We start from the raw sequence: 72,089 nt of genomic DNA on the forward strand, positions 1-72,089 counted from the left end.
ACAAAGAAGAGAGCACAACACTGTATGATTTCTAGAGCTGATATAGGGCAATTTGTTCTGCAGAGTGATGTAAGCTTCGTTATGATTGCATCATCCATGACTTCTAGGAATAACATGATGCAATTCATATCACGTATGACGCAATACCAGCTTCAGATTGCATCATTCATTGTTTTGCCTAAAAAGCAAGTACCGTCCAAACCCAGCCATAGATTTATTCATAGATCCAGTCAAAGATGTATTTTAGTCATTTCTGGTTTAAATTGAGATCCCTTCCCTTTATAACTCACTTATCTTCCGCCATTCCCAAGTCAAGGGTCGTATATACGGACCCAATAGCATATCTTGAAAACTAGAGCCAATCAACAATTTTAAGCATCATTTTCGTTCTCAGTGACCCAGAATTAGTAAAGTTGGACTACATTTATTTCATAAGCATTTTGGCTGTAGAGCAGTGTTATCCATGCCTGATCTGTAAAATGGGGATAACAATCCTTCCTTTCTCCCATCCACTAGCTGTTTTGTTTATTTAGATTGTAAAGCCTTTGGGACAGACTCGAGACTGTCTCCTATGCTGTTTGTACAGCACCTAGCACAATGGGGCCATCATCTCAGCTGAAGTCTCCAAACACTACTGCCATACAACCCCAAAAAAGTTCTTTGATAGTCCACAGTGCAACAACCTTCCTTATACAAGCAGGGTCCAGCATTACATGCTGCTCTTGTTCCTTGTCCAGCCAAAAGGGTTCCTGCAGAGTGACACAAATGGCTCTCTTCAAGAATTCAGGACTTTTATGGAAGCACCTTGCTAGTTATTGTTCATAATTCCATATTTCAGTATTTTAAATTACTTTCTAGCTGTTGTCAGCCTGTGAAACAAAAGCTTGGACCAAAGAATCAATGCTGGTTGTCTCATGTGGTACTACAGTGTCCTGGCTACTTGAAGGTGTTTTGTTTTGTTTTGTTTTGTTTTAAACCAAAACTCCTTAGGCACAATTTATATAGATTTTCAGTAGCTTGCTGAGCAAAACTGCCTAACTGGAATCTGCCAGAATTCATATCCCATGGGGCATCAGTACAATAAAGAGCTGTAAGGGAACCAGATCTTTCATTTCAGGGGCAGAGGAAGTTTCACAATTTTGAAATTTATTCCATTCTGGAACGGACTGAAAACAATAAATTTCTAAATTTCCTGCCAACTGAAATTAAAAAAAAAAAAGTTGCTTTGATAAAATTAAGTATCAGAGGGGTAGCCATGTTAGTCTGGATCTGTAAAAAGCGACAAAGAGTCCTGGGGCACTTTATAGACTAATAGAAGTATTAAAGCATGAGCTTTCGTGGGTGAATACCCACTTCATCAGACGCACTTTTGATATAATTAAATGTTTTGTTCTGATTTCAACTTTTTAATTTAAAATATAATAGTTAAAAAATGGAAGTCACTTTGCAATGGAAAATCGAAATGTTCCTGTAAGCAGGGATGGGGAAACTTTTTAGGGTTGGGGTGCAGGAGGAAGTGAGGGCTCTTGTTGGGGAAGGGGGCTCCAGTGTGGGACCAGAAATGAGGAGTTCAGGGTGTGGGATGGGGCTCCGGACTAGGGTGAGGGAGTGGGGTGCGGGAAGGGGTCCAGGCTGCGGCTAGGGGTGTGGGCTCTGGAGTGGGGCTGGGGATGAGGGGTTTGGGGTGCAGGAAGGTTCTCCGGCCTGGGATCATGGGGTTTGGAGGGCAGGAGGGGGATCAGGGCTGAGGCAGGTGGTTGGAGTGTGGGGAGAGGCTCAGGGGTGCGGCAGTTACCTCAAGTGGCTCCCGGAAGCAGCGTCATGTCCCTTCTCCGGCTCCTACGCAGAGGGACAGCCAGGCAGCTCTGCATGCTGCCCCATCTGCAGGCATCACCCCTGCAACTCCCATTGGAGCACTGGAGGGGAGCCATGCCACTGCTTCAAGGAGCTGCATGGAGCGGCCCCTGACCCTGCTCCCAGCTGCAACACCAGAGCGGGGCAAGCCACAGACCCCGCTCCCCAGTCAGACATTGATGGATGGCTTAAAATTGGCCCGCAGGCAGCAGGTTTCCCACTCCTGCTGTAAGCAGTTGCTCTTACCACCATAGCACCCACCCCTGCTGGCAGGAAGTGATGTTGCAGTGGTCTCCACTTCTAGTGCCCCCTAGTGACCAGTTCCTTGGCCCCATGATGGCCTGTAAGTCCAAACAAATATCTAAAGTGCTAAACTAATAATTTGTCTGCCCCTTTTGGTTACACTGATGTTATCGACCTTTTTTGCCCCTGCTCCTAGGCCCTGCAGAGTTTCTCCTATGCTGCTTCTTCCCAGCAGGTTTCTGTCACTAGGGTCTCCAGCTGCTTATCTCAGGGATCTCCATGTTCCTCATAGGTCCTATCTTAGGGCCACCCCACAGGATCCTGTCCTGCTCCCCATATCACCTCCAACCTGACTCCACCAGTCCTGTTTCCAGAGAGAAAAAAAACCCTCTCTCCTCACAGCTCTGTTTAAACAGTGCTTTCTGATTCCCCACTGCTGGGGTCAGCCATTATAATTAAGTCTCCATTATACTCAACTGGGAGGATAGCTGGCTGGTCACAAGCAAGGCTGAGCCCAATGTGCCTTAAAGGGGTAGCCAGCCTGTGCCAGTTTCATTCCTTTTTCAATTTTTCTTTGACAAGAATTTTCATCAAAGGTGACACATTTCTGAGAAATGTTTTGCTTTCAACAAATCAGCATTTTTTGACAGAAAAATGTTCTGTTGGGGAAATTGCTGAATCACTCTAATCATAATGCAATGGACTTTGTGGCTGGTAGGCTTACGCAGCTGGAGTACAAAGGTAGTTGGGGGAGAAATCAACACAACCAAGCATCTGTACAAGTTCATGATCAAGGAATTCAGAATGCATCTGGAAATGTTAGTTCTACAAGTCAGGGTTACACCAGCCACAGGCCTTGTTAACTCACACAGGGATACAGCAATTTCCATAGCAAGTCAGATCTGTGGCCCAATTACTCCAAAATCCTATCTCTAGTAGACTTCAGTAACAAAAACTTTAGAGGAAGACCCCATAATTGCAAATAATAGTCTTTTAAATCAAGTGGTACAGGTTTATGCTTTTAGAACTTAGTGGCCTCTAGTTCAAACCCCCTCTTAACACAAGTGGGGTCAACTGCATTCAGATCAGTGATTTTGGTTTGAGCCAGTCTCTACGCTTCATTCCTCAACGAGAATGTGTATGAACCCAGAAGCAGTGATTATCACTACAGTGAAATTTAAGACATTGGGAACAACATAACGAGCAGAGTTTGCTGAAGCAATTCTCTCACTTTATGCCAGGAATCCAATCTGTTCTTGGCTCTTACCCATTTATGAAGGCTGTGTTCAAATTTAGGTCTTACCATATATGGTCAAATATGGATCATAACTGTGCCTAAGGAACATTTTGTCTGACATTATTTTCTACAGTTTCTTTCTCCTCCAGCTAAGTAACACTTCAGTTATTCTGAGAACACTCTCCCCATTATAAACACATCAGTATATATTGGCATGTTTTCTTCATATATGTCAATATGGAGAATGTTATCAGCAGCAATAGAATTCCCATAGACCAATTACTCTCCTGACATTTACTAAATAACTAACAGACAGGACGAGATACAAATTGCTATAGTTTTCCTATAACCCTGTTGCCCTGTTAGGACAGATAGGCAAACATTTTTGCTCAGCTGTTTCTCAGGATTTAACATACAAACTAATGGAGTGGTCAGACAGACAATTACTTTTCCTTGTCTAACTTTTGGATACCATGATTTACTTTTTAAAGGTGACCAGTAAGTATAAAAAAAATTACCCTAAATCCTAAATATAGGTTTAATTGCTGGATTCTTTGTATATGAGTTGCATTTAGCCACACATAGGTGATTTTAAATTCATGAAAGTTTAAAAATCACTTATGTGCTGAATGATTTTCTAACTCTTTCTGTTTGAAAGGATTGATAATAATCTGATATTAATCTGATTTTTCTGTCAACTTTGTAGTGCAAAGCACAAAAATTTCAATAATAACATTACTTATTATTTAAAGTGAGATATTTGCCTGTATTTTGAATCTCAATTGCTCAAAATTAAGAACATGCTAGAGTACTTTCTTGGATCAGGACCAAAGAGACCACCTGAGAGGAGGGATTCATTGAAGGGACCAGGAGTGGCAAGACAGGCTTGTGAGCTGTCAGCATACAGATGGTAACTGAAGCTGTGTGAACAGATGAGATTATGCTCATAAACTGTATAGAGAAAGAGACGATGCAGGACACTAAGACCAAGCCTTATAGGATTGTCATAGAAAGCAGAATTAAGGAGGACCTGCCAAAAGAGACATTGAAAGGGCCTTTCTCTCTCCATCCTCTTGCATCTTGTGTATAGATCAGCACAGCAATATTTTATACCCCTTTTGCACTCTCTTGTGTAGCTATAAATGACTACAAATTCATAGATTATGGGCCGGTGCTACCATTTAGGCAGCCTAAGCAATCGCCTAAAGCACCAGAATAATTGGTGGGCACCGTTTTGCCGGAGGGGGCAGCAGACGGCTCCGATGGAGCTGCCACAGTGGTGCCTGCGGAAGGTCCAGTGCTCCGCGGCTCCGGTGGAGCTGCCACAGTCGTCCCTGTAGATGGTCGGCTGCTCGCGCGGCTCCAGTGGACCGCCCGCAGGCATCACTGTGGCAGCTCCACCAGAGCCACGGAGCACCGGACTCTCCGCAGGCTCCACTGCGGCAGCTCCAGCGGAGCCGTGGGACCAGCGCGCAGGGCGGCGAAATTGCTGTCCGTCTAGGGCGCTCAAACTCCTAGCGCCGGTCCTGCATAGATTCATAGATTCTAGGGCTGGAAGGGACCTCGAGAGGTCATAGAGTCCAGTCCCCTGCCCTCATGGCAGGACCAAATACTGTCTAGACCATCCCTGATAGACATTTATCTAACCTACTCTTAAATATCTCCAGAGATGGAGATTCCACAACCTCCCTAGGCAATTTATTCCAGTGTTTAACCACCCTGACAGTTAGGAACTTTTTCCTAATGTCCAACCTAAACCTCCCTTGCCGCAGTTTAAGCCCATTGCTTCTTGTTCTATCCTTAGAGGCTAAGATGAACAAGTTTTCTCCCTCCTCCTATGACATCTTTTTAGATACCTGAAAACTGCTATCATGTCCCCTCTCAGTCTTCTCTTTTCCAAACTAAACAAATCCAATTCTTTCAGCCTTCCTTCACAGTTCATGTTCTCTAGACCTTTAATCATTCTTGTTGCTCTTCTCTGGACCCTCTCCAATTTCTCCACATCTTTCTTGAAATGCGGTGCCCAGAACTGGACACAATACTCCAGTTGAGGCCTGACCAGGGCAGAGTAGAGCGGAAGAATGACTTCTTGTGTCTTGTTCAGAACACACCTGTTAATGCATCCCAGAATCATGTTTGCTTTTTTTGCAACAGCATCACACTGTTGAGTCAGATTTAGCTTGTGGTCCACTATAACCCCGAGATCCCTTTCTGCCATACTCCTTCCTAGACAGTCTCTTCCCATTCTGTATGTGTGAAACTGATTGTTCCTTTCTAAGTGAAGCACTTTGCATTTGTCTTTATTAAACTTCATCCTGTTTACCTCAGACCATTTCTCCAAATGGTGCAAATCAGTGGAGAATCAGGCCCACAGAATAGCCAGAGTATATAATACTGGACATTTGTAAAATAAAATTCCATTCATTATCTAAATGTGGATCCAGATTTTGGAAGTGGCTCTGTATTTACTGTATTTGGCTGAACCAACCCTGGATCCAAAATTTCCCAAGCTTTGGAATGTTCCAAATCTCAATTTTAAATTTTGCAGATCAGATTGCAGCCCAAGTGAAACCTAGATGAGGTTTATCCATGATTATCCTTCTCTCAGAGCTTGTCTACACTAGCCCACTGAATCGGTGCTGCTGCATCAATTTAGCGGGTCTGGTGAAGATGTGATAAGTCAATGGGAGAGTGCTCTCCCGTTGACTTCAGTACTCCACCTCCCCAAGAGGCAGGAGCTAAGTTGGCAGGAGACCATCTCTCACCGACGTAACATGGTGTAGACACCACATTAGGTCAATGTAAGCTATGTCACTCGGAGTGTATGTGATTTTTTTTCACACCTCTGAGCAACGTAACTTACATCGATTTAAGCGGCAGTGTAGACCAGGCCTCAGTCTCAGAAACATTTTAGCGTAATACAAAATGGGGCAAACGTTCAACTGGTGTAAATTGTAAACGCTTAGTTGACTTAAGTAAATAACTCTATTTGAAGTCAATAGAGCTATGACAATTTACACCAGTGGAAGATCTGCCCAAAGGTATTCATCCTTCTTTCTGTTTACACTGAATGTAATGCAATATCTGTTAGTCAGTTCTATAGCCAGATTCCTAAACAACTGAATCACTGAATATTGCCAAACAGAGATGAGAAAAGTCCCTTACAAAACTTCTCATTTCATATAGTTGGTGGAGGAAATGGTTTTATCTTGTTCAACTTAACCAACAAATGATGAAACATTGACCTGACCTTTGCACTGTAGTTTTCTTTTCCTGCTTTAGGATAAGCATTTCATTCTTCCCCATATATGCTGCTATTGCTTAGTAGATACTACCTGCTGAAAAGTATCTTCCCACACCAATATAATACTGTATGTTTGCTCTGTCACTTCTGACACTAATGGAAACAGCATTCTAAGTACATTTTTACCTTTGAATATTAAGATTTTCTAGAAAAGAAAAACAGATGAGTAGTGGTTTGCATCTCTGCTTTTGTTCTGAAAGCCAGAGTGTGTATGTGTGTGTGTGTGTGTGTGTGTGTATATATATATATATAAATAAATGTTTGAAGGATATGAACATACAGTTCCAAGCAAAGGGTCTTCTTACAGCATGTGAAACACATATCAGACAGGTGAATTTTAATCTTTCCAGGCAAAATTAAAATTCTTTTAATCTCAACTTCAGAAGCAGCAGCAGGACACTGACTTTTACCTGCATGTACTCTTTCTAGACCAAGACTTTGATTCTGTAAAGGTTGTGGAAAGGATTTCACAGATTGTCTGATTAAAGAAAATAGCTCTTTTATGTGTTCTTTATATATGCCTTTTTATGTATGGTAATTTGGCATTTGTACCTGAGAAGCAGAGAGGTGGAGATTTGGGGTTGATGGTGCCTGGTTCTGAGCATCCTCAGCTCACCCAACAGGAGTCAAATATGCCGAAGTAGCTCACAGAAATCATTCAGTGCTTTGTGATAAAGCCCTTAGAAACGTATTTTATCTGTTCCTTCTTGCAGTGATGCATGGACTATTATTGTTGTTGCCGTCAGTATTGTGGCAAAGGACTAAGATTTCTTCTTTTTTTCGTATCTGATGCCCCTTTTGTTGATATCCACAAGGGTAGTATTTATTGAAATTTTTGAAAATATATTCTCTTAAAGGACCAGTGTTTGGTTAAAATGAAGTTAAAACGAACAAAAAAAATCCCACTTGCCCAAAGTCACAATTCCCGTCACGTTCCAAATTATCCCTTACAGTATTAAAACAAAAGATTTCAAACATATAGATGAACCCTCACTATTTAGGCTATTTATTTTTTGACTTCCTTTTTGCTTGAACTTCGATTACACAATTAGTCAATTTCATCTTTCTTTGTCACTTTTTAGTAAGTTTCACTTTAAGATGCTGTAATGTTTGTGTTGCAAATAGTGCTAATCAAAAACTTTCCATTAAAACATTTTTGATGGGAAATGGCTTTTCAATTAAATGAAAATTTGTTTAGAAAAAAGGTGTTTTTTTTAAATTAGTTTTGACCAAAAACCCTCCCCCACAAACATTTGGGGAAAAACACTTTTCAGTGGCAACAAACAAATATTCATTTTCACCAAAATCTTTCCAGGGCTGGGGGGCTGGGAGAATATCATTTTCTGACCAGTTCTAGTTGCAAACCCTGCAAGAGAGTTTCTAATGGAATGTTGAAAACAAAAAATGGCAACATCTCTACAGGGCTTATGTTTGGTAAAACCTAATTTTTACAAAGCCTAAGTTTAGGGCCAAATTTCTTTTAACAGTGTTCTTCTAAATTCCAATAGTACTCTCCTGGTTTAAAAAATGATAGCATACGAGGGATCCCTGTGACAGCTGCTCTAATCCCTAACATGACAGGGAATTGCATGTATGTTCACTATGGTAGCTCCCTGCCCCATGTGCATCCACATCCCTATCCATGATAGCAGCCTTCAACAATATGGCCTTGAAGCAGCCTCCATCCCCAAGAAAGGCAACAGCGCTGCGGAACTTAAGAATGACCATAGTCCATCTAGCCCAACAGCCTACCTTCTGACAGCGGCCAGTCAAATACAATCTGACTTGCAACAGAGATCTGCTTTAGAGAAATTGTTTGTGGTGGGAGCTGTAACAAAAGCTTTTTAAGATAAATTGTGGTATTTAAACTGTTTGGGCTTCCTTGGAATCCCCACCTTGCTGTATCACTGGTGGAATAATTTGAAAGTCTGCTGCCCTTCTATTTCATCTTTTGTGCCGTCTCTACTCCTATTTCTTGTGTGTCCTAAATAGACTTTCTCCAGTCTAATCTGTCTGCATCCCAGCTCGGCTCACCTCAGTAATTGCAGATGTGTTGCTTTGCACTGAGCAGTGACCCCGATACACCTGCCATGGGAGAACATGAGCCCCTGGAGAATAGATGAGTCGTTAGCAATTATCTCTAGTAGCCATATACAAAACAAAATGATGTTGACTTTTAATGTTTATATGAAAAGCATTCTATACCCCTCTGTTGTTGTTTTCAATTAATAGATTCAAGTCACAAGTTTTATTATTAAATGACTGTGACCAAGTGTCCTAAACACATCTCTTCATCCTGATCTCTTGACTTAACACCATGATTGGGTTTTGCATCTGGCTCTCAACACTCTGCATGGCTAGATGAGAAGAAACGAAATTCAGAAGCTGTCTGACAAATGCTTAATAGTAGCAAGCCCTTTACCAGAGTTACTTGTTTGGTCAAATGGAGGTGAACCTCAGTGTGGTCACTAGCCTGGAGAATTCAGCCGATGCTGGCCTGCATCCAGGACATTATGGAGGACCTGTTACACCTTTAATCTTCTGGTCCTTCCCTCAGTTCATTAGGAGTACACCTGGCAGCAATCTCAGCATTTCATCTGCGCATCCAACAGAAGTCAGTATTTTGAACTCCATGGTAGTGAGATTTCTGAGAGGAGTTACTCGTCTCCACCTTCTAGTTAAAGAGACAGTTCCTTTGTGGGCCCTTAATACTGTCCTAGTGCCTCTTCTGGGACCTCTGTTTGAACCTCTGGCAACTTGTTCTGTCTCTTCTGGGTCTGAAAACAGCCCTCCTTGTTGCAATTACATCTGTGAGGACAGTGTGTGAGTTGTAGTTTTTGATCACAGAGCCTCCATACATAGAGTTTTCCAAAGGACAAAGTGGCCCTGCAGCCATATCCTAAAGCAGGGGTGGCCAACCTGTGGTTCCGGAGCCACATGTGGCTCTTCAAAAGTTAATATGTGGCTCCTTCTATAGGGACTGACTCGGGGACTGGAGCTACAGGCACCAACTTTCCAATGTGCGAGGGGGTGCTCACTGCTCAGCCCTTGGCTCTGCCACAGGCCATGCCTCCCCACAGGCGCTGATCGGTGGAGCTGCCAGTGGGTGGGAGGTGCTGGGAGTGTAGGGCGGCTACTGATATATTACTGTGGCTCTTTGGCAATGTACATTGGTAAATTCTGGCTCCTTCTCAGGCTCAGGTTGGCCCCCCCGTCCTAAAGTTTTGTCTAAGATGATTTTTCAGTTCATCTGAACCAAGTCATATATTTACCGTATTCTTCCCTAAACCACATGCAAATTTGAATGAGAAGCAACTTCATTTGCTGGATATCAATCAATATGTGGAGTTTTATATGGATAGGACCAGACCTTTCTGTTCTTCACCTCACCTTTTGGTCTCCTGTGAGGGTCAAATGAAAGGTCAGGCAAACTTTGTGCAGACAGTCTCCAGGTGGATAACTTCCTGCATCATGACAGCATATGAAGTAGCTCAGACTACATCTCCACAGAGATTACAAGATCATTCCACAAGAGTCCAAGCAATGTTAATAGCACTCCTAAGTGATGTTTCAATAATGGACATTTGCAGAGTGACAGCTTGGTTCTCTCAACATGCTTTTACCAAGCACTATGTCATTACTGTTGTGTCTAGATCAGATGTAAACTTTGGGAAGGCTGTCCTGCAGTCATTTAAACAGATCCCAAGACTCTGTGAGTACTGCTTGTGAGTCACCTAAGTGGAATATATATTTGCATCCACCTCAAGAAGAAAATCGTTATTTACATATACTGTAACAGTTGTTCTTTGAGATGTGGGTGAAGATGTGTCATGGAATACCTGCACCCTCAGTCCCCTCCACACTGCAGTCTCTACTGTGGATGTTTGGTGCAAAGGAATTTAGCAACATCAGGGCGATACTGCCCTACTATAGCCATGGGAGGGGTGAATGGCACAAGGTCTGAGTGCTGCCCCATGAGCACTGCTAGGCAAAGTTGTCCAACTTCAGTGCACTGGACATACACACAATAAGTAGGATGTACATCTGCACCCACAGCTTGAAGAACAACAATCACAGTATAGGTAAATAACCATCTTTGATAGTGGATCACAAGTTGCCTATGCATCAGCAATGTTACTCAGTAGCAAAAAGGCTAATATTCTGGGAGGCATTAATAGGAGTGTCAGATGTAAGGCATGGAAGGTGTTTGTCCCACTCAGCACAAATGAAGCATCAGCTGAGGTCCAATTCTGGGCGCCACACCTTAGGAAAGATGTGAACAAACTGGAGAGAGTCCAGAAGAGCAATGAAAATGATAGAAGGTTTAGAAAATTTGACATATGAGAAAAGGTTAAAAAAACCAGGGCATTTTTAGTCTTGAGAAAATAAGACTATGTATGGGGAAACCTGATAATTGTTTCAAATACATTAAGAGCTGTTATAAAGAGGATAATGATGATCAATTATTTTCCAGGTCCACCAAAGGTAGGACAAGAAGTAATGGGCTTAATCTACAGCAACAGAGAGCTAAATTAGAAATTAGGAAAAACTTTCTGACTATAAGGGTAGATAATCCCTGGAACAGATTTCCAAGGGAGGTTGTAGAATCTGCATCATTGGAGGTTTTAAAGAACAGGTTAGACAAACACCTGCAGGGATATTTGATCCTGCCTCAGCCTAATGGGCTGGACTAGATGACCTCTCAAGGTCCCTTAGTGCCCTACATTTATACGTTTCTTATATTGGCAGCTCTCTCCTGCTCCCTATCACGGGAAAATTCTGCATTTGGAAAAGGTTGGACTTGCAAATTGAGAGCACAGTACAAGGGTAAATTGTTATGGACCTTTCCATTGGTAAAACTACACACAACATTATTAGGTGCACATGGGCAGGGCACTTGAGGCCTCCAACATAGTACAGCAGGGTAACTTCAGGCATCTTGAGACACCCATGGTACCCACATTGGAATGCATCTAACCCTGTTCTGAATTGCGTTAAAGGACATGATAATAACACAACTGACTAGCTGCATCTGAGCCTATTTGCCTACTTAGGCTTAACACCTTTACAAAGGGTAGGTTACTTTCAGAAGAGGAGGGTTGTGTAGTCTGAAAACAGGGTAGAAAATTCTGAAGACATATAGAAAGTACTGAGTTTGGATTCTGTTTATTATTTGTGATGCAGCTAGAGACTTTTGCATAGATAGTGTCAATGTGGGTCAATCCAGAATCCCTGAAGTGACACCCAACTTGCAGTGGAATGATTTGTGGTCAAACCTGTGCCTTCAGTGACTTTTTTTTTCTCTTATCATTCTACTCCCTAGTTTTACTGCATGTAGCCTTAGCGCATTGGAAGGCTACCAGCAGCTTTTACTTCTTCATTGGCGAGATGATAGCTTCTTGGATGTGAGTTATTAAATTAAAATGTCTGTATTCTTATTATTATGCTGCATTATCTTCTATAATTCTCACATCTTTTGTTCTAAATTAGGCCACTCCATCATCCTTATCCAGCTATCCCTAGGCCCTTTTTTGCCTATTCTCCTTTGTGCTTTGAAATACATGATCTCTGGATTGTACACTACTCGAGGAGGGATTGTCTTTGCTGTGTTTGCACAGTGTCCCGCACAATTGAGTGATACCATAATATAAATATTTACTACTACTAATATAAGCCCTCCTTTTTTAACAAGTTGTAATGCTACCACTAAGGGGGGAAAAACAAAGAGACAAGTTCACCTTGGGATGAATGAATTATATGGTTGAAGGCACAAATAAGAGTGTAAGACAGAGAAGGGTTGCATATATGGGCAAGCAATTGAACAGAATGCAGAAAACTCACAGGATCAGATTTATAGCATTGGCAGAGGCTAGTTTTACATGCTCATTATTAACTGTTTTACATGCTATTCAGGCTTTGCACACAAAATCAGATTCACTTGCAGCAAGGGATGTGGAACCTGAAAATAAAAGAGACCATAAAATCCAAATTGATTGACAGTGAATAAATGGCAAATAATGTTATGAGAATGGGGCTATAGGTGAAAAGGCATTTCATGCCACTCTTAGTGTGTGTGCCCTGGAGCAATGATGAGTCTAACTAGGCAGTGAGAATGTGAACTACACATGCAATCAACTCATGGATACCAACTCCTCAAAAGACAAGGCACTAGGGAACTGGACTGGGGTATACTAACCCTTTAAGGCCAGAGTGAGAAGTCTCAGGGGTCAGTCTACCTGTTTCTGGAGTTATAGGCCAGATAAAGACCAAGAGAATAACAGACACAGAGAGGGAGGAAATGGTCCCCAGGTAACAACTGGTGCCTGGAAAAACTCCAGGCTACTGTTCCTTTCAGGGCCTAGGACTTATAGTGTAAAGCAGGGCTGACCTCCCCTCTCAGACAACCAAGACAAGCTCACTCTTTCTTTCACTAACATTTTGCAGAATACCACAGGATGATAGTGATACTCACATTGCTGACTGCATCATCAATGCATGTCAGCAAGATCCTCCACTTTGTTTTAGGCCACCAAAATGCACACTGAATCACCACTTTGCACCTGCTGAGTTTGTAGTAAACCACCAGCTGTCAGGGTTTGTATAGTTAGGCTAGAGCTTCATAAACCAGGGGAGAAGTGAGTATGCACGGTTTCGCAGTGTTCTGGTGCAAAGAGATAACATTATTAGCTATTATGCAGGGTAGGAAAGAGTGCCACTCTTGAAAACCCCAAGGTTCCTACAAATTCTTTGCTTGGCCATACTGCAAACATACAGAAACTGGCTAAAATGCTCCACTGAGGCCTGTATCTCATACAAACATAGAAATTGCCAATTTGCCATGTGGATCAGACCAAAGTTCCAGCTAGTCCAGTATCCTGTCTCTGACAGCAGTGAGTTAGTGCCAAATGCTTCAAAAGTAAAAGGACCCTATAGTGAGCAGTTATGAAAAATGCCTGCTCATAGATGTTTCTTCCTAACCTCAAGCATTTAGTAGTTGCCTTATGTCCTGTAGCATGAGGTCTTATATCCCTTCTACAATTTATCCTACGTAGCCCAGCTGTGGATGTGGCTCAGCCCCTATAAATGATTGTCATTGGGGAGACAAGACTGTGGCAGTAAGCTCTTCAACATGATTCCTTTGGCCTACCAGCACAATCTGTTTGCATAGCATTTGACTTTAGCCATCTTTTCCTCATCTGTTGTTCACCAGACACTAAGATAACTGGGTGACATGGCCTTATCACAGTTTAACAGACTTGTATGCTCTCTACGTATTATTGGCAGCTGAATCAGTGAAGTCTCACTATTCTTCCTAGTAGCTGCATGTAAACATTGAATTAGACAGGGGAGACTGGAACCCTGTGGTTCTATTTAAAACACTTCCCTGTACGCAGCATTCAGTGATCAACTGTAAAGAATCCTGTGGAGGGATATTAGAGTATGAATATGGAAGTTTCCTCTTTATTCATGGAAAAGAAGAGATTGTCTACCAACACCTTAAACCTAATTGGGAAGGATATAGGGGCCGACGTGGAGACAGCTTTTTGCTAGATTTTCAGTGCAGCTCCTTAGGTAGAGAAATAAGAGAGATTTGATGCTGTGTGTGGTAGTTGGCAAAGACCATTGTATCCAGAGATTCTGGCTGAACTAACGCCATGAATCAGTATGGATGTGAAGGAGGGACTGTCTGAGCTGGACACATTTGGCCAAAACAGACAGAGTAGTGTGTGTGTTTTCTGGTTTAAGCGGGGCTGGAGGGGGGTGTTCTGGTTCAAACAGGGAAAGGTATGAGGTGGCTCCTGCTCCCCTGCATTAGCACAAAAGATCAGAAGGTGTAATCCTGAAAAGATTCAGAGAATTCCAGATCCCGCAGGCATCCCTATGTGTACAACCTAAAGTCTCCCAGCAAAGAGGGAATGAATTAAGTCCCTTGCAGAGAGGGAATGGTGTTTCTTTAGGCATTGGAGCTACATCTGCCAAGTGTTGAGCACCCAGGCATGGTGGCATTTTTCATTTATTGTTAGTAACAGTGGGAGCCTGCTGGCCTGGAAATATATTCCTCTTATTTTTACACAGAGCCTCCACACAATCAATTTACGAAAGCAGCTTTTTATTTAGAAGTTGTTTTTATCTATATCTATATATAAACACACATTGTGGGTAGTTTATATATTTAAGCCATTAATATAAGAGGGCACTCAGAAAACTTTTTTTACACAACTACTGCCTTGACTATAGGAATCAAGTTTGATAGTTTAATCCTTAAATAGTTGTATAATCACTCTATACATCGTAGAAAACATTATATTGCACAGCTTGGTTAATGGTAATATCTTTGTTAGGATCATTTGTGCTGTGCTTTGGCTAGGGGAATGTTTTTGAAAAAAAATTACTATTTATTTAGCCAGCCAGGTCAAAGCTCAACTAATCTGTTTCAAGAGGATGAGCAGCTTAGTTCTGGTGGCAAGTCTGTCCCTAGTAATCTTTACTGCTTTCTTTCCTCCTCTTAAAAACTGATCATGGTATTGTGAAAGTAGAATGAATTATACTGTAAAAATAGAAAGGATTAAAGAAATGCTGTCTGTACCTTTAAGCAAAATTGTTGAAATGCTGCAATCCAGGTGTCAGGAATACAGACATTTAGGCCATGGCTACACTGGCACTTTACAGCACTGCAACTTTCGTGCTCAGGGGTGTGAAAAAACACCCCCCTGAGCGCTGCAAGATACAGCGCTGTAAAGCCTCAGTGTAATCAGTGCTGCAGCACTGGGAGCGCGGCTCCTAGCGCTGCAAGCTACGTATAGCGCTGGCGCTCCGACTGCACTCACACTTCAAAGCGCTGCCGCGGCAGCACTTTGAAATTTCAAGTGTAGCCATACCCTAACATAGAACAATTGCACCGTTTAAGGGCAATTAGTAAAGTATTAGCCTTACATCGATAAGAATTAGTAAGGAAGTAGGATATGCATGCTGTGCCCCAGGTGAATTTTACTGTTTTGCTTTCTTTGTCCCTTTGTCTAATTCCCACTCTTTTATCTGTATAAATAAGATTGTTTGGGTCTTGCATGGCCACTCACATTATCTGGGTGTTATTGGCGGAGCGCTGCGCTAATAAAACAGAGTGGTCTGACAAATTGTAAGTCCTGATTCTAACTTTGACAGTATACAGTCTGACTCTGATATGTTACCAGAATGACAAACATCATAAATATCATACAGAAGACTGTACATGCCATCAGTATTACTATAGCACAAACACTTTAGTCCTGTACTTTGATCCAAATACACTGAATTAGTAAAAAGCCACTGGTGTATAAATGCACCCTTCTGGGTTTTCATGTAGTCATTATCAGAATCATTAGAACAACTCTATGATAATAATTGTGGAAACAGGAACTTCGATTTTTATCAAGCTAACACATGCAGAAACTTGAGTGCCTTTACAAAGGAAGCAAACACTGGCATTGGTTCATTTTTCCACCATATGGAGACAAGTATATTTATTACTACTCAAAGACATTTTTATCAGTACTTGGGGCACTCTGAATTTTAGTTTTCTAATGTGGTTGCATTTTTTACCCTAAATGTTTGTCTACCTAGCCCCGTTCTTCAAAGAAGGTGATCAAGCAAGAAATTTGGGAATAGGAAGGGGGGGGGTTCTTCACATTACATATTTATTATATAATTTTTCTGACAAGGAACACAATTTTTGGAGTAACAGCAAAGAGGATTCATACCCGACTCTGCTTCTTCCAGGTAGCGTATTTTGATTTTCAACATACTAGCACTATCTCAGGCCTTGTCTGCATTCAATTATATCAATGTAAAGGTGCTTGAGGGCTTGTCTACATTTAAAAGTTAACACTGATTAAGGTAGGGTATGAATTAAAAGTGTAATAGCTGTTCTTAGAGGGTACACTAAGCAGAAACACAGCACTCAACCTCAAAGAGGAGTGTTAATGAGGAAAAAACTCCATGTGTAATCAAATCTTTAAGCTTATACCCATCCAGGAAAGGGAAAACCCTATACTGTATAAAGCACTTTTATACTGGTATAAATGTGTCCACCACAGGTACTGTACCAGTATAATTACATTAAAAAAAAAATCACTCATCTATTTATACTGGTTCAAAATCTGTACGTAGACTAGGCCTCAGAATGAGTTGCCAAAAACAGATAGTCTGTTATAGTAATATAATCTCACAGGAAAATGGGCAAGTTTAAAAGCTAAATCTTATTTGCCTTATTCACAAGAATAATGCTATTTAGCTGAGTCAGGTAGAAGAATCTGACCCTAAATTTTCAACCTAAAAAGAGATGAAAAATGACATCCTCAGTTACAAGCTCTTGCATTAATTGGGGTCTTTCTTAAAGCCCCAGCTCTTATAGTCATGGGAGTACACAGAATATCAGAGTTGGAAGGGACCTTAGGAGATCTAGTCTAATCCCCCTACTCAAAGCAGGACCCATCCCCAAATTTTTACCCTAGTTCCCTAAATGGCCCCCTCAAGGACTGAACTCACAACCCTGGGTTTAGCAAACCAATGCTCAAACCACTAGAGCTATCCCTCTACCCCCAATCATAACAAATTCAGCTTTCATTTAAATAAGTGCATTTCTAGCCCTCAGTTGCAGAGAAAGGCATGAAACTGTGAAACAAGTGCACAAAAACCAGAGGGCCAATAAAAATAACTGCATTTTTTAAAAAATCTCACAACTTTTAAGCCAATCATAGTATCTGGCGAGGAGGATGTCTTTAAAAAAATATTTGGATTTGGCAACACCCCAGCGCCGGGCACGAGGTGACGTTGCTCCCGGATCCCCAGCCCTAGACCCAGCCCACCAAGAGAAACGTTTCAGTTCTTCTCGGCGGCTGCTCTGTGGAGAGCAAACTCGAAGCAGCCTTCGAAGTTCACATTCGCACCAGGCGTCCTGCCCGCTCCGGCGTAGGTCACTGCACACAAACCCGAGACACCGGGGTCAGGTCCGGCCCTAGTCCGCGTTTCTCGGCCAACAAACACGTTAAGCCCCAAAAATCCCGCACCTACCCCCGCCGAGACGCGGCCCTGGGGCACCACAGGGACCGCTCTGACCGCGCAACACGCGTCGCGTCAGCGCCGCCATCCGCAGCGCTCTCCCCCGCCCGCGCGCTCCGCTCTCGCCTTCCCAGCCATGAGCCGCGCGCCGCGCCGCGCCGCGCCCCTTCCTCCAGCGTCACTTCCCGCGCGGCCTCGCTACCGTTTCTCTGCCCAGTCCTGTCATCTCCTTCCGCCTGGCCGTTTCCAGGGTAACTAGCCGCGCCGGTCGGAGACTCCTGTCGCCCGCCTCCCAGCGGGGGAGTCAGCCCGGCCCCCGCCCGGCGTAAGTAGCTCAGCAGCCCGCTCTCAGCGACCTCCTCGGCGGAGAGGAGCCCCGCCCTTCTGCCTCCCCGCCGGGCGTAGAGCACTGCCCCTCCCCCACTGGGGTCAGGAATCCCCCCACCCTCCCCGAAGTAGAGGGTTGCCCTTCACTCCCCGCGGTGCGGGACTGCCCCTCCCCCCAGGTCAGGAATCCCCCCACCCTCCCCGAAGTAGAGGGTTGCCCTTCACTCCCCGCGGTGCGGGACTGCCCCTCCCCCCAGGTCAGGAATCCCCCCCCATCCTCAGAGGCTGCTCCTCTTTCCCTCCACCAGTCCCCAGACAGGTGTTGGGACCCACAAGAGATCAGGATCAACACCCCCTCCCTCCCAGGACTGCTTTCCCCACAGGTGAGAAAGTCTCCCCTCCCTATGAAGTGGAAGACTAGCCCAACCCTCTCCACCCCTCGAGCAGTGGTTCTCCAGCGTTCCAGACTAATGTACCCCTTTAAGGAGTTTGATTTGTTGTGTCACCTCACTTAAAACTACTTGCTTACAAAATCAGACATAAAAATATAAAAGTGCCATAGTACACTATTACTGAAAAATTGATTATGTTCTCATTTTTGTCATATTATTATAAATCAATTGGACTATAAATATTGTATGTACATTTCAGTGTATAGTGTATACAGCAGTATAAACAACTCATTGTCTGTATGAAATGTTAGTTTGCAGTGACTTTGATAGTGCTTTTTATGTAGCCAGTTGTAAAACTAGGCAAATATCTAGATGGCTTGGTGTACCTCCGTTCCCAGCCAATGGGATCTGTGGGAAGGAGCGTGGGCCTGCAGACAGTTGATGTAAACAAATAGTTTTGCGGCCCACCAGTGGGTTACCTGGATGGGCTGCAGGTTGCCCATCACTGACTCAGGAGTAAAGGACTGTGCCTCCTGCCTTCCCTGGAACTGACTCCTCCCACCCAGAAGCAGAAGCATAGGAGATTGGTCACCTCCCAAGCCCAGCAGAATAGGAGACTGAGTCCCCACTTCAGTGCGAAGGACTTCCCGCCATGTTCCACATTACAGAGTCCGGTGACCTCAAAGTATGTTGCAGCCGGGAGGAAAGGATGGGGATTGATAACCCCACACACTGAGTAGTTAAGCCCGTGTTTTCTCTCATCTTTTCCCTCTAAGCTTCTGATGGGCAACCCCTACTGCTTTGACATGTTGCCCAGACATCAAAACCATCTTCCTTGGGGTAAAAAGTTTTGGGCCTGCTTGCCTTTTTCTAGATGTTTGTACAATGTGTGTAAAGCATCTAGAGTTCTAGAAAGGAACTTGATAAACCAAATGAAACAATACCTAGATATGGAATTTATTTTAAACTTTTATTACGCCTTTCATCCCAAAGCTGCTCATGGACTACATATACTGTCTGAAAAACCTTTCTGAGGTGGAGAGGACAGCAACTGGGCTGACATCAGTCATACAAGACAACAGTAGAAAGAAAGGAATTTTGGCCAATGGTACTAGGACAAATTCCTACTTCTAGGAAAAGTGCCCTAGGCTCTTTCATGTCTACATAGAGTAGATAGGACTCATCCAAATAATTCCTTTATAGTGTGAACTGCTTGGATATAAATTGCTAGAACTGAGTTCATCCTATTGAGTTACAAACCTGTGGTTCAAGGAGGCTGAAGATATTTCAAACCTGATGTTTGAAACACCAACCTATCTTTTGACTGTTTAGTAATGTAGTTTGTTTTTCATGTTTGGGACTGGGGTGTCATGAGTAAAGAAAGAGTATAGTAACTGTACAGAGTTTTAACTGAGAATTCATGAACTATACTTCAACATCTCTTTCTCCCTGTCTGTGTGCAGCCTAATTTTGTGGGATTGATTGGAGTCAGACAATGTCCACTCCTCCTCTCGCTGGGGCAGGGATGCCTCCTGGAGCTTTCTCAGGACCACAGGCTCAAGCAGCCCGGGAAGTGAACACAGCTTCTCTCTGTCGCATTGGCCAAGAAACTGTGCAGGATATTGTATTTCGGACAATGGAAATCTTTCAGCTACTGCGGAATATGCAGGTGAGAAGCAGAAAGACCTTCCCTTTTCATTCTCTTCTGTTCCCTTCCCATCTCCTACCAAATAGCTGTTTTTAAAAAAAAAAAGTAATACAGGTGATCAGGGACATCATAGCATGTGTAGAACGTGTTTTCAGTATTTGAAGGAGGTAGTTTAGCTTAGAGCAAATTCTTGACCAAACTGCTTTCAGGGGGTGAGGATATGTTGTCTGTATATTGCTGCTGGATTATTTCTGTAATCTGTTCTTCCATACTGGTTGCCTGAGCGTTGTGAATTAGAGAAACTCCTCATTTAGTGTACTGTGGGTACATTCTAAATGTAAGACTTTTGTCTTCATGTTTCTATTTTCATTTAAGAAATAACAAAATTTGTTTGTACGTGAACTGCATTTCTGTATTCTTGCTGGCCTTTGGAGATTATTTTGCCAGAGATCTTTTGATCATCTGATTATAGAATAATATTTTCCATCCAAAACTGGGTGAAATTCTTAATGCTCTTTTTATACTCAGTAAGTGGTCCAAGTAATCTTCAGTGTCAGGCTGGTTACTGAGTAAATTAACAAATAAACCCCAAGATGTAATTGTATTTGAATAATGGAATCTGAGAAGATGAATTGGAATATAATTCTTGTATTTGTTCCTGTGACTATGATTTTTTTTATTTAGTTGGAAGTTATATTATATTGTAATTTTTTATCTATACGTAGGAATTTATGTCAAAGATTATTGCTAAAGCATTTTGATACTGAGCTTGATAACATCTCATAAAACTATAAGGTGGCATCCAATGTCACATCTTCTACATCTTGCATAAACTAGTTTAGGGTTGGGGTTAGGGTTAGGATTGTCATAGCACTTGTTTTGGGAGGTGAGAGAAATAATAGCGGCCAGATTCTTGTATCTGTGGGAAGAATCCAACAATCATTGAAGTAAATGGGAGTTGAGCAGAAACATTTTTGAGTACAAGACAGAATTTGGCCAACAAAATGGAATAGCCTTTGTAAACTGATATATAACAGATTAAAATGTTATAGCTTGAGAATTATTGCATTTCTAAGAGGTTTTCCGGAACTGTGCATCATACTAGAGTTGCAAATTTTTTATTGAACAAGTTACTTTTTTAAAATCCAAATTTAACTGTGAAGATGTCTCATTTGAGCTACTTCACTATATTTGAATAAAAGTAAAGTGAGAAATATTGTAAAATAACTGCAAGAAAAATATGTATCCTTAAGGCAATGGTTCCCAAACTAGGGTTCACAAAATGTTACTGGGGGTTCTCGGGGAAAAAATTTCCTAATGGCTGACAGAGCCGTCCCTAGGGACCTTGGGCAGCACGGGGTCAGCAGCCCCGAGACCCTGGACTTCCAAGAGCTAAGCAGATCTAAGCAAGCCTATCTATCACACTAAGGAGATTTAAACTTCAAGACTCTTTATAAGAAATGGAAAGGGAGGTGGATTTTTTTTCTTTCTGTTTTTAAAATGAAATAGGCAGCTAGTATGGTTTTTAAAATTATTATGAAGAACAAGTTTAAGCTTTGTTGTAATGTGTGTTGTTTTCCTGGACTGCTCAAGACTTCAGTGCTTGTGTAGGAGGAACTCTTTGAGTTGGCTTCTTGAATACCTTCATACTGTTTCACATCTGATACTCGTTGATGAAACATAGGAGCCTTGTCTTATAACAGGCTTATTCAAACTGATACAAGCTATGAAAATGAGATCTTGGAAGAGTGTTGCTGTTTTCATAATGTAATAAAAATACTGTAATGATAAATAATAATTAATAATAAATAGTGTGTAATAAGCATGTCATAAAAACAAATTTTATATTTCCATGATCACTGCTTTTATAATTTATATTCAGGTAAAGGAGAATATCCCTGGAAATATTCATTTTTAGGAGGGGGTTCACAAGACTTGACATTTTGTTGAAAGGGGTTCACAGGTTGTTAAAGTTTGGGAACCACTGCCTTAAGGGGTATTGCTTTGAGCAGTGACCAATACAGTTTGATTAGGTATTGCAAATCTTCTATTATTGTAATGACATTTATATGATAAAATAAATAAATAAAATAAATTAATGGAGATATACCTATCTCCTAGAACTGGAAAGGACCCCGAAGGGTCATCGAGTCCAGCCTCTTGCCTTCACTAGCAGGACCAAGTACTGATTTTGCCCCAGATCCCTAAGTGGGCCCGCTCAAGGATTGAGCTCACAACTCTAGGTTTAGCAGGCCAATGCTCAAACCACTGAGCTATCCCTGCTCCTACTAAAAGTAAAGGTGAAAAAAGAATAATTTATTTGTGGACTAAATAAAAAAGTAGTACCGGTGTACAGGTTGTACACTATTATTAATAGGACATAATCTAGTTGCTTGAAAATGTGCCTTAGATCACAAAGGGAGGATACAAAAAAATTGTCTGTGTAAATTATTTTTACAACATTTAAGCAGAATGATAGAAACCATGGCTTCTATGAAATTCAATACAATTAACATAGCCTTGATCTATTAAAACCCTTTAAGCTATAACTAGCAAATATATACAGTCTATCTTAGTTCTCTTTTCAACTCTTAAAGAAATGCTCATGCATTTGGTATAGCTTAATGAAGTAATTAACTTAGATATAGAGGAAATAATGTTATTGTTTAAAAATAAATATTTTCTGTGTTATGTAACAGTACTAAAGCCACGTCTCGGGATTTCATAGCGGAGTCTTTTTGTAGAAATTTATGACTGTATTTCCTTTCAATATTTGGTTTTATGGAAATCTACCTTAGCCTCTTATTTTCTCTTATTAACCACAGAAATGTGACACTGAGCCTAGTCTACACGACAAACTTATGTCAGTGGAACTACATTGCTCAGGAGTGTTGAAAATTCACACTCCTGAGTGTCCCAGTTATGCCAACCTAACTCCTGGTATAGACAACGCTATGTCGATGGGAGGGCTTTTCCCATTCACATAGCTACCTCCTCTCAGGGAGGTGGAGTACCAATGCTGAGTGGAAAAGGTGTCCTGTTGGCAGGTAGCATTTTCATTAAGTGCTACAGCACTGCAAGTGTAGACAAGCCCTTAGTTCATCACTTTGATTCGTGACTGAGATGGCCACCTAGATGCATTGGCAGTAGAGATCGCTGACTATTCATGATTTAACTTCAGTTACAGAATTCATATTTATAGTTGTGAGTACGATCACCTCCTGAATGAAAACAATAAAACAAATTCTTTCTCTCATTTCCATCAGTGGGGAAAACTTGAAAAGTAGAAGACATTTTGTTTTGTGATGAATGTGTATATGAGTCTGTGTAGAGAGCTTAGTGTGGAAAAGCTAAGTTGATGAGGTGTGTTTTGTATTAAGTTCTAATTTTGGAAGTCCTGTAAGAGTGAGTTCCATAGTCTAGATCCAGACTCCCGTTCTCTTGTCTGTGTCATAATCCTCCTCTCTTGGTAAATAGTTTCATGGTTCTAGTCGAATTTAGCTGTCAGTGGAGAGAGAAGTGATCTTAGGTAACAAATGTTAACCCCACAGAGAGCTGTGAAATTTAAAATTAAAGCTGGTCAAAATCTCAGAAAATTATTTCATCAAAATGCTGAATTTTCAAAAAGTTTCAGCCTTTTGTAAATTGGTCATAAACAGAAACAATAATTGAAAAAAATAGAAATATTTTTGCTAAAAATGTTGTTGAAACTTTTTTTAATAACTAACTAAAATGAAATGAATACAGAATCCAACGCCTTTGCTAAGTGAGCAGACTGCTGCACTCTGCATTATGGAGCCTCTTTCCCTGACATAGTGAATATGTCTGGAGCACAAGTGTGTGGATTACTCTGGTCAGATCTAACCAGGAGTTAGATTGTTAATTAGTTAGTTGTTTTTGCTGATACAGACTAACATGGCTACCACTCTGAAACTGGTCAGATCTGTGTTTGATACGAAAGAGTATCAATAGGAAAGATGCTAGCATTTGCAAAATGCTTTGAAGATATTAAATAATGAGCTATTGACCATATAAAGGTTCTGTTGATTACATAGGACTTGAGTTTGTTGATGTTTTTATATCAATGATTTGGCATATAAAATCAGCAGATAAGGTGCAAATTTTTAATGTAAAGAAAGTGACTGGAACATCTATGACTGTTAGTCGGAGAGAAGAGGTAAAAAATAGGGCTGTCAAGTGATTAAAAAAATGAATTGCGGTTAATTACACAATTAAAAAAATTAATCATGATTAGTCGTGCTGTTAATAATAGAATGCTATTTATTTAAATATTTGTGTGTGTGTTCTACATTGTCAATTATATTAATTTAAATTACAACAGCATACAAAGTGTACAGGGCTCACTTTATATTTATTTTTATTACTGTAAAAACAAAAGAAATAATATACTTTCAGTTCATCTAAAACAAGTACTGTAGTGCAATCTCTTTATCATGAAAGTTGAACTTACAAATGTAGAATTATGTACAAAAAATAACTGCATTCAAAAACAAAAAATGTTATGTTTTAGAACCTACAGGACCACTCAGTCCTACTTCAACCAATCGTGCAGACAAACAAGTTTGGTTACAATTTGCAGGAGGTAATGCTGACCACTTCTTGTTTACAATGTCACCTGAAAGTGAGAACAAGCATTCATATGACACTGTTATAGCAGGCGTCACAAGATATTTACGTGCCAAATGCGCTAAAGATTCATATGTCCCTTCGTGCTTCAGCCACCATTCCAAGAACATGTGTCCATGCTGATGATGGGTTCTGCTCGATAATGATCCAAAGCAGAGCGGACCGACGCATGTTTATTTTCATCATCCAAGTGAGATGCCACCAGCAGAAGATTGGATTTTCTCTTTTGGTGGTTTGGGTTCTGTAGTTTCTGCATCGGAGTGTTGCTTTTTTAAGACTTCTGAAAGCATGCTCCACACCTTATCCCTCTCAGATTTTGAACGGCACTTCAGATACTTAAACTTTGCATCGAATGCTATAGCTATCTTTAGAAATCTCACATTGGTACCTTCCTTGTGTTCTGTCAAATCTGCTGTGAAAGTGTTCTTAAAACAAACACGTGCTGGGTCATCAGCCAAGACTGCTATAACATGTAGTATATGGCAGAATGCAGGTAAAACAGAGCAGGAGACAAACAATTCTCCCCGAAGGAGGTCAGTCACAAATTTAATTAATTCATTATCTTTTTTAACAAGCATCATCAGCATGGAAGCATGTCCTGAGGGCTGGTGGCCAAAGCATGAAGGGGCATACAAATGTCTTGGTGGCACTGTAAATAAGAATCAGGCAGCAGTATGTCCCATAAATGTAAAGAAACTTGTTTGTCTCAGCGATTGGCTGAACAAGAAGTAGGACTCAGTCGACTTACAGGCTCTAAAGTTTTACATTATTTTGGTTTTGAGAGCAGTTATGTAACAAAAAAATCAACATTTGTAAGTTACATTTTCACAATAAAGAGATTGCACTGCAGTACTTGTATGAGGTGAATTGAAAGATACGTCTTCTATCATTTTTACAGTACAAATATTTGTAATAAAAAATAACAAGATAAAGTGAGCACTGTATACTTTGTATTCTCTGTTGTAATAGAAATCAATATATTTGAAAATGTAGAAAAACATCCAAAAATATTTAATAAATTTCAATTGGCATTTCTAGTCTATTGTTTAACAGTGTGATTAATCACTACTAACTTTTTTAATTGCAGTTAATTTTTTTGAGTTAATTGCATGAGTTAACTGTGATTAATTGATAGCCCTAGTAAAAAAGAACTAATCATAAACACTTAATTTTAGTTGATGGGCTGGAAAGTTTGTTTTAGTAACTTGTTTGGTGTTGTTTTTTTTTGTTTTGTTAAACATTTTCCTTTTTAAATTGTTTGGCTTTTTAAGCTACCAAATGGTGTTACTTATCATACTGGGACGTATCAAGACAGATTAACAAAGCTGCAAGAACATCTCCGTCAGCTATCAATACTCTTCAGGAAACTGAGATTAGTCTATGACAAATGCAATGAAAACTGTGCAGGGCTAGATCCTGTTCCCATAGAGGTAAGTATTTACTTTGATATGCATGATTCATGGGTCTGATTTTTATTGTTTATTTATGGTACAGTAGCACCCATTCCTTCAGATTGCTTGTTATACTCTGCTGTTGTCTCTAATTTTAAACAAGACTGTAAACCACTGATCCCCAAACATTTTATTTTGTGGCCTTTCTTATCCATAATGGAACCTGTCCACCCCCTCCTCCCGGAACTATAGTTGGGAGCAGGACCTGAGGCAGAGTCAGGAGCTAGGACCAGGAGCAGAGCTGCAGTTGGGGGCCAAGAGCAGGGCAAGTGGCCAGGGCTGGGAGCCAAGGCCAGGACTGCAGATGGGGCCGCAGCTGGGAGTGAGGTCATGGCTAGGGCCCAAACTGAGGCTGGGGGTAGAGTAGGGTTGGGTGGCACTCCCTCCTCACCCCCTAAGGGCTGTCCTGGACCCCACCACATCGAATGTTCCTCTGCTTCCCCCTAGAGGGGTGCGCCCACTAGTTTGGGGACCACTGCTGTAAACTCTTCAGGGGACAGATTGTCATTTTGTGGAGCTGGTTGAAATTTGGGGGGTTTTTAATAAAAAAAATTTTTTTTAAAGAACTACATTTTTTTCATTTATATTGAATGAGGTTTTTTTACCTTTGTGAGGATGAAAAATTTGAAACATTTTTTTAAATGAAATTACATTTCATTTCAGATTTTGGATTAGTCTTTGTCCAGTTGAAAAAAAGGAGAAAGGGTTTTTGTGGGAGAGAGAGACAAATTGGAAAAAAGCTTACTTTCTTTCTGTGTGTCTTTTTTTACACTTTTCCAGGGGAAAAAACTACATTGGTTGGGCAGGGGGGAGTTAGAGTGGAGATTTTTATCCACTACTTTCGCTCTCATTTTTTCTTTTTCTAATTATTTTCCAGTGGGGAAAAAGAGAGAGGAAGAATACTGGATGGAAAATCCTTTTTCCATTCAGCCAAAAGTAAACAGAAAACCTGAGGAGTAACTCATTTTCTCTTGATTTTTTTAATCTTTGTCAAAACTACCTTTTTCTCTTTGAAATTTAGACATGCCCTACTTAATCTGAGTGTACTGTATAGCACAATGGGGCACCTATCCTCATTGGGCCTCCGGATACTATTGCTGCTGCTGTTACTACTACTATTACTACTAGATTTTTGGATTTTCGACATTTAATTTAAACATGGTGTTATACGTTTTTAAATGTTCACTAAACAGGGCAAAGACATATAGGAAATTTAGGATCAGACCTGTGGTCCATCTAGACCAGTCTCTGACAAGATTACCACCTGCTTTAGAGAAAAGTACATGAAACCCTGCAGCAGGCTGTTATGGGATAATCTGCTCCATGGCAAGTTTCCTCCCAATCCCCGATAGATGGACTTGACTTATGCCCCATAGCATGTAGATTTATATCCTTCTTGGAGTTTATGAGATTTGGGGATTTTTTAAGCATTTCCTATAATATATCTGGATATTTTGTTGTCCATATTAACGTCCAGTCCCTTTCTGACTCCTCCTAATCTCATGGCCTCAGTGATATCTTGTGCAATGAGTTTCATTGTGCTTTTTGTGAAAGAAGTTTATTTTTATTGATTTTGAGTTTGCCACCTTTGAGTTTCATTTTGTTCCTCTTCTTGTGTATTATGAGACAGGGTGAATAGAAGCTGAATCTATTAGACCAGTGGTTTTCAAACTTTTTTTCTGGCAACCCAGTTGAAGAAAATGTTGATGCCCGTGACCCAGCAGAGCTGGAGATGAGGGGTTTGTGGTGTGGGAGGGGGCTCTGGGCTGGGGCAGAGGGTTGGACTGTGGGAGGGGGTCAGTGCTCTGGGCAGGGCGTTCAGGCTCTGAGGTGGGGCTGGGGATGAGGGTTTTGGAGTGCAGGAGGGGGCTCTGGGTTTGGGGTGGCTCAGGGCTGGCTCAGGGGATTGGGGCATGGGTTGGGGTGCGAGGTTATCTCAGGCAGCTTCCAGTTAGCAGCTCCACAGGGGTGCTAAGGTAGACTTCCTGCCTGTCCTGGCACCACAGACTGTGCTGCACCCCGGAAGCAGCCAGCATCAGGTCTGGCTTCTAGCCAGAGTTGCACAAGTGGCTCCACGCAGCTCTCACCTGCAGGCACCCCAACCAGCAGCTCCCATTGGCCGGGAACGCCGGTGCGCAGGGCAGGGACAGTGCCTGGAGCCCTGTGGCCCCCCAACCTACGAGCCAGACCTGCTGATGTCCACCACTGGGGCACAGCGTGATGTCAGAACAGGTAGGAACTAGCCTGTCTTATCCGGGCAACACCGCCAACGAGACTTTTAATGGCCCGATCGGCAGTGCTGACCAGGACCGCCGTGGCCCAATGCCTTACATTCACGACTCGCAGTTTGAAAACCACTGAACTAGACCATTCACTATTTCGTGTCCCTTTGTCATATTCCCTCTTAGGGTCTTTAATTACCTTCTATTATGAAAGTGAAAAAATACCGCTGGTAAACACAGTATCTTGAAGAGGTGGAATTTGGGCTGAATATAGCAAAATGGTATTGCATTGGTAAATGCAGAGGAATTGTCCTCAGGTTCTAAAGGAAGTGTGTGTGTTAGGTCAAGCTCTCTTCCAGTTCCCAGATTCTATAACTAACATTCCATCAATAAAACTAGATTAAGAAAAGGTTGCGTAACCATAACTCTGTCGCCTTGTGCATTGCTTTTGATATAGTCTCTAATTACGTACTAAAACAATATTATGTTCTACACTATTTTTTATATTAATTTAGCTCCCATCCTGCCACTGATTCCATCAGAACCAGTTTCAAGATTCTGGCTTTCGATTACGTGTGCTGCATCTTGAAAAAAAAATTTATTAATTTTTGCTATACTCTGTTTTCATTGGCAGTCTTTATTTACTTAAATGTTTTAAAATAAATCTCTCTTTAATTTATATACGTTAATATAGTTGGCTTCTTTCTACTGTGCAACTCCTTTTCAACCAACAGATCCATATGTGAGGCAATTAACTACGAAGCTGGCCTAGCTGCAAACTTTCTTTGCCTGAATTTCCTGAATGTTGAGTGCTTAACTGTTCAATTTGAATGTTCTTAGTCACTTTTATCAAAAAATTGCATTAGGTTTAGAAATAAAAGAAATGTCATAGTGTAGTATATTTAGCTTCAAGCTACCAAAATGCCTTCTCCTTGCCCTGCAGGGTAGTGAAGGAAGCCCTCCTCCAGAGAACCTTAGTAGCTAAGTAGCTTCTGCCTTATAAGATGCAAATATTATAAGTCATGCACTTTCATTACATTTTCACTGTACAGCTTAGATAGACACATGTAGTTTGGCATTCGTTGGCTGTCCACTTTAAGAAGATTAATGAGAATTCCGTGCAAAATGTATTTCACATGCATGAAATTCAATTTTCAATGGGTTAAATCCGAACTATTTTTCACTAGTATGTTCAAAGGTGGTAATTCTAAAATGAGGACTCCTACATACCAACTTTAAACTTCCTACCCGCATCCATTTTACTCCTAGAGTTGCATTTGATTTTTTTTTTTTAATTGGGAATGTCTGAGGAAGATGGGAGATTCCACTCTTGTACTTTAAAATATGTTTAATGTTTTTTCTCATCTTAAAAAAATAATAACCTCCCTTAAGCAGAGACCAATCCTGCAAAATTATGGTACAAAGGGTAAATGTTTCAGTAAGTTATGAATGTCTGAAAATGGGTTAGGATGGAAATTATTGTGCTATCTGTGGTATAACAGATATATTTGGACTGCATAAATGATTTAGTATTCATGATTTCTCTTCCTTTCACAATCTCTCAGCATAAATGGTTCAGTTTCCAATGTAGCTAAATAACAAATGAACGTGAATTTGATTGAGAACCTATTCCCTAATCCTTAACCCTTGTCTTCTCCTTTCATGTTTCCAGTAATTACTAATCTTAGTTTTGTCTGTTCTCTGTTTACATTTAAGAGAATCTTATTCTACTAGCAGCTTCATCTTTTCTCAGTGCCTAATGTTTGAGGACTCAGACATTGTGTTGACATGTTTAAAGGTTCCAAATTCTCGATTTTGTTCAGAAATGGAAGTTTAAAGAAGCCAACAGTGGACTGTGTGCCTTCATATACAGGTTTCATTAACTCTAAGATCTAATTCTAAGCTGTTGTAGGGTACTGCTTTTGAATCAGAGCAGTATTTTTTTGCTACTCAGAAAAATACTTTTGTCTATTTTTTTATATGCAAATTGGTTGGATTTTCTTTTAAAGGAAGGATATGGGTGTTAACATTCATTTAGGACTACTTCATCAGATTTGGGGTTCAGATTGTTTCTTTTTACAATAGCAGTTTGTAGGAAATGGTGAAACATGGGTTGTTTGATCTGATCACAATGGAAAATATTTAAGACAAAACTCATTTTTGACATATTTTCCTGTTAAGATTTTTCTATTTAAATCAACCTATAATGGTCAAAAATACAAAGACATCATGATGTAGACTTCTTAAAATATTAAAGGCTAGATTTTGCCTGTTTGTAAACCACAGCCCATCTTGAGGCCTGCATAAAGTTTCAATGGGCCAAGCATAGGTCTGTGAGGCATTGTGCCTACTTGAAGCACAATACCCCTCCCTGGTGTACTGGGGGTGTGTGCTGGAGCCATTCTGTGGGCCTTTGTGTCGGGGTGGGCAGGGGTGGTTGAGTAAGCCATGTCATTACCACCTCCCTTTAGGGCAATTTGCACTTCCAGAGAAAGCCATGATGTCTTTGCTCTCTTATGCACCTATCCAAAGGCTAAAGACAATCTGGCACTAATATAGCACACCTGTAAAAAGAAACTTTCCTTCTTATCCTCTGTCTGCCTCTGTTCCTCTTTCCCTCTTCTCCCATACTCCTCTCCCCACCCTCTCCCCTCTCCCCCACACACAAGAGAAAACAAAGGAGTTGTTCAGATTAAGAACTCTGTATTTGTATATATTCCCACGCAGAGCTCCCATTGCCCACTGAAGGAGAGCTGAAGGGTTAGAATATTTTAAAATCTGCTTCCTATGTTCCTTGATTCTATAAAAAATACTGTTTACAAGCTTCACGGTATTGAAATAATAATACTAAATAGTCCTTTACAAACATATGCTTCAGATCAGGAAACTTATTAAGATTTCTGTTTAATATATTTAAAGTATTGAGAGCAGAGGTTTATAACGGAAATGACATTGGCACTGAAATGCTTCATTTTGACTGTATTGCCGTAAATGTAGATGAGAAGTTTATTTTGTCTGATGAGCTCCATAACTCTGGAGCATACTATGGTTCTCTTCAAATTTTTAGCATACATAGCAAAAACAGTTTTTTACTTGAACTCTTAACATTTGGTTCACCTTCATAGCAACTTATTCCGTATGTTGAAGACGATGGATCCAAGCATGATGATCGTGGTGTTGCCAGCCAGCTTCGTTTTGCTAGTGAGGAAAGAAGGGAAATCATGGAAGTAAATAAGGTAACAAAGTTGAGATTGACTTGCATAACGCAGAAAATACGTTTCTTTGTCCATGTGAAGCTTGTATTACTAGATTGCTTCATAAAATGCAGTGTGTTTGCTCTTTGGCCCCAGGTGACAAATAGTTCAGTAGTAAACATTTCTTGTATATCAGGATTTCAGCATTCTCTGTCATTCAGCAATTTTTGATTTTGTTCTACTGGGTGATTGCAGAATTAAGGCACCCCAACAATGGAAACTAGGTTGCTCTCTACAGTGTTTCCTAGCCAGTGCTGTGAGATTTTCATAAATGAGGTACATTTGGGTTTGTACCTAGTAGTTCTGGTTAGTGTTTGGAGAGTAGATTGGGATGAGATCATAATTGGGTTCTCTGCGGCTTTGAGGCTTCTCCAGGAATGGTGGATAGCAGAATGTATGTATAATGTAAGATGTGAAAATATTATCAGAACTACGTTGTGGATTAATAATGAACTTTAGAGCTGCCTCTCCAACACCCTTCATGAGTAATAAATTCCTTGTTTGAAGGGGGGGAAAAAGAGGGTCTGCTTTTTGTATTTTGAGAAATTGAAGAAGAGCTTTTCTTTTGTCAAGTGTAGCATTTATGGAACAGTAACTGGTTCAAGCACAATGCATCAGATATGCTAAAGATGTTATTAAATTTTCAGTCTGAATGGCAGGTATAGTTGCTAATTAAAATTTTATTCAAATCTAAAAGAAAAAAGACGAATTAGCATTTACTAGAGTGCACAAAGGTTACTAAAATATACAGCCTCACTAAAACACAAGTAGTAGGTCCTTCAAATTGTAAAATATAAAGATAGGATTAATTAAATATTTGAAGGGCTGGAATAGACATGTGTAAATACTAAGTAGAAAGCAGTACAGGTATATGTAAAATAGACAGAAAACAACTGAACAAGAGAAGTATCTAGATTCCAAGTAATTAGAATAAGTGGTAAAGAGAAATACCAGAAAATCCACTGAAAATATTTCTTTGATGTTTCAACTTCTCAATTCCCAATTAGAGAGGGACAGATATTACATAAAACCCTATATTTATTCACACATTCTATAGGCAAAAACATGGAGACAGCATGTGAATTGAGAGAAAAGCAGCTGAAAGCTTTCCTGTTGTATTTTATCTTATATGTTTGATGTAGTGGGATTGTATATATTGAATCCTGTATAATGTTATACTGTGAATCTATGCACATTTATTTGCAATCTTTAACTGTTAATAAACATAAACTGTCTGTATTTACTGTGTTTTTGATAGTTTTATGACATGTTTTTAACCTTGTTGTTTTACTTGTATGCAAATTTGTATTTTAAACTTCCTTGGCATGATCTTGTGGAATTTCATAAATGTTTACACTTTCTTTTAACAAAATAAGTTACTAATAATAGAAATGTAGGACTGGAAAGGATCTCAATAGGTCATCTAGTCCAGTCCCCTACACTGAGGCAGAACTAAGTACTATATCTAGATTTCCCTGACAGGTGTTTGTTTAACCTGTCCTTAAAAACCTCTAATGACAGAGATTCCACAACCTCCCTAGGTAATTTGTTCCAGTGCTTAACTACCATTATATTTAGGAAGTTTTTCCTAATGTCTAACCTAAATCTCCCTTGCTGCAATTTAACCCCATTACTTCTTATCCTGTCCTCAATGGCTAATGAGAGCAATTTATCACCCTCTTCTTTATGACAATCTTTTATGTACTGGAAGACTGTTATCCTGTCCCCTCTCAAGTCTGCTGTTCTCCAGACAAACAAACCCAATTTTTTCAGTCTTTCCTTGTAGGTCATACTTTTTAGACATTTAGTCCCCTTTGTTGTTCTCCTCAGGACTTTCTCCAGTTTATGTACATCGAAGTGTGGATACAGTACTTGGACACAGTACTTCAGTTTTGAAGCCATATCAGTGCTGAATGGAAAAATTACATCCATTGTCTTGCTTGCAACACCCCTGTTAATACATTTCAGAATGATGTCTGCTTTTTTGCAGTGGAATTAAGTTGTTTACTCATATTTAGTTTGTGCTCCACTATAACACCCAGATTCTTTTTTTCAGTACTCCTTCCTAAACAGTCATTTGCCATTTTGTTTTTGTGCAGTTTATACTTGTAGGGCAGGGGTCGGCAACCTATGGCAAGCGAGCCGATTTTTAATGGCATGCCAGAGCATCGTGCCATTAAAAATCCTGCCCAGCCTGGCCCGGCCCGCTCTTCTCCGCCCTCTGCCCTGCCCCATGGGGGCAGCGGACAGAAGCATAGGTGTGCACACTTGGTGTGCCCAGGCACTCCCTAATGCAGGGGTGGGCAAATGGCACCACTCTCCCAGCACAGCAAGCTGCGGGGTCCGCACTCCTGGGCTGGAGCACCCGGCTGAGCACAGCAAACCGTCGGTCCCTCCCCTGCCTTTCCCCCTCCCTTGGAGCCAGGCCGCCGTGTGCGCAGCGCTCTGGGGACCGGGGCTGCACGCTCCCGCGGGGCAGTATTTGGCTCCGTGGGGAGGCAGACATGCTCCTCCCTCCTCTGGATCCATGTCGCTGAGCGCACAGCGCTCTGAAGGGCAGGGCTGCCCACTCCTGCAGGGCAGTGTGTCTGGCTCTGCGCGGAGCAGAACATGTTGCTAGGAGCCTCATGGTAAGGAGTCCAGGGCGGGGAGGGTTGGATAAGGGGAGGGAAGTCAGGGGACAGGGAGCAGGGTGGGTTGGATAGGGAGTGGGATCTTGAGCAGGGTGGTTAGAGGCGGGGGGTCTCTGGAGGGGGCGCAGTCAGGAAGCAGTGGGGGTTGGATGGGGCATGGGAGTCCCGGGGTCTGCAGAGAAGGAGTGGGGGCATGGCCTGGAGTGCGGGGGTGGAATAGGGGCATATTTCCACCAGTCCCCTGTCCTGACCCCACTCACACAGCCCCCAGCCGTGATCCCCTCACACAGGGGCCCTGGGGCCCTGTGCCCCCACACACACCCATCCCTCTGCCCTGAGCCCTGTGCCCCGCAGACACCCCATGTCCCTGTCCTGAGCCCTGTATCCCCCTCATACACACCCAGCCCTCTGCTTGACTCCTTCACATGACCCCAGTCCTGACTCTGGCACCCCCACACAAACCCAGCCCCCCCGTCCTGACACCTGCGCCTCTGACACCTGCGCCCCCCTCACATGCCCCCAGCCCTCTGCCCTGACTCTTGTACCCCCCACATCCCCACCCTGAGCATCAAACGGGAGCTCCTGCACACACACACGCACGCACGCATCCCTCACACCAAATGGGAGCTGCCCAGGTAAGAGCCACACACCCAAACCTCCTGCCCCAGCCCTGAGCCCCCTCCCTCATTCTAGCTCCTGGGTAGACCTTTCACCCCCAGCCCTGTGCTCAGTGCACTCCTACCTTCAGCTCAGTGCAGAGAGAGGAAGAGAATGGGCCAGAAGGTAGGTACCCACTGTGTGTGGGCAGGACCGGGACCCCAGAGTGGCAGTGAGCTGAGCGGGTCCAGCAGCTGAGATCCCGGTGGGCAGGAACCAGCAAATGGAACCCACTGCCAGTCTGGAGTCCCGGCCGCCGGCCCCGCACAGCCCACTGCCAGTCTGGGATTCTGGCTGCTGGACCCTTGCCAGCCAGGGTCCTGGCCACAGGCCCCACTTAGCCCGCTGCCAGCCTAGGTGAACAGAACCCCAGACCAGCAGCAGGCTGAGCGGGCCAGCGGCATAAGATCAACATTTTAATTTAATTTTAAATAAAGCTTCTTAAACATTTTGAAAACCTTGTTTATTTTACAATACAACACTAGTTTAGTTATAATATAATATAATATAATTAATAATATATAATATAGAGAGAGACCTTCTAAAAAACATTAAAATATATTACCAGCATGCAAAACCTTAAATTAAAGTGAATAAATGAAGACTCGGCACACCACTTCTGAAAGGTTGCCGACCCCTGCTCCTAGGGGAATTCTGCACCAAAAAATAAAAATTCTGCATACGATATTTTAAAATTCTGCAAAATGCTGCATATTTTATTTGTCAAAATTACACAATATAATCATGCCAGTTTCAATTATTTTGATAATTTATTTCAAAATATCTGCCAGCAAGTATGTCTGAAACAATACAGACCAAAAAAAACTTGATTCTGGTAGGCTTTTTTTTTTGTTTGTTTGCTTGACAAATATATTCCTTACTAGGCATATTAATACAGAACTTTGAGTAATTAATTTAAATTACAATACAGAACTGTATTTCCTGCACCTGTCAGAAGCAGCGCAAAGGCTTGGTGAAGTCAGGTGTAAGGAGGAGCCGAGGGAGAGGAAAGGAGCCTGGAGTGAACTTGGAGGGTTGTTGGGTTTGGGTGAGAGAAATATAGAACAGGTTTTTTTGGGTGGGGAGAGTTGGGATTGTTAGGGAATTTAGGATCCTCCCCCATACAGACCCTGGTTGACCCCAAGCCTGTCCCATTCAGTCAGGCACATCTGCCTCTGTCCCCGTACTCCTCATCCCCATCCCCAACCCCCAGCTTCCTCCCCCATCTTTGTGCCTCAGTTTGTCCCCCACTAGCCATTGTGAACCCCAGTCTCTGACACCCCCCAGCAGCCCTATGTGCCCCACTCTGTCCTAACTTGGCTCCACAGGCAGGTTGCTGTGATGAACTTCTACTCCTGGAGGAATTTCCCCCACAGAAAATACATTCTGCCCCAGTAGTGCTTCAGTTCCACCTTTTGCTCCCCAGAGCCTACTGTGTTGCCAGAACAACCAGCTGCGTTCATGCCGCTAACTGTTCTGGTGCCACAGCAGCCTCTAGTGGGTGAAAAGCAGAACTGCAGCACTTCTTGGGCAGAAATGTATTTTTTGCGGGGAAGAAAAAATTCTGCAGGACACGTGAATTATGCGTGTCCGCAGTGGTACAGAAGTCCCCAAGGAGTAATACAAGGGGGTCAGATTAAGTTGGCACAGACTACCTTAATTGTGGCATTTCTTAATTTTTGAGTGTTTGACTTGCAATTTTACCATTCTTTAAATAGTTGTTTATGTAACAGATTTATTACCCCACTACTCCCTTCTACACATAACGGTGTAAATCTGGTGTCAAAAGCTGCACAAAGTAAAGGAGGAGGCCTGCCCTATTTCCCACATTTCCTCAAGGATTCCACTCTCAAGAACTTTTAAAAGAACAAAGTAAAATTGCCTAAGCATCCTGAACTTGTTCTTACCTAAACAGAAATATTAATTTTTCTCTAACATCTGTTTTCCTAGTTTAAGGGGAAAAATAAAGGTCACTGCAACCTTAGCAGGAATTTGCAGTCACTTTTTCAAAACGTAATTATAGCATAATTTAGTGGTCAGAAATACCCCTAATGCTCATGGAGGGAAAGAGGAAGTAAGTTCTTTGCACAATAGACTGCTATATAGCAAGACAGACTTTGTTTCTTTAGTTCTGTTGAAAATGTTTGCAAGTAAAATGCTGGTAATAATGACATTTAACACCATTATCTGTACTTACTAAGCTCAAATGCAATCCTGGGTTGAACAGCTAATTATGGTTGTGGGAAAGTATCTGTGGGCACAGAAATAAAGAGAATGGAAACTTGTTATGCTTTTGGAAAGGAACTCAATTTTTTTCTTCAGAAGAGGACACACTTAAAACAGAGATGCACATCTGGATCTCTTTTACCTGTGTCAGTCTTATTTTACCATACTTCCTACACTCTTACCCTTTGTTTCAAGAGTGACCAAACTTTGACAAGATGGACCACACCATGGTAATACATTAAGGCCCTGATAACAGCTAATACTGATTGATGTTAACTACATATTGTTACTTGATACATATTGTTTGGGAGTGAAGGAGGTTGAAGGTGATTAGACTCTTGGATATGTGTAATTAAATTGTGCTGGTAGAAGACTAGGCAAACATAAGCGTCACTGATTCAGTATGAAACGGAATTGGTGGGGGTATAAAGAAAAAAATGACTTGCTAGAGGATTTGAACCAAATTCCAGGTGTTAGTAATTTTAACTCCCATTGAAGTTGATCTAACTTTGACCCACAGAGTCCAGATCTGTCCAACCCATTCATCTCATCCACAGGATTCGATCTAGCACTATGAAAGGACAAAAAAAGAAAAGGGAAAAAAATTGCCCATGATATCTTACCTCTACCCCCTTCGATCAATGTATCAGTATTCACTTAGCACATACTCACATTGGCTTTTGGCGCAATAAGATTCAGGAAATTCCAGATCCTGGAGTATACTCACACACTTAACCAACTTCCCAGAAAGAATACCACATGTATACAGTTTAGGAACCACTTCATAGCCTTTTACAACTTCCTCACATGATATCATCTCAACCTACATCTTCACTTACCATCAAAGTAGTAGAATCCTCTCATATTCCACCTCATTGCTGACATGATCCTTTTTAATAAAAGCCCTGTGTCCTGCTATGACAACCTACACAATTCAGCAAATGATGCATACTTGATCATGAAGGAATACGTGCAGATATTGCTTTCCTCACACATGAGGGTATAAAACATAGATTTCCTATCGTAATCACAGCTCTGTCAAACATGGCAAAGTAATCCACGCATGTCCTCATATCCCAAACACGCTTTTACCAAGCAGGCCTAACTACTGCCTCCACCATTTAGTGTAGGTACACATTACACGCTGACTGCGCCTACAGCATATGCAAATAATTTCCATTGGCTACTGCTAGCTACAGGGGGCCAAAGGGAAGATAGTGTGGGCAATTTTTTTTTGTCTCCTTTAATAGTATTAGATGGAATCTGATGAATGAGGGAATGAATTATAAAAGGTGAAGAGCTTGTACATTTCAGCAAGAGGTATTAATAGGATGTACTGAGGCATTGCTGAAAGAGGACAGAGTTAAGGTTGCATGGCAACCCTAACTGCATGTCCTGGTTTTTCAGAAATTTGTGTTTCATTTGACTCAGTGTTCTGCAAGGGGACAACATAGCACCAGGCAATCTTAAGTCTCCATTAATGTACTTTTTTGCCATTGAATTTCTTAGTTTTTTGAACAGGAAAATATATGTTGCTGGTACAAGTTAATAGTTTTTTAGGCACTTGTGCATTACATATCCCACAATTTGCATACCGAACCAAATCATGCGATAGTCAGAAATCCCCATATCATGGTGTACTCCTTGCTCTCCTGCAAACTTCTGTAGCCTTATGATCTGGGAGTTGCCCAGAATTGACACTGGCAACACTGGCAGCTGTCAATTCTAAATCTCTGCAGTATGTGTCTTTGGAAATGCCACCTTAATCTGCTTCATTATCAGGAAGTAGTTACTCCCCTACCCCAGCAGTGAGTAAAATACAGCTTTTCTGAAACAACTAGTTTAAGGATTGCCTATCACCTATCCTCATTACCCAGCCCCTCCACAACCACAACCTCTCTCCCTGTCTCCTACCCCTTCCCTCACCCACACAGTCTTCTGCCTCTGACTTCTCTCCATCCAATACAACAAAAACTTTGGTTAGGCTGCTGCTGACTGTTCTGCTGTTTTCAGAGTAAAGCTCCCCATAAAATAAAAACATGTTATATTATGACAAAGAAAACTTGTAGAAAGTAACATAAGTTATTAATCTTTTTATTGCAAAGGTATAGAAAGGTTCAGACTAGAAATGTCAGTGGCTTGGTGTCCCCCAGGAGCAGTGGCATCAGCACGTTCCCTGCAACTACGCAGACCAGCATACAGTGACTGTATAGACACCGTCTCATGTTTTTTTCTTTATTGGTGCATGCATACTAATCCTTCCGGATTGCACATCTATGCACATGAGGAAGTTAACATGTTCTTAAATACCGTTCACAATTTGGATCCCCCAAAGAGTTAGTGGGTGCCATGCAGTGCCTTGGGTAAAAACTGACTGATAGAAACCTGTATCACAACAATAGTTTGATCTTTAGTTCTGCACAACAACAACTTTTTGAAAAACAGCCGTTTTTTCAGGGTTTACCTCTCTCTGGTTCAAATGAAGGTCACTAATCCTTCTTTGCACTCCTACAAATAATAGCAAATTTTAAGAAAATCTGTGCAAACATTCAGCATTGAGGCCACATCTACACTACAAATTTTGGTCAATGCAAGTTACATCGATGTACAGCTGCCAAAGTTTGTATATCACTATGCACATGCATGCTTGACTGTTTGCATCGGCACTGTGCGTGCTGAACAGGAGTGCTTGTATCAATGTAAAGTGGGGTGCACTACAGGTTGGTATCTGTGCCACGCGCAAGTTCCCAACATGCAATTTTCTCCATCCCATAATGCCATGCATATCTCATAATTTCCATGCCTTTTTTTTTAATCCCACAAACCTATGCAGCACTTTTCAATGTCCTCCATCTTTGACAGACACATGGAACCCACAGAGCTCTAACACTAGTCTCATAAGCATTGCAAATACAAGACCACAATTCTCCTGTATTTGCAGCCTGCAAGAAGTACTGCAAGCGGGGACCTAACAATTTCTTGGAGGAGAGTTTGCTGAGGGACATAGCAAAAAAAACAATTAAACATGGTTGGTGGCATTCATGGAGCAGCTGCGATGGTGGTGCACTGCTGACTGGTGGGATTACATCGTAATGCAGGTTTGGAATGATGAGCAGGGGCTGCACAGCTTTCGGATGCGAAAAGCCACATTCCTTGATCTGCCTGCCAAGCTCACTCCAGCCCTGCAGAATAGGGACACCACAATGAAACCCACACTGACTGTAGAGAAGTGAGTGGTGATCACACTCTGGGAGCTTGCAACAATCGATTGCTACCAGTCAGTGGAAATTAATTTCGGAATTGGAAAATTGACAGTGGAGGGTCTTGACATGCAGATGTGTAAGACCATTAATTATCACCTGCTAAGCAGAACTGTGACTCTCTGCAATGTGCAGGACATTATGGATGAATTTGAAGCAGTGAGATTCCCAAACTGCAGTGGGTGATAGACGGCATGCACACAGCTATTTTGGCATCAGTACAACTTGTCACAGAGCACGTCAACAGAAAGGGCTGCTCTTCTAAGGATGTGCAAGCACTGGTGATCACCAGGGATACTTCACTGGTATCCGTGTGGGCTGGTCAGGGAAGGTGCATGATTCTTGCATCTTTAAGGACACAGAACCATTCAGAAAGTTGCAAGCAAGGACATTACTTGCCAGTTGACAGATTACCATTGGTGATATTGAAATCACAATAGTGATTCTGGAGTATCCAGCCTACCCTTTGCTCCTTTGACTCATGAAGCCATATTCAGGCCACCTTGACAGCACTAAGGAAAGAATCAATTACCAGCTCAGCAGGTGCAGAATGATTGTTAGTGGTTTTGGTAGACTGAAGGAGTGCTGGCAATGTTTACTTACTAGAATGGATCTCAGTGAGGAAAAATATCCATATAGTTATAGTTATCTCTTGTTTCCTGCATAATATCTGTGAGGCAAAGGAGGAAAAGCTGTGGCTAGGGTGGAAGGCATAGGTGGAGAAGGTGTCTGTTGACTTTGAACAGCCAGACACAAGGTCTGTTAAAAGAGTTCACCATTGAGTTATGCAGTTGAGGGAGGCTTTGAAAAGGCATTTGCATGGTCATCCACAGTAATGTTCATGCTGGACTGTTCTCTGGACCTGGAGCATTGGGTGCTGCTAGGAGTTGTGTAATGATTGCTGTACATTTACATGTATTGTGTGCTCTGAGTAATGTGTATTTTGCAATATGTGTTGTGAACTAATAAAGATAAGTGTGTTCTCCAAAAATAGAAGTTTATTAACTGGCACAAACAGTGCAGAAAAACAATGTGTAAAAACCAACAGGCAGTGCAAAAACCATCAGCCAGAGCAATACAGACTATAAACATAGATTAACAGAATGGGACTTAGAAATTGAAAAGGCAGAAAACATTTCTGTCCATTTCAGTGCACAAATGTAGTTTGTTGTGGCCACACGTACACAAATTATAATTCTCACAGGTCAGTGTATGTGAAGCTGTGGTTTTCCATGCTGTCCCCCAGCTTGGAGTGATGGGGTAATGATGTGGCCCGTGATGTCATGTGGTCAGTTGTAGTAGGGCATAGGGAGCAGCAACTATGGAGTTCTCCAAGGGCTGCAAAGAGTGGAAAGTCTGAGATATTTGAACCTGTAGATCAACCTGGGTCTGGAGCATTTAGGTTTGCTGCCTGAGAAGACCCATCATGCACTAGTGTGTCCCACTGTCCTTTTCCTGCTGGGACCTCTGGGCTCTCTCCTGTCCACTCTTTCCTTCTCTAGGCAGTTTGCCATTTTGTCCTTCTAAGCCCTTTGTTCATGGTCTGATGCAGCAAGCTTGCAGGACCTTGCAAAACATATCCTCCCTAGTGCTCTTCTTTCTCCTCATCGGGATCAGGCATTGTGGGGGAGTGGAGGAGGCACTCCTCAAGGTTGCAATGGCAGAAACTGCTGATAAAAACAGACAGATGTATCATTGGATTTACAGTCACAACGGAAAGGAAAAGATAAGAGAAGGGAGTTTTGAAACTAATTCCCATAAAATCTTTTTAAAAGATACTTATTGACACTTCAGCTTTGGAACGCCTCTGTACAGCACTGCTCTCCATCCCCAGCCATGGTAAGTATAGCCTATCAGGGGTGGTGGGGAACAGAAGGAGTTTTAGTTACACAAAACAATAAAATTTCAGTCCTTGCTTCATGGATACAAGTATAGGGCAACAGCATTGAATCTTGGCAGTATTTTCCATAGGCGGTGGTGGTTTTAGCAGATATCTCACTCCTGAGGTTAACAAAGGCACAAAGAACAAAGCTGCTACTGGCATTCTGAAGCCACATGGGTTTATATGCCACTAGCCTGTTTACTGCAATGGTGCCAGCCAAACACATTGTGGAATGGGTTGGGAAAGCATCCTATCATGGAGGAAGAAATAAGACATCTATCCATAGATACCTTCTAGAGAGGATTGTGAGGATCTCCATGAAAGTTTCATCAAGATCTCTCAGGAGGATACAAGGGATATCCTTATATACATAAACAAGTGCTCTGCATGCCTGCTCCCCCCAACTCAGTAGAGGAATGAAAAGCAGATGCCGGCTTTATCTCTGTTGTACTTCTGCCTCTTCTTGTATGAATAAAACAATGGAAAGTCTACACCTGGGTCTTGTTAACTTGGGGATGAACCAAGTGCCATCTTTAAACATTCTAAAGAAGAATGAATGCATATACCTTCTCCGGCACCATGCTTATCTGTTCTCAACTGGTGGGATTAGCTAGACTGGAGTGGAATCTCAAACAGGTCCTGACTGGAGCCCTCACCACCACCTCTCCCTCCTCTTCCTCCTTGCTGTTCATGGCGGGGATCTGTCTCTGTCTCTTCTGAGGTATTCATGTTCTGTAGGATGCTGGTGCAATCTCTGCCAAGAATGGCATGCTGCTTATAGTAAAAGCAACAGGTCTGCAGCTTGGCACTTTTGCATGGTGCTGCTGTTGTACCCCTTTTGCCTGCATTCCCTCTATAATCTTTTTCTTGATATCTGTGTTTCTGTGTCTTTGTTCCCTGTGCCATTTGGGGAGCTGGTTTTCCTGCATTGCTGTAATGAGGCATTTACACCAGCTGGAGACAAATTTGAGTGTAGACACATGCACAAATATATTGACATAAGACAACTTACATCAGCCTAACTTTGTAGTATAGACCAGGCCTGAGAGCCATCATCCTTTAAACAGGAAGGATGGAGGGACGATGGAGAGAAAGGGCTTCACTACATATCCACCTGCAGAATAGGAAGCTCTGAAAGATGTGAAGTGGCCCATCCATCTCAGTATGGTGTTCTCAACCAAATGAGAACCCCCCATTGCAATGAATACAATGTGAAGCAATGGTTCTGAGACATGTGAACTGCCCCATTCACCTCAGTGAGGGTTCTCATTCCCCTCCTGAGTGCTCTAGAATCTGTGATATGCGTGAAGTATATCCTTTCTCAGCTTTCCACCCAAAGAGCCAGGATTACCCCAGATCTTGACTTTGGGGGGGGAGGCAAGGAGGAGGCCTCAGACCCTTCCAAAATGGCAAGCCCCCCAGAATGGCTCACATAAGGGGGAGGGAAGCCAATGCCTGTAGATGGACATGGCCCATGAAGACGCTGACACTCATGGGGGGCAGTGGGAGGGCCTCAGACACCCTCAAAGGGGCTAGGCCCTCCAAATCCCAGTTCACAGAAGAAGGGTTGGGAGGGGGGGCTCAGACCCCCTTACAGGGGCAAGAGCTTTCCAGATCTCGGCATTAACACATGGGAAGAAAGAATGTCCCTGTCCTTAGTCTTCCCCAGTCTCCCTGTCCCAAATTTCCCTCAGCTGAGCCCCCAAACTTTCTCCCCTCCCCTATCACCCATCCCCATTTATCCCCCTCCTCATAAACCCTTTTCCCCTTACTGCAGCCCCATTACTACTTTAACATGTTCCCCCACTGCTCCACCCCCTAATTACCTCTCCTCTTCCCCCTCCACCCACTCTGCCAGTGCACAGGGCATTGGGGTGCACTGGCAGAGCTGGGGAGTGCAGAGTTTTCTCAGGTCAGGCTATGCCTGCTACTGTAATGAGAGTAGATGGTACTCTCTGCAGCTCATCAAACCCACTGCCTTCTGAGAACCCCAGGAGGGCATAAGGCTAAGCAAGCAACCCCTGACAGAAAAGCTCCACTGCCGTGTGGGTAAATTCATGAGAATGTAAGGCTATGAGAATAACCTGAGACAGGAAACCCATAGTGGAAGGTGGTCAGGTACTGACATTTTATTATCTTTCTGGCAACTCCAGATTGGGTACCAGATGAATTGGTTCTTCCTCTCCTCTGGCTTTTACTGGTGACGCCAAGAGGAGTATCCTGATGCATGGACGGTCAATGTAAACAAACTGTCTCATGGCCCACCAGGTCGCAGGTTGCCCACCACTGGTTTAGAGGCTTTTGTTACAGCCCCTAGGTATGAAGTCTTTTTTGCCTCAGACTGTTTTTTCCTAGTTGACCAGTCAGACGCTCTAAAGTGATACCCTTATGATGGTGAAGTACCTACGCTGCTGGGAGAAGCTCTCCTGTTGGCATAGATAGCATTTTCACTATGCACTACAGTGGCACAACTGCAGCACTGTAATTACAGACAAGCCCTGATTTTGCTGGTCCCCTAATCCCTAGAGTATTTGTGCAGCTCAGAATCTAGAATGAATAGGATGCCCTGTTTGCTGGCCTGCACATCAGTTATAAATCAGGGTTGAGGTGCTTTGGGAGAGCTGTTGAAAAAACTTGAACACCTCTCTTCATCAAACTATGCCTGGTTCAGACTACCTCAGAGTTACAAACCCCTCGGGAATGCAGGTTGTTCATAACTCTGAACAAAACATTATGGTTGTTCTTTTAAAAGTTTACAACTGAACATTGACTTAATTCAACTTCGAAACTTTACTATACCAAAGAAAAATGCTGCTTTTAACCATCTTAATGTAAATGAAGCAAGCATAGAAACAGTTTCCTTACCTTGTCAATGTTTTTGAAACTTTGCAAATTTTTTTTTTAGTTTATGTTTAACTCAGTAGTGTACTGTATTTTCTTTCTTTTTTGAGTGGGTGGGGAGGGAGGTGTCTATGCTGCTGCCTGATTGCGTACTTCTGATTCCAAATGAGGTGTATGGTTGTCCGGTCAGTTCATTAACTGGTGTTTGTAACTCTGAGGTTCTACTGTACTACTAATCCACCACTTTTCTAAGCATTCAATTCACACAAAATATGCTCACATAAATTTACCTGTTCCCCCTAGACCTTTTAACTAGTTCAGACTGTGCAGTTTTTTCTTCCTACAGAAGCATGCTTTTGTTGCTTTAAGGACTTTGCTAATATCTTCTGGTGCCCTCAATCACTCTGGTTTTAAAGAAGCTTGTTTGTGGTGTGAGAGACAAGGGTTCTGACCAAAAGACTGTTGTGAAAAGAAACAGTATTCCTATAGCACTCCTTAATTGCTGGTTTTTCTAATCCTTAAAGAGCACATTTTAAAGAGAGCATGGCATTCAGTTGATGATGATGGGAGCATTGGTGTGTGAGAATACATTTTTTTTAAATTGAAATTCCAATTACATAGTCTGGGCTTGATCAAACACCACTTGATAAATTCTTTCTTTTCACAGAAGCTGAAACAGAAGAATCAGCAGCTGAAGCAAATTATGGATCAATTACGGAATCTCATTTGGGACATAAATGCCATGTTGGCAATGAGGAACTGAACTATGATACAATTTAAGTATTTTTTGTAATTATGAAAATAGACTTTCTTTATTTGTTTGAAAATACATAATTTCTTTTTTCTAAAAAGCCATTCATTTTATCCTCTCCTAATCCCACTAGTAGACAAAACTCCTTTAATGTTACTATGTGGTTTCTTTTGCGATATTTAAATGTGTTGGTTCTGTCTGTGTAAACAATTCATCATGTAATTTGTACACACAATAGAGACTCATTTGTGTTTACTACAATAAGCTTTGTAACCTGTAGTCATATTTTGGTTAGCATTCCAATTCTGCTGATATTTTTTTTTTAAGCTGACTTCAAAACTTGTGTTTTGAAATAAATTTCTCAATGTTTCAACAAATAAAGCTTTTGTTTAAAATATAGTCAGCATTCAAATATGTTCAATGTATTTTCAATATTTTCAATGCTCTGTAGTGAAAAGCACTCAGGTGGAAAGAAGGGGATGTAAGTGATACTAAGAAAATTTAAGATAAAGGATGATGGTTCTGAGGTAAGTAATAATTGGATCATAGGATGATGCATAATGGGAACATAGGAATTGCCATGCCAAATCAGATGATTAGTTCATTTTGTCCAGTGTTGTGTGTCTGACAGAGGACAGAACTAGATGTTTCAGAGCAAAGTGCAAGAAGCCACATACGAAACAGTTCTGGAATAACCTGCCTTTAGGGGATGCAATACTTTCCACCTAACCGTTGTCCTTGACTATAGAGTAAAACATCCTGAAACAAACATTTGTCTCTGATTTTTACCTTGTCTACTGTATCAGTAGATGTTCTTATTATCCTTTATATAAGTCTAATTTTCTTGAATTCTTCTAAGATCTTTCACTGTGTCTGTGGCATTGAGTTTTTAGATTAATTATGTAGTTTGGTTTAAAGATAATATTTCTTTTTATCAGTTTTAAATATATTGGCTTTTAGTTCATTGGATAGCACTCTTGTTCATATATTATGAGAAGGGGTAACCATGAGTGCCTGATTTCTTTTCTTGTGTATCATTCATTTGTTATATCTTTGTGCTGTCTCTAAACTGAACACTTACTCTTCTCAATCTCTCTCTATGGAGGTCTCACCATTCCTCATTTTTTGTCCTCTTCTCTGAATCCCCACCCCCATTTTTTTAGATGAGGTGACCAACCAGAAATTGAATGCAGTATTCCAGGTGAGCCATGTATTGTATAATAGAATTAGTATACTTCTACCTGAGTATTTTGGTTGCTGCTATTGCCTGTTGTGCATTGAGCAAATTTTTCATTAAACTGTCCAGCATGACCTCCACTTTTTATCCTTAAGTGATTACCATTCATTTAGAAACCAGCAATGTATGTGAGTAGTCCATTATCTTGCATTAGTCATCAAATTTCATTGGTATTTGTGCTGCCCATTTGCGTAAATTAGTTAGGTCACTCTGGCATTCCTCACAGCTCTTCTCTAGTCATGAAACTATCAGATTCTTAAATAATTTTGCATCATCCACAGATTTTGCCACTTAACTGTTTACCCCCTTTTCCAAACCAATGACTATGCTAAACAATATTATTCCCACTGCAGATCATTAGGGCACCCTACTGCTAATATTTCGCCAGGTTGAAAACTGGCCATTTATTCCTACTCTGTCTCATAGACAGGTTATACTATTACTTTACTTTTCATCCCATGTCTAATTAGTTTCCTGAATAGGCTCTTGTGAAAGACTTAGTCAAAAGCTTTTTGAAGTCCACATATATCTACCAGCTGTCCTTTACTCATACTTCACTGATACATTCAAAGAATTCCAGTGGATTAGAAATTTCTTTACAGAAGCTGTACTGCTTTGTTCTTACATCATGTGCAAGGTGTCTGTTTGCATCTGACTATCTCAACAGAGGATTCATTATTGTGTCCTTTTCTCTCAGCAGAAGATGCCCTCCACTAAAGCTCTTTATTTCCTGTTTCAACCAATTTATCTCGTACTGGGGGTAAGACCATTGGTGTGTAATTCCCAGGATCATCACTAGCATCTTTTTTTTTTTAATTCATTCAATTTTTTCAATAGCTCAGTCACTTCATTTTAAAATTCCTTCAGAACTTTTGGATATATGCAATTCAATCTTGGTGGCTTACTATCCATTTGTTTCAGTCTCCTCTTTCATTACCTAAAAAGAGGAGGTCTAAGGTAGGCATCTTCCCACCTTCAGTGTTGAAGGCTGTTATAGAGATATCATTTAGGTCCTCTGCAGTGTCCTTTGCTACCTTAAGCATGTCTTGACTAGGGAACAAAGCTGAATTTAGTTCAGGTTTCGCTAATGGAAGTTATAATCTAATTTGACCTGCCATAGTAAAGCTAGTGGTTTTGCCCTATATCTACATTAGGAAATGTGGTCAAATTTAAATCAGCTGAGCTAGCTCATGTTAACTAAACACACACAAATTCATGCAAGTTTCCTAATCTAAACAAGTCATTAGTTGCTCTCTTTACTCCTCCTTTGGTGTCTGTAAGGTTATGGATAGCAGGTGCCCAAATTATCTTGTGTCTGGACTCGCAGATTTAGTGGACACACTGATTGGATTTTGGTTCAGATTAATTTATTTTTGATTAGAGGCCTAATTGGAAGTAATGGTGATCTAATAATATGCCAGATACCTCAACAGACCAGTACTGCTGCTAATCTCAGCTGAGCAAGGGTGAGCTCTTGGTGATGATCTGGAGTTGTACCAAATATAATGGCAAGATTGACCGCCTCTGGACACTCTGCTGTTGCTGTCTGTGAAAAAAGGGCAAAGCTGGTGAAGATCCTCTTCAGAACAATAGAAAGAGAGTTACAAATGGGTGACACTGTTTGGCCCTCTCTTAAAAGTGCACGCTCTGATCTACACCTTGCTTCTAATTTATGGTGCAGCAGCGCTTTTTTTCCAGTTGCTTGGGTGAGTGTGTGGGCATGACTATATACCCATGAAGTGCACAGCAAGGTGGTGCACTGTAGATTTGCACCCTGGCTCACTGCACTCTAAATCACTATTTAGACCCTCCCGCCCCCGTGTGTTTGTGGGTCCATGTAATGGAGTAGGAAGAGAGTGTGTGACAGGGACTGGTCCACTCACTGCTCAGCAGCACCACCTTGTGGCTCATCTGGGGAATTAGCTCTGGAACCTGGTCTGACGCCCCTTCCCACTGTTAAATCAATCAATCTTTCACCTCACACATTCTATAGCTCTCATGCAGCGCTTTCCTCTTCATAGCTTAGCCCTCCAGCCAAATCACATTAAAGTCCTCCCCCCTTCCAAAGTAATGCAAGTTCTTTGAGTCAAACTGTCCCAGGCAATTCGCTCCCCACTGCCTGGTCTGGGCAACTGATCCAGTGGCTGGTAGGGGAACCCAGGCCCACTCTCCACTCCAGATTCCAGTCCAGGGACATTCAACCCAGCAGCTCTGGGCTTTTACTCTCCAAGCCCTTACTGCTCCTTCCCTGGACTGCTTCTTACTCTGTCCTTACAGCTTCCTGCTCTTTCCTCTTTTACCAGGGAGTGCAACTGCAGGTTTCCTCCTACTAGCCTGCCAACTTCCTCCCTTTATAGATCCTGCCCAGCCCCTCCTCCCAGCTAGACTTAATCTGCCATTAGGCCCTAGCACTCCCTAGGTTTTCTCCAGGGGTAGACTAAGGTTAATTGGCCTAATTTACCCCTTCAGGCCTTGTGTGGATGGACACTCCATCACAGAGACCTTTTCTTTGTGTTATTGCCACTAGAAGGAGAGGAATTCACAATGGGTATAAAATGATGCCACCAGTGTAAGTGAGAGGGGAACTCTCATTTGGTGGTATTTTATACTCACTTTGTTATTATCGGGGTATGGAAGTTGTATGGCAGGCCATGAATGCTCATGAAATTGAGGATAGGAGTGCAGGAGGTGGTGAGGGCTCCGACTACGGGTGTGGGCTCTGTGTGGGGTCAGAAATGAGGAGTTCAGGGTGCAGGAGGGGCTCTGGGTTGGGGTGGGGGGGAGAGCTCGGGTGGGGATGAGAGGTTTGGGGTGCAGGAGGGTGCTGCGGGCTGGGATTGAGGGCTTTGGAGGGCGGGAGGGGGATCAGGGCTGGGGCAGGTGGTTGGGGCATGGGGAGAGGCTCAGGGGTGCAGACTCCAGGCGGCGCTTACCTCAAGCGGCTCCCAGAAGTAGCGGCATGTCCCTTCTCTGTTTCCTATATGGAGGCACAGCCAGGTGGCTCTGCACGCTGCCCCATCTGCAGGCATCACCCCTGCAACTCCTATTAGAGCGCCAGAGGAGGGCAGTGCCGCTGCTTCCAGGAGCTGCATGGAATGGCCCCAGGGCCGGTTCCAGGCACCAGCCGATCAAGCACGTGCTTGGGGCGGGACGGCGCTCAGGTTTGGGTTTTTATTTTTTTTCTTGGTTTGGCCGAGCGGCGCAGGAGGATTTTTTTTGTTTGTTTTTGTTTTGGCAGCGCGGTGCTCGGGAGGAGGGGGCTTGGGTGGTACAGCGCTCGGTGGGGCAGGGGGCTTGGGCAGTGCAGCGCTCGGAGGGGGTGGGGGCTTGGGCGGCGCAGCGCTCGGAGGGGGGGCTTGGGCAGCGTGGTGCAGTGCTTGGGGGGGCGGGGGCTTGGGTGGCACGGCACGGCACTCAGGTGGGGTTCAGTGGCGTGGCACTCAGAAGGGGCGGGGGCTTGGGCGGTGCAGCACTCGGAGGGGGGGCTTGGGCAGCGTGGTGCAGTGCTTTGGAGGGCGGGGGCTTGGGTGGCACGGCACGGCACTCAGGTGGGGTTCAGTGGCGCGGCACTCAGAAGGGGCGGGGGCTTGGGCGGCGCAGCGCTCGCGGGGGGGTTCTGTTGCACGGCACTCACGGGGGTGTTATGGTGGGCCGGAGCTCTTTTTTTTTTTTGCTTGGGGCGGCAAAAAAGTTAGAGACGGCTCTGAGTGGCCCCAATCCTGCTCCCAGGCTGGAGTGCCAGAGTGGGGCAAGCCCCAGACCCCGCTCCCCAGCGGGAGTTTGAGGGGCATCTTAAAACAGCTGGCAGACCGGATCCAGCCCACAGGCCATAGTTTTTCCACTCCTGCTATAGGAGATGCAGAGTAGTGTAGACTAAGACCCATTATGGGTGACTATGATTGTATTTTTGTTAAAATTTCCTTGAAGCTAGCTGGATTCTTTTTTGTGGTAGGTAAACAGTTAAAACAGCCTAATACAGGAATAGTGCAACAGAATGTTAGGAACCATTAGGAATGAGAGATAATAAGAAAATATCATAATGCCACTCTATAAATCCATGGTACATTCACACTTTGAATACCCCCCATCTCAAAAGAGAGATATTGGAATTGGAAAAAGTACAGAGAAGGACAACAAAAATTATTAGGGATATGGAACAACTTTCATGTGACGTGAGATTAAAAAGACTGGGACTGTTCAGCCTCGAATAAGAGATGACTGAGGAGGGATATGATAGAGGTCTATAAAATCATGAATGGTGTGGAGAAAGTGAATAAGGAAGTGTTATTTACCTTTTCACATAACGCACAAATCAGGGATCATCCAATTAAATTAATAGTCCATAGGTTTAAAACAAACATGAGGAAGTACTTCTTCATACAAAACAGTCAACCTATGGAACTTATTGCCTGGGGATGTTGTGAAGACCAAAAGTATAACTTGAGTTCATAAAAGCATTAGATAAATTCATGGAGGATAGGTCCATCAATGGCTATTAGCCAAGATGGTCAGAGACGCAACCCCATGCTCTGGGTATCTCTAAACCTCTGACTGCCAGAAGCTGGGATTGGACCACAGGAATGGATCAATCAATAAATTGCCTTGTTCAGTTTATTCCCTCTGAAGCATCTGGTACTGGCAGAAGACAGGATATTGGGCTAGAGGGACCATTGGTCTGACCCAGTATGGTCATGCTTATATTCTTAAATATTACAGGTAGAATCACTACAATATTTAATATATATGTTCCATTCTATGCATCTGATGAAGTGGACTGTAACCAACAAAAGCTTATGCTCAAATAAATTTGTTAGTCTCTAACACTATGAAATTAGGTTGAATTTATAGAAGTCAATTTTTTAGAAATCGATTTTATACAGTCGATTGTATGTGTCCCCACTTAAGACCCATTAAGACCATTAACACGGCGGAGTGCATCCACAGTACTGAGGCTAGCATCGACTTCTGGAGTGTTGCACTGTGGTAGCTATCCCACAGTTCCTGCAGTCTCCGCCGCAGATGCCTGATGGGTCAAAAACATTGTCGCGGGTGGTTCTGGGTACATGTAGTCAGTTTCCTCCCTCCCTCCATGAAAGCAGCGGCAAACAATCGATTATTTCTCAGGTTTTTTTCCTGGGTTATCCATGCAGATACCATGCCACAGCAAGCATGGAGCCTGCTCAGCTCACCGGTCGCTATATGTCTCCTGGGTGCTGGCAGATATACTGCATTGCTACGCAGCAGCAGCTCATTGCCTTTTGGCAGCAGATGGCACATTACGACTGGTAGCCATCATTATCGTCTCCTGGGAGCTCTTTTAGCCAACCTCGGTGAGGTTGGTCAGGGGTGCCTGGACATATATGAGAGTGACTCCAAGTCACTCTCTTTTTAAGTTTCATCTCCTGGAGATTCAGTCCTGCCTGCAGTTGTACTGCACCATCTTCTGGCTAGCAGCCAGGAGACGATGATGGCTAGCAATCATACTACACCATCTGCTGCCAGCCTAAGATGTATGAGATGGAGTGGATCAAAGCAAGAAAGACCAGATTTGGTTTGTATTTATTTATATTCACCCCCCCCCCTCCCTCCTTCCCTCCGTGAAATCAATGGCGGACAATCATTTTGGTGAGGTCTGGAAGGGGCACCTCGAAAAGTTTAATGGAAATTCAGTCGTGCTTGGGTTAGTGATGGGAGGGATAGCTCAGTGGTTTGAGCATTAGCCTTCTAAACCCAGAGTTTTGAGTTCAATCCTTGAGGGGGCCATTCTGTGTGTTTCTCCTTGATGCAAACCTACTGCCCTAATTGATTTTAATTCCCTGTAAGCCATGTCATCAGTTGACCCACCCTCGGCACTGCTGTGGGTCTGTGTTATAGTCTCTGTCCTTCATACCCTGGGAAATTTTTTCAGATGTTTGGGCATTTCATCTTTTGGAATAGAGTTCTGATCGCACGGATTCGTCTCCCCATACAGTGATCAGATCCCGTACCTCCCATTTGGTCCATCCTGGAGCTCTTTTGCGATTCTGGGACTCCATCATGGTCACCTCTGCTGATGAGATCTTCACTCACCTGCAGATTGCCACACTGGCCAAACAGGAAATGAGATTCAAAAGTTCAGGGGCCTTTCCCTGTCTACCTGGCCAGTGCATCTGAGTTGAGAGCACTGTCCAGAGCAGTCACAATGGAGCACTCTGGGATAGCTCCCGGAGGCCAATACCATCGAATTGTGACCACACTATCCCAAATTCGACCTGGCAAGGTCAATTTCAGCACTAATCCCCTCGTCGGGGGCGGAGTACAGAAATCGATTTTAAGAGCCCTTTCAGTCGAAAAAAATGGCTTCATCATATGGACGAGTGCAGGGTTAAATCGATGTAACGCAGCTAAATTCGACCTAAACTCGTAGTGTAAACCAGGGCTAAAGTGCCACAAGTACTCCTGTTCTTTAAAGACGCTATATACATCTGCAGCTAGTGGCCAAGGAATTATGTTCCAATTTTTCAGCTGAAAGAGACAAAATAACACCGTAAGGTGCCACCAGCACACTAGCAAAATTGTAAAGAGTAGAAATTGATAGAATTGTAAATTATCACAGTAAACATTGTCAGAACAGGAACTTTGCAAGGTATTGGATCAGAAGAATGTCCTTTGTCTTAGAGAAAGCTAGTGAGGGCAGTTTATATAATTCACTGAACTGCCAAATCTTTGAATAAATGTAAGGTGTGTTGAAGAACAGTAGAAGATAAATTTGAAAAGAATAGCTATTTACCAAGGGCATTATACACTGTGTAAAAAAAGTCTGAGGCATCTCCCTAACTGGGCTGGGGTCCCTCACCATGCCCAGTTTCCACACAGGGTGGCCTAGTATAGGCCACAGCCTCTTAGCTCTGGTAGTGGCCTCACCCTTCTGGGCCTGATTACTTCTGGGTGCAGGGAGGAAGCAAAAGTCCAGGTCAACATAAACCAAGCCCCACCTAAGATCAATAAGAAGGCAACAAAAAAGTCTGAGGCACCACCTTACTTCAGGGGTGCCTGGGTGGCAGCTTTGTTGGAGTGCTTATGGCTGGGTAGTCAAGTCAGTCCCTCCTAGTCAAGCTTACCCCTGGGGTTTGCTGGCCCCCTCGCAGATCTGGGAGGTTTCAGGCATGAGGGTTCCTCCTGCTGTTCCAGAAAGTACTCTAGTCATTCCCTTCTCAGCCCTTCTCCCCCTTGTGTAATTGTTTCAATGTTTGTATATCAGTGTAATGAACTTATCTTGGTTTTGATATTAGAACGGGAGGAACTGGTAGGATAGTCTCATGTTATGAGAACAAGTAACTCTTGATGCTATGATCTTTCTAATGTATCTGATGAAATAATTTCTGTGTGTAATCCTCATATGCATCCAGTGTACTCCAATTCAAACTCCAAAGTAATGAAGCTAGTCCAAAGGTCTTGCCAGATTCTCATTTAAATTATGGAACTAAGTTTTAAATTCAGTTTTGGTTCCAGGCAGTCATTTCCCCGTCACTTACAATATATGTATTAAAAACTTGTCTATGAGCAAAATATAGGTATATGGCAGTATGTATTACTGGGTGGTGAAGGATCAAACAAATGTTATAGTCTGCTTCCACCTTAAAAAGAACAGGAATACTTGTGGCACCTTAGAGACTAACAAATTTATTTGAGCATAAGCTTTCGTGGGCTACAGCCCACTTCATCGGATGCATAGAATGGAACATATAGTGAGGAGATATATATGCACATACTGAGAACATGAAAAGGTGGGAGTTGTCCTACCAACTGTAAGAGGCTAATTAATTAAGAGAAAATTTTTTTGTAGTGATAATCAAGATAGCCCATTACAGACAGTTTGACAAGAGATGTGAGAATACGTAACGTGGGGAAATAGACTCAATGTGTGCAATGACTCAGCCATTCCCAGTCTCTATTCAAGCCTAAATTGATAGTGTCTAATTTGCATATTAATTCAAGTTCAGCAGTTTCTCATTTGAGTCTGTTTTTGAAACTTTTCTGTTATAAAATTGCCATCTTTAGATCTGTTACTGAGTGGCCAGAGAGGTTGCAGTGTTCTCCTACTGGTTTTTGAATGTTATGATTCCTGATATCAGATTTGTGTCCATTTATTCTTTTGTGTAGAGACTGTCCGGTTTGGCCAATGTACATGGCAGAGGGGCACTTCTGGCACATGATGGCATATATCACATTGGTAGATGTGCAGGTGAACAAGCCCCTGATGGCATGGCTGTGATTAGGACCTATGATGATGTCACATGAATAGATATGTGGACAGAGTTGGCATTGGGCTTTGTTGCAAGGCTAGGTTCCTGAGTTAGTGTTTTTGTTCAGTGGTGTGTGGTTGCTGGTGAGTATTTGCTTCAGGTTGGGAGGCTGTCTGTAAGCGAGGACTGGTCTGTCTCCCAAGATCTGTGAGAGTGAGGGATAATCTTTCAGGATAGGTTGTAGATCTTTGATGATGCACTGGAGATGTTTTAGTTGGGGGCTGACGGTGATGGTTAGTGGTGTTCTGTTATTTTCTTTGTCGGGCCTGTCTTGTAGTAGGTGACTTCTGGATACTCTTCTGGCTCTGTCAATCTGTTTTTTCTCTTCAGCCGGTGGGTATTGTAGTTTTAAGAATGCTTGATAGAGATCTTGTAGGTGCTTGTCTCTGTCTGAGGGATTGGAGCAAATCTGGTTGTACTTTAGAGCTTGGCTGTAGACAATGGATCGTGTGGTGTGTCCTAGATGGAAGCTGGAGGCATGTAGGTAAGTACAGCGATCAGTAGGTTTCCGGTATAGGGTGGTGTTTATGTGCCCATTACTTATTAGCACAGTAGTGTCCAGGAAACGGACCACTTGTGTGGATTGGTCTAGGCTGAGTTTGATGGTGGGATGAAAATTGTTGAAATCATGATGGAATTCCTCAAGGGCTTCTTTTCTATGGGTCCAGATGATGAAGATGTCATCAATGTAGCACAAGTAAAGTAGTGGCGTTAGAGGACAAGAGCTAAGGAAACATTGTTCCAGGTCAGCCATAAAAATGTTGGCATGCTGTGAGGCCATGCAGGTACCCATAGCAGTGCCGCTGACTTGAAGATATATATTGTCCCCAAATGTGAAATAGTTTTGGGTGAGGACAAAGTCACAAAGTTCAGCCACCAGATTAGCTGTGACATTATCGGGGATACTGATAGCTTGTAGTCCATCTTTGTGTGGAATGTTGGTGTAGAGGGCTTCTACATCCATAGTGGCCAGGATGGTGTTTTCTGGAAGATCACTATTTGTTCCTTTCTATGCATCCGATGAAGTGGGCTGTAGCTAACGAAAGCTTATGCTCAAATAAATTTGTTAGTCTCTAGGGTGCCACAAGTACTCCTGTTCTTTTTGCGGATACAGACTAACACGGCTGCTACTCTGAAACCTTCTACCTTAGAAAGTCATAGTATCTAATTTCATGTCAGCTGTCACCTGGAAACTGAATACAACAAGCACTGGGCAGTCAAAACTATATATAGTGCTGGGTGCCTTCCACAGCTGGGAAAAATGGTCAGCACCTGGTACTTGAAGAAAGATCAAAGAGACTGAATTGAAGTTCATGTCTGGACAAGCGTTGTGCGGGAGAGGAGTGGTGAAATGGTTCCATAGCTTCAAAGAAGTAAGATCTGATATAGACACTTGTTGAGATCAGAAGATGGTACATGGTAACAGAAGGGGGAGTGAGAGATGCTTTTGTCTGGAGGATTGAGAAACTGGATGGGATGGTTTGAGTCTCTGGTAGGTAGTGTGGGGACAGTTTGGGTAGTCTTTGAGGAATGTTAAGGAATTGGCAGTGCATTTGTGTGGAAGCCCTGCACAGGCAAGTACACTCCTTTGTACATTTTCATTCTCTCTGTTCTAAAGGTGAGTGCATTCACTCAGAATGTTGTGTTGTTGATCCAGTGCTACCAGAGACAGTACCATGTGCCTGAATTCAACTCAAAGTGACAATAGAATAAAGTTAGAAAGATGTCTATAGGGTAACAAACAGCCAACCCTGTATCTGCAGAGGTTCCAACTTACATACAAGACAAAGTACAAACCTACGCCACTTTCAAGAAGGCTACAGAAAGCCTACTTCTGCTCTGCCATAGAGGCAGCAAAGCCACACCCTACTGAAATTTCCTAGACCATAAATTTCTCCGTTAAACACAGATTGCCTTCACTCAGCGAGAGGAGCCTAACTAGCCTTGTACCTCTTCCAGCTGAGAGTTAAAAGGGAAGTTGGAACCTGTGCCCAAGTGCCACTTCAAGTCACTGTGGTAGAATAGTGGGGTCACACAGTACAGCAATACAATGGTGCTGGACTTCAGGATTGCAAGAAGCCAACAATATGTAAAATGGCTGAGCAAACCTAAGCCCATAATAGTTAGGGCACCACTGATAATTGCTCTGAAAAAAATGCTAATATTGCTTCCTGAGTAGTAGCTGTTCCAAGATCTGAAGTTAAGAAAACCTGACAATGGAAAAAGGAGAGAGGCAAGCTCAAACATGAATACTATGAGTCATTTAAACTTTACAGGGAATAGATTAAAAACTAATTATATAATGCTAACCAAAGGAGTCATGGGTAATAAGAGAATTCACAAATACAGCAGGCTAGAAAGAAGTACTTGGAGAAAAGTTAGTAGTGTATTACTAAATGATAGGGATAAAATTAATGAGGACTAAAATGGCAGAGCGAGTGAACTTTTTTAAAAAAATGATCTTCAACAAGAAAAATGTCTGTATAAATATAGTTATGATAGGATATTGAGAGAATTAGCAAACAAACCTATTGTACCACTGACAATTATTTTTGAAAAATCATGGAAATCAGGATGTACTGAAAGGGTGGACAAAAGTAAATAATGTACCTTGAAAATTACCACCCAGTAAGTGTAACTTTTCTTCCTAGTAAAATGATGGACTGTGAAGAGAATAAATCCCTAAGGGACTAATTCTGGGCTCTGTTGTGACAGTAAGTCATGAGTAACTACACTAAAGTCAGCACAGTTATTCTGGACTTACGCCAGGGTAATTAGAAGCAGAATTTGACCTTGTGTTTCTAAGAGCAGATATTACCAGACAAAGTAGATTATATATATGATATAGAATTACAGTACATATGAACTTGTTTTGATTTTATTGTAAAGTAATGGATACTATTACATGAAATGTTAGTTGAAAAATTAATTTAAATTGGCTTGGACAGGAAGACGTGTGGCTTGAAAATTGCCTGAAGGACTGTAAACAAAGAACAAAGACAAATGTCAAAAAATTAAAATGGGGAAGCTATGTAACTGTGTCATGCAGAGATCGGTATTGGATGTGGTTTTATTTAGCATAATAATCAGGATGAGTGGGTTTAAAACCAGCCCATTAATGAAACTTGCTGATAAAGTGGGTGGAGCTTGCAAACAGTAATGAGGATAGAGAAATAATACAAAGAAACAGTTGAGAAATAAACTGACTAACAGACAGTTAAAAAGGATCTTGGGGAACAGTAATGCCAAGAGAGACATAGGAGTGGTAATAAACAACAGATTAGACATGAGATTGGAGTAATATGGGTGCAAAAAAGGCAGCTGCAATTTTGGGGTACACACCCAGAGATAATGTGTTAGAATACTGAGCAATAGGCCCACTCTGCAGGGCCCTAATGTAATTCCACCTGAAATACTGCATTAATCTGGGGGCACCCAGTGGCAGCAAGTTAGATGGAAGTCAAAGGTGAACTAAAAGAATTCTTAGTGGAATTAATGTCTGAGGAAGAATTAGAAGAGCTGAATAATATCGTTTGGCAAAGAGAGGACATGACACAAATATTAATAGTGTACACAAATGATGGAGAATTATTATTTGGAGTGGTTCATGGGGGTTATAACCGAGTAATGGAAAGAAAGTAAGAGGTGAAATTTAGGCTGAATAGCAAGAAAGTCCTTCTGTCAGTGAAATATACAATAATAATCTCCTAAGGTGTGTGGTAGAAGCCCTAGAAGGTGCTTGGGACCTGTAAAACTCAATGGCACAAAAGACTCCTTAAATAGGTTGTAGACAACTATCTTGCATTAGCAGAATGATTATGTGGATTGAGCTAGCATGTCTTTCCCATCTTTAATTTCTCCGACTATAATAACATTTGTGTGTTAAATGAATATTTGTCAGACCATTAACTCTTCAGAATATCTGAACCAGGCAACACCTGCTTGTGTTAAATAAGCTTCCACGGCTTCTCTTGTCTAAAGATTTGTTGCAGAATTCTTCCTTAGCTTAAAGTGCTTTCCTGGAGTTTGGATTTAAAGTGAAGTGAAGAAGAAGCGGAAATACAGGATGTAGCAGCACCATGTCTTTATTCTTCATTCCCTAGTGATGAAGAATCATCCTGTGATCTTTCTACAAAGTCACACTAGCAGCTGGTGTCAGTTGACTAACTGGAGGATCCTATGAAGCTATTTACTCGTTTGAAACTTGCGAATCGAATGTTTTCCCGCTCTCCCCCCCATAAAAAGGAAGCTGTAACACTCACGTGCCTTACACAGCCCAGGTAGTAAGGGTATGTTTGTTCCTTTACATAGTTGGGATTTTTTTTAATGGATGGTGGTGTCACAGAGTCCCTGGGCGATGCTCTGGAACTGCTCCCCACAAAACCAGTCAGGACTTTGGGGAGCCTCCTCTCCCTTGGAGAAGACTTTTTCAGAGCAAGAAACTCACACGGCTTCGCCTCCTGGGTCTCTCCTTGGAGCATTCAGCATCCTCTGCCCCTCCTTGCGCTTCCCACAGCAAGCCCCCCCCCCAGCAGGGTCCTGGGGAAGCTACAGGGTCCTGCACCCCCACTTTGCAGTTAGATGTGACTCTCAGCCAGCCAGTTAAACAGAGGTTTATTCGATGACAGGAACATGGTCTAAAACAGAGCTTGTAGGTACAGCGAACGGGACCCCTCGGCCGGGTCCATTCTGGGGGACAGTGAGCCAGACTCCCACATCTGCACTTCACTCCTCGTCCCCAGCCAGCTCCAGACTGAAACCCCCTCCAGCCCCTCCTTCTCTGCTCAGTTCCTTTCCCGGCCAGGAGGTCACCTGACCTCTTTGTCTTCAACACCTTCAGTTGGCACCTTTGCAGAGAAGGAGCCCAGGCCATCAGTTGCTAGGAGACAGCGTCAGGAATTTATGTGCACTGGCCTTTTACTCTGCAGCAATCATACACCCTTATTCCACCAGCTAGATACTTAAGAACTGCATAGGGGACACTGAGGAACCAACACAGTATTCAGAGAAAACATTAAGAACATTCCCAGTTCGTCACAGATATGTATATGTATGTACTGTAGCATGAAACGGGCTGCTTTTATATTTAAGTTAAAATACGATCACATAAAACGTATGCTTCTTGCATAGCATTCATATGTTACATATATTTTTGTTCAACGTGGGAGGTTTTAATTACTTTCTAGGAAATGGGAACTTCATTTAAAAGGTTTTGAATAGCTTCAAAAAATAGTTTCAGCAACCACATATGAAATGCCCTCCCGCAGTCACAGAAACCAGAAATAAGGATGGAAGTAGACCATAGTAGACCAATGAGCTTTCACCAATGAGAAGATGTTTTCCACATGTGTTTACATAAGATTGTATCAATCCTAGGTTCTCATATCATTTGTTTGCTTAGGGTTTATAAAAATGAAGAGCCCTATACCATTTGGAAAATGATAATGAGATTCAAGTCAATTGAGGCAAAGACAGTTAATATCTTTATTTCACAGCCAGTTGAAGCTATGGAGGCTTACAACAGCTTAAGTAAGGTTAAGCAGATCTGAGCACAGAGCTAGTGCAGAAGTGGGCTTTAGCAAATTAACTCAAAGAAAGTATGATCTTTACATTCAAGCTTTGAACTAGGACAGCTTTCCTAACCTACAAGAAAGGAAGGGATAGCTCAGTGGTTTGAGCATTGACCTGCTAAACTCAGGGTTGTGAGCTCAATCCTTGAGGGGGCCACCCAGGAATATGGAGCAAAAATCAGTACTTGGTCTTGCTAATGAAGGCAGAGGGCTGGACTTAATGACCTTTTAAGCTCCCTTCCAGTTCTAGGTATATCTCCGATTATTATTAAATACAGAGACAATAAATTCTTCAATGGTATAAAGTAACACCATAAACAGAAGTTAATCCAAAATAGGTCATAAAGGGACAAATAATCAAACTTGTGACTTTCTGGATTTCTGTGGTGTTTCAAATTATGCAGTAAGACACTGCTCATATTATTTGTTGTGTTTGTACAGTACCTCACACAATGTTCCCTGATTGGGCCTCCCTAATGCTACCACAACACAAATAACACTCAACAGGCGTAGAGGTGGCAGAATCTAGCCCTGAATTGATTTAGCTATTTAACTTTCTGATTTAATGCACAAACGTTTGTTCCTGAAATTGATTGTGCCGTCAGCTGTAAAAGTTCAGATTCCTTTTTAAATTAGTCTCTGGTTAAAAAAAATAAGAGGTAGTTTACAAACACGTCGACAGAGGAAAAGATATATATTAATTAGTCAATCCCTCATTCCCCTTACCGTTATTTGATAAATATATTTCCATTTATGTACATGGGGCTGTACAACATAGATAATGAGAGATTTCTCTGTGCCAAGGAGTTTTACAACATAGGAGAGTGAACAAGAGGAGATGGTAACACAGGAGTGGAGAAGAAACAGTAAAGCTGGAGGACCACTATACTTCTACCCTGACACAAGGCCCTAAAGCAGGCATCTGGAGCAAAGGTTTTTGTTGTTATCCTTTTGTTTTAAACATTTATATTTGTCAGTTTTTATTTGAATATGTAAGAGTCTGTCAGTTTATGCAGAGATGCATGCAACTGTTCAGATCCTGACTGAACCATTTCCAAGGTTCAGAGGTGTTTAGATTTTTGGATTCAGCCTGTTATGAAGTCAGGACTCAGGAGCTGTCTGCAATGTTCAGATCTGACCTTGGAGTGCAACTACCCCAGAGTGTAGACATTCGTCAGCTCCAGAGTTTTGGGCGAGGCCCATGTTGCACTACTTTCTATTCTTTGCACATCTTATACAACTTCTGTATCTGAAGCAGAAAGAAAATACAGAAACAATAAACAGATCTGTGCTCTCAGTGGAGTGACTAACCTTTACCCTTCATGGATGTTCAAGGACAGCCACCCCTGCTAATAATTAAACTGTTGTTTTTAGAACATGGAAAAAATGTACATACAAAGCAGTTAAGTACATTTCTCAAGCATTCTGCAATGTAATCTTTGTCTATTCAGATTCCCATAGTCATTACCAGATAGAAATTAGCTCCAGCAATGGTCACTGTGATGCTATCAGCAGTACAGTTTACTTTTAAATTTAAAATGGAGTCTGTCATGTGCCTCGTACCAGCTATTAACTTTACTGTCATCCTCACAAAGCCATCAATCTCAATACGTCCCAAATCCATTTTCTATGTAGAGCCAGTCCTTCGCACTTAGTGCCTACACATACAGATTTTAAATCACCTTCTCTTCTACTGCATAAGACAAACGTTTAAGACTGTAAGTCTTGGAAGTTTGTGATTTTATATACATTCAGCATCTCTTACCAGATGACAGCTTGCAGCTACGCTCTGGCTATTATCATGCAGGTCAAAAGAGAATAGCTTATATAAAATGGGTGAAATCCTGGCCCCATTGAAATCAATTGCAAAATTCCTTTGGACTTCAGTGGTGCCATGATTTCAATCTGTAAGTTTTAATATTTATTTACAGATATTTGCCATAAAGAAAAAACACTAACAGAAAATGTCCTTTATGGGCTGGATCCTGTGTACCTTAGAGGCTGCCTTTGCTTGCACGATACCACAGCATCTGAGATCAGCAGAGATGCTCCAGCTAGTTGCCCCCTAGGTTAACAAAGCAGAGCTTGCTACCAGGGCATTTTGAATGAAGAGCCCTTGATTCTGGAATTTTCATCCCTTCTGGGTCCAACAGACCCCAAGGATGTTCTTCATTGAGGGACAGAGGGAGGGGAGACAAAGAGAAGTAGAGTGATTGACTCTATAGCCTTGGGAGTAGAGCACTTAGCTTGGAGTTGGAAACCTAGGATTCGGTCTCTGTGCCAATGAATAGTTAAGTATTTCATGTAAAAGGTAACAACTTATACAGGAGAGACTCAAAGAGACCCACTCCAGAGTACCCTGGAGCCAAGCAGTTAGGGCACTCAGTTGGGAGATGAGTGAGTTGGGCTCCGGTCCCTACTTTACATCAGGTAGAGTGGAGATAGAAGGTCTCCCTCATGCTGGGTGAGTGCCCTACCTATTGGGTAAAAGGGGGCTTCAGATATGTTTTGTGCAAGGCCTGACCCAGTAGACCTTCTCTAAAGTGGCCTCTACTTTATTGGGCCCCCAGGAGAGAACCTACTTTGTGAATCCTGCTGGGGCTTAGGCATAAGTTAGACTCCAAACTGCTCAGAAGTGTCAGGATGGAGGGTGCTGTGCATGTCCCCAGTAGCAGAAATTTAGGCAGTACTTTACCAGTGAAAACTTAGGCCCCTAGGAAATTTCATTGCCTACAGGTTAGGTGGCAGTTGAGTTAGGGTTTTGTGAATGCCAGCGATGCCTAAATGTTGGACTTGGGCAACTGAAGTGGTAGTTAGTGAACTAAGTCCCGCTCGTGAATCTGGCCCCTAAAAGCAAGCTTCACCAATTTAAACAAGACCCTCATTCAGTAGGTAGACTAGCCGGAGAGTATTCATTCACATTACCAAAGAGGCAAGGCTCAAACTTGGCACTCGAAGCCAGCAATAGTATGAGGGGTACCTGAAACGAGCCTGCTCCCAGGCCAGTAGGAGCCCTGATATGCTTGTCTCAGCTGGAAGATTCTCTTTGCATAACTTTCAAGCCATGCCACAGTAAACTAAACGCAAGCGTGTATAACACTGCGAAAGTGCATAATCTGCAGCGTTAAAGTGTGCACTGAACATTTGCACAGGAGGATTATAAGAGTAAAAAATTGTACTATTCAGTGAGCAACCAAGCAAGCACTTCCCATAGCACAGCAGCAAAGGCTAAAGCATGGACAGAGCACCTGTTGTACAGAGGCATCTTGAAACAATTTGGAACTGAATTTTTGTACCTTTGAATTATATACCCAAGTGCAAACAAGCTCTTCACGCGTTAAGGCCATATTGACATGGGTTGCCAGTAAATCTATACTGCAGTTAAAGGGACACCATCTTAAATACCTGAAATAGCTGTTTCCACATTTGCAAAACAATCTTCAGCATGTGCACAAATGTAGCACTTGATCATGCTAACATTGCTGGGTGCCATGTTTACTCCCATGCATAGCCCACTGATGTTGTGATCATAAGTAATGCGCAGATGAATGTTAGCAGCACCAGGCCATAAATAGGAATTGAGGGCCAGGTTGTCCGCTGGGGAATTGGTACAGCTCTATGGAAATTAATGGAATGGTGCTGATTTTCAACAGCTGCGGATTTGGCCTTAAAACATGATTGTGATATCTCATCACATCCCTGCAAAATAATTGCCAAAAATACCTCACTCCCACCTCACCCCCGTATACCCAGTCCGTCACTCATATAGCAACAGCTCTCCGGAGCGTCACACACTCCCACAGACACAAAACTGCCATTCTCTCCCTTAACACACACACATACAGCCCCTCTGGCCATACCCTCACTCTGCCCAACACTTACCAGTCCATGCACCTCTGCACATCTACGCAGAACCCCACATCTAAACCATCACATTCTCGCACCCGCTATCACACACAAACATATCCCCTCAGCCCCCACTTGTCTGCCATTCATCCCAACTCATCAATTCTCTGCTCTCCCATTTCATATTCATCAGATCTCTTTTGTCTTCTCCCACCAGATTCATCAACTGTCTTTTCCATCTCCTTTCCCTCCTTTCCACTAGATGCAATCAATTTCCTTTCCCTGCCCAATCTATTATCCTCAGCAGTTTCTTCCCAACTGCTGCAGTCATCTCAGCCCCACTCCCCCAGGTGGGGTGAAAGTCTTTCCTGGTGGCAGCAAGCACCTCACCTCTCTTGGCTGCTCCACTGGCAGTGCCATGACTCTAACACTGATGAGATGCTGACGGTCCTGCTCTATCACCTGCTCTGCTTAGCAAAAGGCCAGCAGAATTTCTCGGACCATCTTCTCTTCCTTGGAGGGCTGCTGGAGCTTGGCAGGAGAAGCTGGGGCCAATTGTGGGGTGAGGTTTTACGGTCAGGAGAAAAGTTGGTGAGTAAGGAGAGAAGAGAATTAGCTCAGGATAGTGGAGAATTCTGAGGAGCCACCAATCTTCATTCTCTCAGTGTGTGGAATCGGATGCCCAGTGTGAGACATGAAATCTCATCTGTAAAAGGAGGATAATGATAATACTTAACCTTATTGCAGGCCTCTTACTTATATTATTTATTGATCATTGCAGATGTGCTCAGCAGCATAGAGCATGGAGAATACAAGGTCTCTACCTCCAGGGGCTCAAAAACAATAAACAGATACAGACATGTCACCAATTATCCAGGATGTGAAATCATTACATAGCAGCAGTGCAGGCCATGTTTAGCTTTTGAATGAATAGAAGTGTTGCATCAAGCATGTTAAGACTGATGAGCTGCACTGAGGAATTGTGGTTTGGGATTTGAAAAGTCTGGGTGGGCAGCATGCTGCACTGCCATTGGGAAAGCATTCCAGGTGTTTGGGCAGCATGGAGAGAGGTGACAAAGGGAGTGCTTAAACTTGCCGGGCTGGCAGGCAAAATGGGAGCAGAAAACACTTCAGTCAGTGATGTAGGTCAGAACAGAGTTCAAATTAGCCTTGAAGGGAAAGACAAGTAGCTTGAATGTGATACAGAAGGCAAGAGGGAAACTGAGAGGGAATCCAAGGAGATGAGTGATGTGGGCAATGCAGCTGATGAGGAAAATGATTTTCACAGACGCATTTGAAAGAGTTAGGTAGAAATGAGGAGGAGGTTGCAGTAGTGTAGGTGAGAGATGACCAGAGCATGGCCAAGATCCAAACCCCTGAAAGCATTTAGGCACCTACATCCCATTCATATCAAAGGAAGTTAGGGGACTATCTTTGAGGCTTTGGACCTTAGCCACATGAAGGAGAAAGGGTATGTTTTAGAGAGGTTTATACATAAAGAAGTAACAGAATTTGGCAACAGCCTGGATGTAGTGGCAGACTCAGGTTGCGAGGATGGGTCTTGTTAGATTTAATTAATCAATGCAGCACAACACTTAGGGATCTGTGGAAGAAAATACAAAAGTGTTATTATTCCAGAGACTTTCTGAAGAAACAGAAATGGAAGTCAAAGACTGTCTTGATCTCTTGATCTCAAAAAGATATTAATCTAGCGGAGCTGCTTGCACTTGACTTCCAAGTGGCAAACATACCTATCTTCTCCATACAGAAACTGAGAGCAGTGTTTGTGCTCTGGAAAGGTCAACTCATCCCTCCTTGGGCCTCCAGAAGGTTATCTCTGAATTATGTCAGAAACATAGCTCAATAAATCTTTATGGAGAGAGTCTGTATAAATTGTATCTGTATTTCAAATTGACTTGTAATAAACGTTATATCCAGTAGCAAAGCTTCAGTTCTCAAAGCACTTGCACGTATTTTTGCCTATCCCTATAGAAAATGCAATAAGTCAGTTGATATGGGGGTGGGGGGGAATTTGCATTTCTAAGAGAGAGAAAAAAAACTGTAATGCCTTTTAGGGTGACAGTCTGTTTGGAATAGATGGATTCAGGCAAAGCAGAAGGGGTACCAACTTCCTGAGTTCAAAATTGGTAGAATTTGTTAAAGGAGCTTTAAATTCAGTAGGAAGGAGAGAAGAGGACTTTTCACCTGATTCAAATAACCAGACATATACCTCATCTTCTGAATAAGGCAAAAGCTGGAGTAGTTCCAAAACAGAAGATAAAATAATAGTAATGTACTGAAGTGTCTACACAGGAATGCAGGTAGAATGGAAAATAAGCAGCAGGCACTAGAAGAGATACTATTGGATGAAGATTATGACCTAGTGGGCATAGTTGAAAGCAAGTGGCATGACTCTTGTAAATGTATTGAATGTCAACATAGAAAGATACAATCTACATCAAAGAAATAGAAAGTGAAAGAGCGGTGGCCTTATATGTCCAAATTTTCTCAGTAGTGCTGTGAATGCAATTGACTTTAAAAGGCATTATACTTGCATAACAGTGGCCCAAAAGATGTGGAATGCTGGAAGGAGCGAAAGTGATGGGTCTAGTATGATTATTTTCCCCCAGCTCCTGGGAGTTCTTAAACCCCTGAAGCCTTTGAACTTAGTGGTTATAAAATGTTTCTCCTAAAAGTCAGTTCAAACATTTTTAGTCTAACCTACATTTACATTTATTAAGTAAAGCTACATAACATAATACTGGATGCTGTACTGAATGTTGAGTGTATTTGTACAAAGTTCCTTAATTGTAGTAATTAGTATCAGCCTTGAGATGGGCCACCCACTTGCCTTTCCCTCTTTGATGTCAGCAGCTTAAGGAAGGAATAAAATAGAAGCTAGAATGAAAAGAAAAATACTTAGTGAGGCCTTTGGCCCCAATATCATAGCCCTGAGTTACTGCTTTAGGCTGAATGCCACTCGTCTAGCAGAGAGAATTACTCCATAAATTATGAAACCACAATTAAAACATTCTATTCAGCTCCCAGGCATAAACAGTTTAATCATGGATTGTTTGCACTTTTCTTTGTACCAACAACATTGTCAATCACTGAAATCCTGCATCCAGCCTCAAGCTTTCCATTGGCCTGATTATGCCACCATGGCACAGATGACTTCCATGGGAGCCAGCTATAGCCTGTAGCCGGGAAACAGACCTGTGCTCAGATGAAGTCACACAAAAGTAGCATGGCAATGGAACTCTAGTGGACACCTGACTGTGAATCCAACTTGATAGCAGAATGACTGTGTTATACAAGCACCACAATGGGGGCACCTACCTGCCTCATCGTCAGGGTCCGTGCAATGAGATTTCCATACCTGTGAGTTTCTGTCCCCAAATAATCCCTTCTCCAGCAATGTGGGCAGATGCAGGCCTCCTGTGAATTCATTGGAATCTGTGCTTTTGGGAACCCATTGAAGGGGAGGGTTCTCAGCACTAACAAGAGCTTCTGCAATAAAGTCCAAGGCAGGATACTCTGTAGTAAGAAGTAGGAAACCTGTCCATACTAGGGATCATGTAGCAGCCAATGTTACTGCTTCTGTTGCCAGCGCAAACCATTGTTAAGGTATAGCAGTTAAAATTAAGGCAGCTTCCTCAGCATCTGTTGATTCTTTAGTGGGCATGGTGCCATCTCTTAGCCACCACCCAACACTGCTTGCGCACTGACTAAATTGAGCACAAATGAATCAGACAACATTTGGGAGCACTGTGCTCCATGCTCTGAGTGCCCTTGAGTGGAGCAGGTGATGGTAGAGTCCTTGTCCTGTGACTCTCCCATTCTGAGATCAGGGTTGGTTCAGTCCGCAATAGTCTCAGAAAGATTTGCTGCTCTCCAGTCTTCAATTTTCTAGTCATATTTTTTAGCTCGTATCTATTGATAGAAATTAAGGCCATTACCTCCCACAGATCTAGGAAAAGCAGTAGATTGACACCCTAACATTTGAAGATACTTGTCCTCTCCTACTTGCATCTGGTACGTATTGTTTGGAGGTGCCTACATTATCCACCATGTTAGATACACTGAATTATGTACAATACTTGGGAATAGGTACTAAATTAATTACTAGTCCCCTGAGGAGTGATACAGGGCTGGATAGTCTCAGCAATGATCTGAGATCTAGAGCCCTCTCTGAATTTTTATCTTTTTGGAAGTATTCAGACTACTATTATATTTTCACAGCACATCAATATCTCTGATAACAACATCAGGTTAGGATGATGAGTGCAACTCAACAGTCAAGAGCTGAATACTGTTTTTTCTCAAGCCAGCTAGAAGTGACATGTTATATGGAAACTTGATCTGGTGTGGCACATGGTAATGAGTTCTATTTCTTTCTGTCCACAAGTGCATTAGGAAGGTGGAACATGGCACGGAGCCGAGAATGGAGGAGATGGTGTAGGGAGAGCTACATGTATGTAGGCATGATGTACTAGTATTTTTCACCCTCTCCCACTTCTTGTCCCATTGGGAGTCAGTCACAGAGCATGACTACTGCTCTGCAGTGATCAGATCCAGCCAACTTCAGTTATACTAAGCAGGAATGCAGAAGTTAGCTAATACCTATGAGCAGAGATGCTGGAACTAGAGGTGCTGGGGGTGTGGCAGCGCACCCTGGCTTGAAGTGGTTTCCATCATATACAGGGTTTGCTGTTTTGTTCAATGGCTTTCTGCACCCCCACTATAAAAATAGTTCCAATGCCACTGCCTGTGGGCTAGATTCTGTCACCCTTACTGAATAGATCCATACTTTATGAGTCGTCTCACTGAAATCAGGCTTTACCCATAAACTGCAGGGCTACTCCATGTGAACGTGAGTGACAGAAACTGACACTAAGGGGACAGAACATGACATTCAAATGGGAACTTGGGCGCTGCAACTGTGAGCACTTAACCTTTAGGGGCCATGCTGCCTAGTGGAATTCAACTCCAAATTAGGTGCCCAGAGTCCCTTTACAATGACTGGGGAGAGTTAAGCACCTAAAAAGGGGATTCACAGGAGCCAGCATGTTAAGCAGGGATAGTAAGAAGTACTGAGGAGAGAGAGAGTTTTGTGAATACCAGTATCACCTAAATCTTGGGCTTAGGTGCCTAAAGTGGCAGTTAGGTGCCTAAATCCCCTGTGTGAATCTAACCCTAAGATTTTTGCAATCAGGTCTGCTGGTCTTCTGTTGAATGAGAAAGCGTGGTGTGGTGTTGAAGAGTGGTTGTAAAGCTAGCAGAGGATGGTTTGTGGGTTGGAGGTGAAAAAGTCCAGGATGGGGATCTACAAGGTGCTTTGCACAGGAGTCTTCATTCCACAGGAATTTGTTGGATGAAGGAACTCCACTTGTAGCCTGACGCTTATGGTGCTCTCTTGCTGTCCAAGAAACTGCTGTTTGCTCCTCCTCTGCTGTTTGTATTGCTGTAAATGTTGGGGATCATTGGCCAAGATGATTGCAATGCATCTCCACGTGCCCCAAAGTTGACTTGATGTCATTACATTTGCATCTTGTACTTTGAAGTCACCGTTTCCCTAGTCTTGGAAGACAAGAAATGGTTGTTTGACTAACCTACCCAGAATTCTTTAATAGGAAGTTGCATGTGTCCGAACTGGAGAGTGAAAGATAAAAGGATGGTGGCTTGTTAGCTACTTGTGTTTTTTGTGATATCTTGCAGTCTGCTGTGGATTTTACAAACATCCATGTTCAAAACAAAGCAGCTGGAACAGAATGGGGGGAGAGGGAGAGGAAGTAAGAAATGGGATTGGAACAAGATCTTGCTCTTTGTGAGTGCCCCATGAATACAATTAAATTAGGATTTTCAAATATAAATGCCATGTGGGATTGTCAATGCTAAATATATCAGTCACAAGCAGAGATCAACTGGCATCCTGCAAATCTTATTTGCATGAAATCAAAAATAGTAGGAGGAAATCTGCTCACAGCAGACTTTGTGTCAGTCTGCCAAAAATCTTTCAGCAGAACAAAGTCACCACATGAATACTTAGTCATTTTCTTCATTTAGCATAGCAAATGGTGGATGCAATGTTTGGCACCCTAGCCCACTGAAGGTACAGACCTAGGATTTTGTTTCAATGCACTATCTGATGATATTGCATCCCAAAATGATAAAAACACTAAAAAAATGTAAAATGATACAGACCTGGGGTAAAATTTCAAAAGTGTCTCAGAAATCTAAGTTCTATTTTCAAAGGTAATTTAGGCTTGATTCACAAAGTTACTAGGGTGCTGCAAGACCTAACCCAGGCACCCTGCTGACTAGTGAAATTCTCAGCCCCAAATTAGACACCCAGGTGCCCTATGCATTGCCTGGGGAAGAGTTAGGACCTAAATTTTGGAGGTATACCTATCTCAGAGAGCTGAAAGGGACCCTGAAGGGTCTTTGAGTCCAGCTGCTGCCTTTGCTAGCAGGACCAAGTACTGATTTTGCCCCAGCTAGTCCCCACAAGGAGTGAACTTGTAACTGAGTTTAGCAAGCTAATGTGCAAACCACTGAGCTATCCCTCCCCCCCTAAGAATGGAGGTTCTCCGGAAGCCAGCAATCTCAGCAGGGACCTGCCTAAGCTAGCCAGGAGTCAAACATAAAGGAAAGGAGTGGGGCTAAGTCCCATCGATCTGGGCTTGAGTCTCCCTTCACACTGGATTCTGAGCCATAACCCCTCTCCTGGAGTTGGGTGCCCAAGCCAAGTCAGCCCATGCCATAGCAGATGAAGCCCAGACTTTTTTCATGGAAAACCAGAAAGAAAGAGACCCCCCTCCATACCAAATAGGTCAGTGGGTTAGACTACTCCTCCAGGATATGGGAGATCAAAGTCCCTGTACCAAATCAGGGAGAGTGAGATTTACAAATAGGTGTTCCCCCAGCCCATCTGTGTACACTAACCAGTGAGCTGTTGGGTGTTGTGGCACACATGCATGCCCACCCCCAACTATCATTTGTGCAAGCTCTGATCTTCTAGGAGTGTTCTAAGCATGCCTACCACATCAGACTTTGCAGGCGAGATAGGTGGGGGAATACCTAGTTGGAAAATCCTGCTAGGGCTTAGGTGTGAGTGAAGGTGCCAAGCTACTTGGTGGTATGAGAATTTATGTGGTTTTGCACATGCCCACCAGTGGAAACTTAGTTGCGACAGGGATTTAGGTGACTACAGAGTTGGACAACAGCTAAGCAGCTATTTTGAAAATTTCATTAACCTCAATGTTGGACTTAGACACCTAACATG

General features: G+C 42.4%; 1 protein-coding gene across 2 annotated transcripts; it reads left to right on the forward strand.

The window, feature by feature from the left end:
• The first annotated feature begins 17,880 nt into the window (after positions 1 to 17,880).
• On the forward strand, positions 17,881 to 46,265 carry MED30 (mediator complex subunit 30). 2 transcript variants are annotated; one of them, XM_030553738.1, is made up of 5 exons: positions 17,881 to 18,000; positions 19,858 to 20,063; positions 25,961 to 26,119; positions 31,488 to 31,598; positions 32,674 to 32,855. In XM_030553738.1, exons 2-5 carry the CDS (start codon positions 19,890 to 19,892, stop codon positions 32,701 to 32,703), a joined length of 474 nt encoding a protein of 157 aa, XP_030409598.1. In that variant the 5' UTR covers positions 17,881 to 18,000; positions 19,858 to 19,889; the 3' UTR covers positions 32,704 to 32,855. The 2 variants fall into 2 exon arrangements, with proteins under 2 accessions (XP_030409598.1, XP_030409597.1); XM_030553737.1 differs by lacking the exon at positions 32,674 to 32,855 and adding an exon at positions 45,783 to 46,265 and having other exon boundaries at positions 17,884 to 18,000.
• Positions 46,266 to 72,089: the final 25,824 nt, after the last annotated feature.

Source organism: Gopherus evgoodei, chromosome 2, assembly GCF_007399415.2.
Source record: "Gopherus evgoodei ecotype Sinaloan lineage chromosome 2, rGopEvg1_v1.p, whole genome shotgun sequence".
Classification (NCBI taxonomy): Eukaryota; Metazoa; Chordata; order Testudines; family Testudinidae; genus Gopherus; species Gopherus evgoodei.

Coding starts and splice junctions, on each gene's coding strand:
- MED30 (XM_030553737.1), top strand. CDS start 19,890: ATGTCCACTCCTCCTCTCGCTGGGGCAGGGATGCCTCCTGGAGCTTTC. Junction 26,120..31,487: donor TAGATCCTGTTCCCATAGAG/GTAAGTATTTAC, acceptor TCACCTTCATAG/CAACTTATTCCGTATGTTGA. Junction 31,599..45,782: donor AAATCATGGAAGTAAATAAG/GTAACAAAGTTG, acceptor TTCTTTTCACAG/AAGCTGAAACAGAAGAATCA.